Source organism: Rattus norvegicus, chromosome Y, assembly GCF_036323735.1.
Source record: "Rattus norvegicus strain BN/NHsdMcwi chromosome Y, GRCr8, whole genome shotgun sequence".
In the NCBI taxonomy this organism is placed as follows: Eukaryota; Metazoa; Chordata; class Mammalia; order Rodentia; family Muridae; genus Rattus; species Rattus norvegicus.
Genome location: NC_086040.1, coordinates 34,049,320 through 34,121,408, shown reverse-complemented (window position 1 = coordinate 34,121,408; position 72,089 = coordinate 34,049,320). Strand labels below are relative to the sequence as shown.

The 72,089-nt window shown below is 38.9% G+C and overlaps 2 long non-coding RNA genes and 1 pseudogene across 3 annotated transcripts in view; all 3 read left to right on the top strand.

Moving 5' to 3' along the window:
• The first annotated feature begins 16,610 nt into the window (after positions 1 to 16,610).
• On the top strand, positions 16,611 to 22,884 carry LOC134484424 (uncharacterized). The gene is made up of 4 exons (XR_010061881.1): positions 16,611 to 17,466; positions 18,322 to 18,498; positions 21,085 to 21,294; positions 22,085 to 22,884. It is a non-coding gene; the product is annotated as an uncharacterized LOC134484424 (long non-coding RNA).
• Positions 22,885 to 23,164: 280 nt separating this feature from the next.
• LOC134484500 (glutaredoxin-1-like) lies at positions 23,165 to 24,669 on the top strand (annotated as a pseudogene).
• A 35,743-nt stretch (positions 24,670 to 60,412) lies between these two features.
• The window catches only part of LOC134484432 (uncharacterized), an 18,653-nt gene continuing 6,976 nt past the window's right edge, over positions 60,413 to 72,089 (top strand). The window contains exons 1-2 of one of the 2 annotated variants that reach the window (XR_010061891.1): positions 60,413 to 60,551; positions 69,221 to 69,356. This is a non-coding gene — a long non-coding RNA (uncharacterized LOC134484432). Of the gene's footprint in view, positions 60,552 to 62,474; positions 62,717 to 69,220; positions 69,357 to 72,089 lie in introns of those variants that run through there. The other variant, XR_010061892.1, reaches the window with a different exon arrangement.

The following is a 72,089-nucleotide window of genomic DNA, read 5'->3' as shown; positions in this document are numbered from 1 at the left end:
CTGAGTGAGGTAACCTAATCACAGAAAACCACATATGATATGCACTCATTGATAAGTGGCTATTAACCCAAATGCTTGAATTACCCTAGATGCACAGAAGACATGAAACTCAAGACGGATGATCAAAATGTGAATACTTTACTCCTTCTTTAAAAGGGGAACAAGAATGGCCTTGGCAGGTAATAGGGAGGCAAAATTTAGAACAAAGGGAGAAGGAACACACATTCGGAGCCTGCACCACATGTGGCCAATACATATACAGACACCCAATTATGAGAAGATGGTTAAAGCAAAGAAATGCAGGGTGACACAGCCTGTTTGTAGTTCTCTCCTGAGAGACACAGCCAGAATACAGCAAATACATAGGCGAATGACAGCAATGCAATCCACTGAACTGTGATCGGGACCCCCGTTTAAGGAATTGGAGAAAGATCTGGAAGAGATTGAAGGGCCTCAAGACCCCATATGAACAACAATGCCAACCAACCAGAGCTTCCAGGGATGAAGCCACTACCCAAAGACTATACATGGGATGATCTTGGGCTCCAAACTCATAGGTAGCAATGAATAGCCTAGTAAGAGCACCAGTGGAAGGGAAAACCCTTGGTCCTGCTAAGACTGAACCCCCAGTTAACGTGATTGTTGGGGGGGAGGGTAATAATGGGGTGAGGGTTGTTAGCGGAAGCCCATATAGAAGGGGAGAGCGAGGCGTTAGGGGGATGTTGGCTCAGAAACTGGGAAGGGGAATAATAATCAAAATGTAAATAAGAAATACTCATGTTAATAAAGGTCAAAAAAAGATTTAATGACAGTAATGAAATAGACTTGCTAGTAAGAGCAAACAGGATAAGAGCAATAAGTTATTTCTTCCATGTCATTATATAGGCTTCCAATAGGAGGAATTGCACACATTGTAGCTGAATTAAATACCTGGATTCAAAGAGTGTGTTTTTATTTTAAAAATTCAGACTAGAAGTAGATCTTCTCACTTTCAATGAAAGTGGAAGTCCCTCAAAGGTATACCCATTATTTTATAGATTTTAGATAATTCCAGTTGTAGTCAAGCAGGCAACCAAAAATAGTCTACTTCTTGTCAACTTGAAACAACATCATATTACCTTATGTTGTGAATAATATGTAAAGAAAATAATAAAAAGAGCTTAATGGTGCCTTGATAAAATAGAATGATCCTACATACAAATAGAAATGCAACATATATTTAACCCAAACATAGATGTAGTGATGTGATGTAATCATCAAGTCTACAATCTCAAACACATTATATATTTAGAATCGTTGGAAATGTGTTCTACGACACATTCTTTTAGGATCTCAAATTTGAAATGAATATGAAAACCTTTGGTATTGTCTTAATTGATATTATATTGCTTGACAAATTGATGAAAGAAAACACAAAAACCTATAGAAACACTTTGTTAACAAAATACGAAGGAATTATTGATTTCAATTATTAATCATTTTTCTACAACTGGTTATGGTTATAAAGACTACCATGTGTAAAATACCTTCTTCACTACCCTGTCCTATTTTCTTCACCCATAAGAAGCACCTCATTAGATACCAATCTCCATACCTGATGGATTTGCATCCTTTGACATTTTGCCTGGGTTTAGTTATTTTCTTTTTATATTGAGTATGTGGGCAAAGATTTCTCCACCTTTTCCCACATGAAGCTGTCTCTGGTTTCTACCTCTTGTCCTGAAAAGTTTTTTGAGAGAGCACACAACTCTCTTCTAGAAAATGAGAGTCAAAATGACCTAGTTAACTGCATGTTCTTTACTCTTGTTAAACTGCATTCTTGTTTCCCCCTGCATCAGTCAACCAGGATGTGTTTTTTTTTTTTCTTGTATACTTTGTCTTTAAATGAAATCTGGTAATTTCCATTTAGAATTAGTCTATTCAAAATGTTTCCCTCCAAGCCTTGGTCATATTGAGTCGTCTTTCGATTTTTACCCTATAATATTGTGAAGCCACAACATCATCTATTTGTAATTCTAACCAGTTTGAACAACTTATACATTTAATCATGGACTTTGACCCTGATATGTGCAGATTTCTTCCAAGAGAGCAACCTGACTCATTCCACTAGGAAGCAAGCAAAGAAACTCAAATCAGAGTTTGAGGCCCCTCTGATACTCTGGTCTAAATTTCCTATAGAAATTGCGAACTATTTAGTCATTTCCAGAAGCAATACTGGATATAGCACCTTCTGTTTGAACTCATAGTGATGGTCAATTTTTGCTGCTGGTAAAAGACATCAAGGTTCTAGTGAGATGTCACCAAATGACCCTTTACCTAAGTGTATGAATGTATTGTAGTCTTCATTAATTTGCTCTTATATTAATTTATTTGTTCAAGTGTTGTCTATCTCTGTCTCTCCTGATCATTCTGCTATTTGTCATTGTGAATTGAGAATTATGGATTAATTCTAATAAGCAGCTCACTCCTTTGGCATATTATCTTTACTATTTCCTGAAAACCTATAAAGACAAGGAATTGTGTATGGATTCTATATGTTAGAGTGTTGTTTTTTTTTTGTTTTTTTTTTTTTTTGACATTGAATGGCTGAGTGCAGGGACATAAAACCACTGGAAAACAGGAGACATATTGCTGGGTGTCATAAGCACTTCTGGCCATTCAAATTAGTTTCCTTACAGAGATGTGTCCTTAGGTGTATAATGACAGGTTCCTCTCTGGCTTGCACCTGTTTCCTTAAAATTATATCTGCAATAACTTTAAAAATAACCTTCCCCCAGGACATAACAGGGAACAAACCACTCCCAAGGTTACACAGATATTGACCCATGACTGTTGCCACCAATGTAGCAGAAGAAGGACTTGTCAGGCATCAATGGGAGGAGAGGTCCTTTGTCCTGTCAAGGCTCAATATCTCATAGTAGGGGAATGTCAGGGAATGGAGGTGGGAGGGAAAGGGTGGATAGGTGTATAAGGAGCTCCCTCATAAAAGCAGGGGAAGAGGGATAAGATAGCTGGTTCCAGAAGGTGAAACACTTAAAGAGAGTAACAATTAAAATGTAAATAAAAATAAATAAATTATGCACTTAACCCATCTGGACCTGGGCTCTTTTTGGTTGGGAGACCTTTAATGACTCCTATTTCCTTAGGAGTTATGGGGTGGTTTAACTGGTTTATCTGTTCCTGATTTAACTTTGGTATACCTGGTATCTGTCTAGAAAATTGTAAATTTCCTGAAGACTTTCAAGTTTTCTGGAATATAGGCTTTTATATTAAGATCTGATGATTTTTTTTGAATTTCCTCTGAATCTACAGTTATGTCTCCCTTTTCATTTCTGATTTTGTTAATTTGGACACACTCTCTGTGTCCTCTCGATAGTCTTTCTAAGGGTTTATCTATCTTGTTGATATTCTCAAAGAACCAACTTTTGGTTCTGTTGATTCATTGTATAGCCCTTTTTGTTTCAACTTCGTTGATTTCAGCTTTGAGTTTGATTATTTCCTCCCTTCTACTCCTCCTGGGTGTATTTGCTTCTTTTTGTTCTAGAGCTTTTAGGTGTGCTGTCAAGCTGCTGACATCTGCTCTTTCCTGTTTCTTTCCGCAGGCACTCAGAGCTATGAGTTTTCCTCTTAGCACAACTTTCATTGTGTCCCATAATTTTGGGTATGTTGTACCTTCATTTTCCTTAAATTCTAAAAAGTCTTTAATTTCTATCTTTATTTCTTCCTTCACCAGGTTATCGTTGAGTAGAGCATTGTTCAACTTCCACGTATATGTGGGCGTTCTTCCCTTATTGTTATTGAAGACCAGCTTTAGCCCATGGTGGTCTGATAGCACTCAAGGGATAATTTCTAACTTTCTGTACCTGTTGAGGCCCGATTTTTGACCAATTATATGGTCAATGTTGGAGAAAGCACCATAAGGAGCTGAGAAGGTATATCCTTTTGCTTTAGGATAGAATCTTCTATAAATATCTGTTAAGTCCATTTGGTTCATGACTTCTCTTAGTCTGTCTACGTCTCTGTTTAATTTCTCTTTCCATGATCTGTTCACTGATAAAAGTGGGGTGTTGAAATCTCCTACTATTATTGTGTGAGATGCAATGTGTGTTTTGAGCTTTATTAAAGTTTCTTTTACATATGTAGGTGCACTTGTATTTGGGGCATATATATATATAGGATTGAGAGATCATCTTGGTGGATTTTTCCTTTGATGAATATGAAGTTTCCTTCCAGGGACTAAGCCAGTACCTAAAGACTGTACATGGAATGATCCTGGACTCTGACCTCATAGGTAGCATCGAATATCCTAGTAAGATCACCAGTGTAAGGGGAAGCCCTGGGTCCTGCTAAGACTGAACCCCCAGTGAACGTGATTGTTGGGGGGAGGGTGGCAATGGGGGAAGATGGGGAGGGGAGAGGGAGGGATAGGGAGATGTTGGCCCATAAACCGGGGAAGGGAATAACACTCGAAATGTAAATAAGAAATACTCAAGTTAATAAAATAAATAAATAAATAAATTATATCAGTCTTGCAGTAACCAAGCCTCAAGTGAAAAAACATTAAAATTTCTGCACATCTATTAACATTAGAAAGAACTAACCTATCCTCCTTCTCTTTAGGATTGGTGACATAATGCTGGGCATCAGCCATGTAGTGAATTCTTTCCTCTTTTTCTCCTGAAGTGTCTACTTGCATACCTACAGTTGAACCATCTATGCTCCTTGTGGCCTGAACACACGAATATGGCTTAAATCACTGCAGTTCCTGCAATTATTTGCCTCCAATTAGCCTCTGATCTTTCTCACTTGGGAACAAAAGATCTGAGTAAGGAGGCCCTATCCTGAGTTATGATATGTATTTCCTTCAGAACAAGTGACCAATACTACGAGAGCACACAGAAACCCCATTTCTCAGAGAAAACTCACTCACATCTATCTTAGAAAATGTTTTTTATGTTCATCAGCACAATGACAATGATTGCCAACGGTTACTGGCCGACCTGTTCATATCAGAAGAAATGGACTGAAAAATGTTGGAATGTAAAAACGTGGTACTGAATCCATATATGGATCTCTGACTGATAAAAATAATATTTTGATAGTCTGTTTCCATTCCACACATCTCCCTTAGGATTCTGACCTTTACCAAGATACTGTGGTGCTGGTCATCTATTGCCAGACTTTCTGGCTGAGCTCCACTCAGCAGCTCAGAGGCCAGAAAACGTGTAAAAAGTAAGTGAGTTCAAACGGGGTACATCAGATCAACATTCTTATCTAATATAGTTTCTATGGACTCATCATATATCTACACCAATAGTCCCAGAGGCCATGGACATAGGCAGATGTTAAAAAGTGCTTTTGTCAGTCAGTTGGCACCAGATATTTGATGTAAAATAATTAGAGGGATGTGCAGGTATGGATGAGCCTCAGTGGTTAGTGGTAGCTTAAAATGAGCAGTAAAAGAGACTTGATTGAGAGCCAGGAGGACAAGAGACTTACCAAGGCCATTAGTAGCAATCCTAACAGTAAAACTGAATGATAAACAAGTTTTGTGAAACAAACAAGAAAAGAGCCAGGAGACTACCAAGCAACCATTGGAGAAAGGCAAACATGCCTCCTGCAAATAAAGTGTACATTGAAAAAATAAGTCCTGTAACTGGAAGTAAAAGGTAAATTGAGTACTACAGTTAGAAGAGTAATGGGGCCCAGGCCACTATTCTCTAGGAGCCTACTGTAAAACTAACAATTGTGGAAAAGCGATTGAGTTCTTACTGGTCACTGGATTGACATATTCAGTCCTCAATAATCTACTATGAAATTACCTGATCAGAAGATAACATTCAAAGTAGCAAAAGGAAAACTCCCTTAATGTCTCTGAAGCAGCAAACATTCCATTAACATTGGCAAGGGGATAATAAATCACCTGTCATTGATCATGTCATATTGTCGCCACTTCTTCCTGTTTCCTTCTGGCATGAGACCTCTTGCATAAACTGAAAGCAACCATGATCTTTTCTAAGAATGAGACACAGTTAGACTTCCATACACTAACAAAGAAAACATTGTTTCTGTTTACCAGAAGAATATCTCCTTTGTGAAAGTCCTCGTCCATATACAAAAGATAGTTGGACTATCTTTCAGATTTGTAGGAAGAATCCTAGGTGTATTGAAAGAAACTATCCTTCCATGACAGGTCTTAAAACAAAATCCCATAATTGTTCAACTGACCCGTTCATTTGTGCTTGTGCAGATTAAGTAATCTGCAGTCTGGAAGCAAAGGGAGAGTTACAGACTATAATACCCAGCTGAAAGAGGTGGGCATCCCGATATCCTGCCAGTCTCAATGGAGGATGTTGTCATTACCTGAGAAGAAACTGGGACCATTAATTATATAAACCATCCGAGATCTGAGGGACTTGCATTAGAGTGTAGAGGCTACTTACCCTATAGTTCCTAACTCATATACAGTCAGAAATCTGAATCCTCCAGGGAAAATATGTAGACTGTCTTGTACTTGAAAGATGTTTTCTTCAGGTTCCCTTTGGCAGAGGATAAAAACTCAATTTTGAATGACAGTTACAGAGGGACATAAAAGTGGGCAAATAATTTAGACCCTATTCATCAAAGGATTTCAAAATTCTTCAGTCGGGCCTGTGGATGTCCTCAGAAGTTTCCCAGGTCGACACTCTTACAAGATATAGATAACGTCCTCCTCTCTCCTGAAACTCAAAGTAATTGAACAAGGGAAACTGAGGCACTATCCAAGAGTTATAATCACTGAGCTAGCAAGGGTGAGCTAGAAAGTTCACCTTTTTATATTAAGAGGACACCAATCTTGGCAAAAATTTGGGGGAGGCAAAAGAAACCTGTATCAGAGAATGGTTGCTGTTATCCCACTGGTCCCAACTCCAAAGGTTACAAGACAGGTTTGAGAGATTCTTGGTGTGGGTGCGTGTTGCTCTGCCTGGATACCAGGGTTTTGGAGAAATAGCAAAGCCTCAATACACCATAACACATGAGGATACTAGGACGAATCTGCGTGGAGACAGAAGGTATGGAGTTTGAAACTTGATAGTATGTTTTGGTTACACCCCAACATTTCAAGTTTCCTCAGAATGTTTTTATATGTTTATCCATGAAACAGAAGAAAGACACTGCATGATGGACTTACAAAAACACTTTATGGGTGTGAAAACACCTCGTAGTGCACCTGGCCATACAACTGGACCCTCAGAATGGATCCCTTGTCTAAAGGCTATGTTAGCTGACCCTATTCTTTGAAAGAAGCAGAGAAGTTAAATCTGGGTCAACATTTTATACTCCTATCATCCCAGAGAGTTGAAGCCTTTTACAATGAACACCACAAACTGGCTTCTATTTTTTTTAATCTTTATTAACTTGAGTATTTCTTATTTACGTTTCAATTGTTATTCCCCTTCCCGGTTTCCGGGCTAACATCCTCCTAAACCTTCCCCCTCCCTTTTTATATTTGTGTACCCCTCCCCATTCTACCACCATTACTGCCCTCCCCCCAACAATCACGGTCACTGGGGGTTCAGTCTTGGCAGGACCAAGGGCTTCCCCTTCCACTAGAGCCCTTACTAGGCTATTCATTGCTACCTATGATGTTGAGCCCAGGGTCAGTCCATGTATAGTCTTTGGGTAGTGGCTTAGTCCCTGAAAGCTCTAGTTGCTTGGCATTGTTGTCCAAAGTGGTCTCAAGTCCCTTCAAACTCTTCCAGTTCTTTCTCCGATTCCATCAATGGGGGTCCTGTTCTCAGGACAGTGGTTTGCTCCTGGCATTCGCCTATGTATTTCCTGTATTCTGGCTGTGTCTCTCAGGAGAGATCTACATCCAGTTCCTGTTGACCAGCACTTCTTTGCTGCTTCATTGATCTTATCTAGTTTGCTGGCTGTTTGAGTATGGGCCACATGTGGGGCAGGCTCTAAATGGGTGTTCCTTTTGCCTCTATTATAAACTTTGCCTGTCTATTCCCTCCCAAGTGTATTCTTGAGAACCTGGCTTCTATATGTCCCTTTTGCACACTAACAGATACTATTACTGGACCATCCTAGAGTGTAGTTCAAAAAACCCACTTGACATAAATCCTGTTACCTGTTGTGTGCTGTAGGCCTCAGACGCTCTTCCCTGACTGTCTTGAGGTAACAACAATGGTACAATTTATGTGGACAGACCTAATGGACTACTGCCAATCACCATCCCATAAAAGACACTAATGCAATCAATAGTCAACACAGTTGGGAGTATTTTCATTAAACATGGAGTGAGATACCAAGGAGCTTCAACAGTTACTATAATTGAAATTATTTTCATGCAAGACTTAGAGCCAAGTATGTAGGTCCAGAGAACACAACTGATTCATCAGTCTGACTCAGGAGGTCAAATGGGGAAAAGGGAAGCCTGTCATCTTGTACATAGACAGACATTATTCTTTGGATACTCCACATATCTTTGGTATAATACTGAGACAAAATTGTCCTTGTTCCTGAGGAAAGTACATTAAGAACAAAGAGGACATCTTGGCTCTCCAAGAGGATATTTGGATTCTCCTATGATTTGCTAGGCTTCACTGCTATGGATATCAAAGAGATTTCTGCCTTGAGACTAAAGGTAACAAGATCACTGACCGAGATGCCCTACAAGTGTCCTTAAGTCCAGTGATCCTACTGACTATCTGGTGACATACCTAACCAACTACTACCTGAGAATTCATGGTATAAATATGATGTGAGTATGCAAAAGCATCAGATGGATACCTTGAAGCCACAGGTTGATGCTGAACAACAGAAGGAAAGATCATTCTTTCAGAAACAATTTGCAGTTTTCTGGTAACTCAGCTTTACCAGGTTACTTGACTTGGGTCCACAGAACTCTATTAATTGCCAGCACCAATGTATGTTATACCTACCTACATTGGGCCACATGGCAGGAGATGTCTAAGCAAGATGTCAGGTTTATACTTATATAAATACAAGACCGAGTTCATTTGACAGAAGAATTCCATATGACTGGCCAACACTATGATGAATTATGGGAACCTGATTTTACTGACATATAGACTGCTAGGATAGGATAAAAGTACGTGCTTGTTTTTATTGATACCTTTTCTGGGTGAGTAGAAGCTTCTCCAACAGACAGAAACTGGTGAAAGAGAAACTAAAAAGCTCTGCTAGGAACTTTTCCCCTAATTTTCCCTCTCACTAGTAATGCTGTCATGGAATAGCCCAGCTTTTATAACCAACACCTCTGAATAAATAGTCAAAGTTTTATTAATAGTGTGCAATCTTTATGGTGCATATATAACTCAGAATTCTGGGCAGGAGGACACAATGAACAAGACATTAAAAAAAATGGAAACTCCCAGTAGTATCCAGGGAAGTATCAAAAGACTGTTATTTTTTTTTTTTATTTGGCCTGCTTCATTCCTTGAGGGAAGGATTCATCCATATAGTAGTATGTTTAGAATACACCCCACATTGATTCCAATGTGCAGAGATTAGCAGTTGGAAAAACTGTTCAACCATTTCATTCTTCAAATCCTAGTCCTCCACTTTTCCATAAAATCTATTCTTTGTCCTATCAGAGAATGGCATTGAACCTCTAAATCCACTAACAATATCCCATTGTTTGGGCCAAGCGGTAATGAAGCTGCATGAGTCAGGAGATTTGTGATGATTTTTTCCAGTCCTACAGCTATGGGGTTAGGTGGGATTCTAAAATGGATTCTGTGTAACTAGGTCAGGAATGTAGAATCGACATAGACAATGCCAAATGAGTTCCCTCCTGTTCTTATGAACGTATTGAAGTTTAGATTTCACGGTTTCTCAAGAAATTCCTCTCCCTGCCCATCCTCCTGAATCTTATGATTAGCCTGAAGAAAGAAAAATGGTAAAACATCCAAAACTCTGAAGTCTGTCCCTGGGTACACAGGAAGGTAAATATTAGAGAACTGATATCTAATAGGACTACAGAACATCATTTTATAGTCCATGTTGTCCTTTGCTTTACTGATGTCTATTTATCATTTGATGTAGGCAGACAATATTCTTACTGTTGCATTTGCTCTATAGCTGAGCCCCCTTTGTTGCCACAATCATTGCAAAAAATGGAATTGGAAATCAGAATTTTTGAGTACACATTCAGGAATATATATAAAGTCCCCTGTCAAGAAATGTAAAATAAGAAAAGGAAATAGAATATTGATTCAGTTAAAGGTCTGTTTGGTATAAAATGGCCATTGGGAAACAGAGAAAACCTACCACATTAACTGTATATCACACGGTTAGATCTGGGAATAGAATTATTCTCCAGAAGAATTCTCTCCACTACATACTCCTAGATCTTTTCTACACATGCCAAGCCCCTAACTAACTTTCTCCATTCAGATCAGGTAACCAGTAAGGGAGCAAAAGAGAAGTCTCTAGCTTTAGAGAGTTGTAGTACATAAAGGTTTCCACTGTGTCACAGGAGACACACCTGGAAAGGCCACCTTTGAATCTGGTCATAGGAAGGAATATTTAGCAGGTAGCCCATGGCAATTCCAGTGACATCATCATTAGGTCCTCCCTGGAAAATCTTTTGTAACCTGGAGAGCCCTAGCTTCTCTTATGTCACAAGTATTCTCGTGAAAGTAACTACCTCTTAAATATTCCTTCAGTACCTCTAGGGTTTACTAACTGTCCCCTAATTCAGAGTAAACAGCCATTTGTGAGTGATAACAGGAGGATAAAGACATCACAGAAGGGGAGAAGGAAGCTGGCCTTCTATCTTGGTATAAAAAAGGAAGAAATGTGTTGACATGGGAAAGCTCAGTGAGTCCTTGATAGGAGTTGAGGTGGTTTGCTGAAGAGATAGCCTTGATCTGAATCTTCCACATATGGGAATCAGGAGCAGGAGCATCTCAGAAGCATCTGGACTTCCCTGCTTGTTATGGTTCCAGGAAGTCAGACAGTTCATATCATTAATTTATTTATTCCATAATCCAGGTGTTGGGAAGGGCAGAATTGTTTTCCTGTGAGGTCATGGCTTTTACTCTTTTTGCCCAGAAGAAAAACGTCCTAAGGAAGAAGGGAAAGACAAATATTGTGTCCTCAGCTCAGAGTAAACTCCATGCTTTGGATTGCTATGGTACAGTTTGTCTCTGACACTGATATCTGCAAGAGAGAAGTGCTACCAAGTTGAGACTTCATCATCACAGTCTTTTCACTAGTATTACTCTGACTACCATTCCCTGAGATTGACCCTTTATATTTCTGAGTCAATAGGTGAATTTAGCTATCAGTTTTCTTTTCTTTAATTTCTTTCATTTTTTTTATTTTTAAGCAAATTGTATTTCATTTACAAATCGATATTTCTATATTTACATTCCAAATGTCATTTCACTTTCAAGTTTGTGTCCATAAGTACCATAACTGGTACCCTTACCCTTCTTCTATAATGCCTCTTACTGTACCTTGATATTCTCTTGAACTGGGAGTCAAACCTAGGTTGGACCCGGAACTTCTCCTTCCATTTGTGCCCATCGAGGCCATCCTCTACTACATATGCAGTTGAAGCCATAGGTCTATGCATGTACAGTCCTTTAATACTGATTTAGTAACCGAAAGTTCTGGTTCATTCCCATTGCTATAGTTATGGGGATGAAAGCCCCTTCAGATCTTGCATTCCTTTCTCAAAATCTAACACCAAGAGCTCCGTTTTCAGTTCACTGGTTTGCCACTAGCACGCACTTCTGTATTTGACATGCTCTAGCTGTGTGTCTCAGGAAGTATCTGTATCCGGATATTGGTAGCATTCACTTCTTAGGTTCATCATTCTTATCTACTTTGGGTGGCTGATAAATATATATATGAATTTCCATGTGTATGGAATGCTCTGAATGGGTCTCCTTCAGTTTCTACTCTAAATTCATAGATATTTTTGTTCCCCTTTTAAAAAGGAGCAAAGCATGCACATCTTTGGTGTCCTTCTTAGTTGTCCAGTTTTCTGTGGTCTGCATCTTGGGTAATTTGATCTTTTGTGCCAATATCCACTTTCGGTGATTTCATACCAGGTATGCTTTTCTGTGACTGTTTTTCCTCAGTCAGTATTATATTTTCTAGTGCAATCCATTTGTCTACGAATTTCTTGAAATCATCGCTTTTGATAGCAGAATAGTACAACATTTATCAGAAGTACCACATTTCTGTATCCATTCCTCTGATGAATGCCATTAGGTTTCCTTCAAGCTTCTGGTATCACTGATAAGTCTGCTATTGAAGGAGTTAAAATAAAAACTTCATAAAAACTACAAAAGAACAGCCGATAAGAAGACAGGACAGAACTGGCCTGAGACATGCCCGGCCAAGCCTAAACACAAGGTCAAGCGATTGTTCCAGGAACTAGCAGCCATCATCTCAGCTGAGTCATGGGTCATCCGAATGGGCAAACTCCCTGTTCCGCTATAGTTAATAGTTACGAAATTCCCTGTTCTGCAAATAAAGATAGGACGCTCTCCTACATTGTGAACACTGCAGCCCACACGTACTGCTTGCTGATGAGACCTTGCACCCATTTCCCTTGCTGATATATAAATCAAGCAATCCAGTATAAACACGCTGCATCCCATTGCCTTCCCGTATAAAAAGCCTTAAATTTCGAGTCTTGGTGTCGACTCCTCTGTCTCCTGTGTGAGATACGAGCCGTCCCAGAACTCTGATAATAAACTGCCTCGTGTACGTTACATCAAGAGCCGGTCTCTCACATTTCTTGGGGCAGTATCATCTTGCGACTGGAGTGGGGTCTCCCATAAGGGGGTCTTACACTATGAACATAGTTGAGCATGTGTCTTTATTGAATGTTGGAGCATCTTTTGGTTATATGCCCAGGCTAGGTAAATCTGGGCCCTCAGGTAGTGCAATTTCCAATTTTCTGAGGAATCTCCAGACTGACTTCCAGAGTGATTTGTAATCCCACCAAGAAAGAAGAAGCTTTCCTCTTTCTTGACATCCTAATCAACATCTGCTGTCTCCTGAGATTCTTATTTCAGCCATTCTTACATGTGTGAGGTGGAATCTTAGGGTTGTTCTCATTTACATTTCATTGATGGCTAAATATGATGAATATTTCTTTAGATGCTTCTCAAATATTTGATTTTCCTCAGTTGAGAATTCTTTGTTCATTTCTGGAACCCAATTTTAACAGGGTGATTTGTCTCTCCGAAGTTTAATTTCTTGAATTCTTTGTATCTATTGAATTATAGCACTCTATCAGGTGTAGGATTGGTATAGAGCCTTTCCCTATCTGATGGTTGCTGTTTTGTCCTAATGACAGTGTCCTTTGGCAGGCAATTTTCTAAGAACTGTGAGTTAGTGAACTAGAACAGGGACTGGCTCCTTCCTGAATTCCCTATGTGTCCTGTAGAGTAATCGGGGGAACTAAAAAACCATGTTCTATCCATGCAAGGCATGCCTATCTACAGTCATGTTCCTAGAGAGACCTATCAGTGATTCTGATGATCTTCCCAGCAACTGTATGGTGATGTACTTTATAGTTTTCATCCAGGCTTCTGTAACTACAGGCTGTGGTGTTGTGAAGCCAAAATACACCATGTGCAGCTGTGAGTAGGCCTGAGGAGACTGACTCCTTGGATTTCTGAAGCATTGCTAAGGGATCCAGAGGAAATCAGCACCCCGTGGTCAACAGAGTTCTGGGAATGCTGACATTCTTGCTTCATCTCTATATGAAGCTAGGTCAAAAGATCACCTGTCAGGTATGTTCTTGAATAACATTCAGTGTGCTAGCATTGGAGTGCAATGAAGTATGATTCAGGAGAGGTGTGTGAAAGAAATGAACTCTTCCACTAGAGATCAGAGAGATGAGCTATTCACATTCAATTGACAGTGTATGTTTCTGGTCTTTGGCTTTGACCACGCAGATCTACTGTCTCATACTTCATTGTTCATATGTCCAAATGGGGGGAAAGCACCACTCACAATTGTTCCCCATCCTTCATCCTATGGGCTTAGATTTTAGTGCAACCCTCCACATCTTATATTATAAATTGACTGTCCTAAATTTCTTCAACATTCACATCTCTATTATTACATTCTGTGTATTTGTGTGTATGGGTATATATGTGTGTGTGTGTGTGTGTGTGTGTGTGTGTGTGTCACTGAAAAAAGTCTATGTAAGAAAACTGTAAATTGCGGATGGGGCAGAAACCAAATGCTCTCCCACATCATGACTTTCTAGAAAGAGTAGTATAATCAAAAATAAGAGAATAAACTTGAAAGTAAAACTTGGAGGAAATACCTTAGAATGTCTGCATTATCATTGTGAACTGTGATATTTTACTCTTTGTTGTGTGGCCAGACATGAGGGCTCTGAGGCCAATATGCCTCCTGAGGATCTGAGAATAAACTCAAGGTGCCTGTCAACTCGGTCACATGAAGAATGTGAAAGGAGTGAGAAGACAGTAGCAGGCCATTGTGACATTGCCATTCCACTGGATACATGGAATTGTTGGAAATGACAGAGTGTGAGTCTCATGTCTGAACTTTGACACCCAGATAGGCAAAGTGTAACCTGTTAGTTCAGTCCTGAGTACCATCCAAAATCCAAGGGTATGATCAAATGAAGCACCATTGAAGATAGATGCTATTCATTGTGAGCTGCATCTCAGGGTATGTGGAAGACCATTCAGCCTCTTGGGACAAGAGAGATCAGAGTAATGAGAGGCAGACAGAGGGGACAAATCAGTGTTTGTTTTTCTGGGCCACCATAACTGCATTTTCCTGGCTAAGGATTTGCTCATGGAAGTCTTGTGTCTCACATTGGTATAGGCCAATCTGTATGAAGTCTCAATATCATAACTGATCCCAGGCTTCGTTCTTAGTTACTAGAATTTACAGGCAGTCCTTCATAATTTGTCTTCTAGAGTCACAAATTCTTTTATGGCTTCATATTGACAAGGCATATTCTTTCATTCTCTCCCTCTGTATGTGTCTTTCTCTGTCTCTCTGTCTCATCTCTCTCTCTCTGTCTGCATCTCTGTCCTATTTTTCCTCCTTCCTACAACAGTCTTTACTAATGATAACATACTTCATGCCAGTTTATGCACTTGCTTCTCTCATAAACCACATTGTCATCTGAACTTGGTGTCCTCTGGAGAAGTACAAGTACAAACACAGTTGATATCCAACTTACTGGACTATAACTTAAACAGATGGGAAGATGCAAAATATTCAACAACTTCCCAGAGTCCTAGGGCCCAAGGAGCATGTATGGAAGGAAAATTTACAGAGATCCAAGAAATGCATGCCAGGCTGCCCATGGGCTGGCTTCTCTTTGCTGGGACTGCCAGCATGAGGAGAAAGGTAACATGGGGCTTTAATAAACTTGTATATTTTAAGAATACCTAGTCTCTTCCCTTACTTTACCCTTCCCTGTCAGGATGTTCCTAATGGATGTTGTACATAAATGTAGTAGTGACACCCTTTCAAGCATATAGAAGTTGTCACATGTGGCACCCAACAAAAGAATTTGAATTTTCTTCCCTGGTTGAACATCCTTATCAGTGATCTACAACATCTTTTTCCCCAAGACTGATGTTTTGTTTGTGTGTGTGTGTATGTGTGTGTGTGTGTGTGTGTGTGTGTGTGTGTGTCTGTCTGTCTGTCTGTCTGTCTGCCTGTGTGCATGCCTGCCTGACTTTGTCTCTTTCTGTCTGTTTCTTACACATGATACCTCTCCATAGTTCAGTTTGACTTCTTACTTGTTCATTCCAAGGTTGAACCATCATGTGTTCTGTGAGTGTTTGCTTTTGCTCTCTCAAATTGCACCTGCATTAACCAATGCATCTGTAGCCATACCTGTGAACAGCGGGTCACATCACAAATAGCCACATTGCTAAAATATTTTATTTTTAAGGCTCTGAGCAAAGTTTTTATCTGAATTTATGTAATTTTCCCTTACATTTCATTCCCCCACCCAAACTGTACTACTCTGGATCTTCCCCATGTCTTTGCTTACTTGTGTTTATCTATTTATCTGGTCTACTATGAAGGCATCATCCCAACCCTCCATAATTACTTATTAGGAGCAATGGATGAGGAAATTGGAGAAACTGATCATTTAGTTACAGAAGATGTACCCTTAGAGGGATTAACTGTGTGGAATCATGGCTTCATTGACAGTCATCCTGACCTAAGTTTTCAACTTCCTTTCTTCCTTATCATTTTGAGTGTGCTACCTAAGGTGGGAAAGAACCATTTCGGGGCTTTGTGTGAAAATTGAGTATTTAATATCCACACATGAAGGTAGGAAAGAATTCAATAAATCAGTGACATCTCTGTCTTTAGAAGGGAGACTGATTAAAAGTCTTCCCTTGTGTCTTAGATGAAGCTCCTGGAAAGGGCAGCTTGGCTTTTTGATTTGAAGAAGATATAGTTAATGGGTTGTTATGTGCTCTTGAAGGGAACCCTCCTCTGGATACATTATTGTATGCTGGAATTACCATGGTATTCTCTGTGATGTCACTAATGTTATGGAAACAGAAGCTGCCCTCTTGCATTTAGTTAGTATTTATTGGTTTACCCAGAGACATGTTTTTCAGGATGATCAAGCTATTTACAAAGAAAACAGAGAGCATTGAGCACAAGAGAGAGAAGAAGACGAAATTAGGACATTTTTCTTGTTATAAAAGTGAAAAAATTAAACGATCAGGTGTAAACCAGAGAGAGTAAACTCTGGACTGGTGCTCAGGAGCTTCCTGGAGAAGTTGGGCTTGGGTCACGCCTTCTAGGATTAGGACTAATGATCTGAAACCTCTGGATTCTTAAAGAAGCGACCCAGAGTCAAGAATATCTGATGAATGTTTGGCAGACAGCCAGCAATTGACAACCATGCAGTGGGTCTGTTATGAGTTCCTAAGTTTCACTCTCAGTGAGAAAGAAAGCCAATAGGAGCCACAGGGATAAAAACTTTGACTCTCAGGGAAGAGTATTGGACTTAATCTTCAGAGGCCTCCTGTACATGTCATTGACATGTTATGACAAGAACAGAGAGTGTGATACTCCCCTGGATATGTTTAAAGATATCAGAATCATTTGTTTTGAACATACATGATTAGGGCTTGGTGATCCAAAGCACTATGGAGTCCAGGGTTTACCTGTATATATCTAACAATCATGGCTGGGAGCAGGAGAGTAGCTAATAGATCTTGAAGAGAGCTTTCCTCACCTTTCAGTGCTTCAAAGTATCTGTAGATTTCCCCTTTCCTCATGCTTCTTTTTGGGGACACAGCATGTTTTATCCTATGACTGGGCTGCTGTTCTTGTGGTTCCCTTGTGTTTTACTACAGGGTCTGCTAGAAAGGCAACATCCCAACCTCCTATCATCAATGAGCAAGCAGAGCAGATTAAGAAGTTGGAGAAACCTGACTATTGAGCTCCAGAAGAAGACCTGTGAGTTGGGTAAACTCTCAGAGATACTGACTCATTGAACCAACAGGATTTGAGTAAATGATAGCCATTACGCCCACTTCTTTTTTGACAGTCTTGACCTCTCTGTGTTAACCCCAGTTTTCTCACATACAAAGAAACTGGAACTCCAACCTCCTCATGCACAAACTAAATTTCTTATGTGACTCTCAGTGGAAGAAATGAAGTCAGGATAGGAGTGTGACGGGAAGCTATTTCATTTATCAGAACAACAGAAGCTATAGTTTGAATAACATTCCTGGGTTTCAGCAAGTAATTAGTGATCTCTCTTCCAGGATTTGAATAGCTAGAGAATGCATTTTCTGTCCTCAGAGGAACAGGGAAAGCTGGGCAGCTACAGTAGCACAGTAACTGAGACTTATATAAGTGAACTTTTATTTATTTATTTATTTATTTATTTATTTATTTATTTATTTGTTTATTCATTTATTTAAGAGATTTAAATTATTTAATTTTTGTAAATATACTGTAGCGGTCAGACTCACCAGAAGAGGGCATCAGATGCCACCTTAGACGGTTGCATGCCATGATGTGTTTAATGGGAATTGAACTCAGGACCTTTGAAAAACAGTCACTGTTCTTAAATGCTGAATAACCTAACCAGCATAAACTACATTTTATTATTATTATTATTATTATTATTATTATTATTATTATTATTATTCTGCAACTATAAACAGATCAAGACTTACCCTCCTCCAATGCTCTTCCCACTACCCTGTCTCAAGAAGAACCTACAAAAAAGAAAGACACAATTATAGCTGCCCCTTGACCCCAGCACTAAATGAAGAAAAATTTTATTTTTTCTGAACTATGTAGATTTTCTGTTGACTGGGCTCATAGCTTGATACTTGAAATCTGGTAGACTACGCAAAGTGGATCTGCTTTTGGAGGAATTTGCTTACCTTGGAGGAGTTGGAAACAGTGAACAAGGATTGATCCACCACCTAATCCCTTGCTGAGAACAAAGTCTACTCTTCACAGCCTGGTAACTTGGTAAGCAGGCTAAGCAGGCATGTCTAACAAGCCAATACATGTGGGTAAATGTTTGTCCATTGGGTACATAGGGGGAGAATTTCATTGACTAAGATGAATATATCCCTTGTCCACTAAGTTCTTATCACATTCAAGGAAACTTTGATTCATTTTGTCTACCTTGGTCCCACAAACATTCTCATTCTCAATGCATTTCTTCACTGATAGGACCCTTGAGGGAACTGAGGGTGCTAGAGAAAACAATGGACAACAAAATGCTACATTGTAGAAATCAAGACCTTCTAATAAGAAACACTTCTGTGTAGCTGTAAATTTAGCAGGAGGGAAAATTGCAACCAACATCTGATAATTAAGCTGATATCAGATACACAGGCCTTTTGACTAACTATACAATGATGGAAAGAAAGCATCAAAAATTATCATGAGATACAAAAAAAGACTTAAAAATGAGTCAGAACTCTGTCACCTAATACTAAGTGGTCCCAGTGAGGGTCACAAATGACATGAAGTGTATTTGCTTGAGCCACAGATACTCTGTTGGATTCCTCAGATGTACAGATGTGTTTGAAAATCTGTCACAGAAGACTGTATTGATATCATACACTAGTTTAGAGAGACCATATCCAAAAGTATAGTATTCCTTCTGCAGTACAGTGTTGAATCTTCTTCACATCACACATTTGTACGTGAGGCTGAAATTAATGTTCTACATAGATGAAAGCATTCCCTCAATCCTTGTCTCAGCAATTTGTTTTTTTTTTTAATTTGGAAAATGGCTGAGTATTCTGCAGTTTCACACCTGAACTGCAGTGACTGTACCTGAGACTGTATATGTAGAAGACATCTGAGTTGTAGTTGACATTTTTAGCCAGGTTTGTCTCCCCATGATCACTTGGGCCTGAATAAGCATGCATAGACATATTGTAGCTAAGGGAATCATGTAGTAGCCAAAACATTACAGGATCAGACTTCTGTAAATATTTTTCTTTTACACAGGTCAAGGACTGTGTATCAATGGCTGTGTATCATGGGTTATAGATATTACACCATCACTAGATGATAATATATCAAGAAGAATTCCTTATGGCTATACAGATTGATCTAAGTATCCCCACACAATTCTCAGCCAGGAGGGACAAGAAATCACTTAACGTTGAAACTTACAATAATCTGATGTTATTGTATGTGGACTGTTAATACATAATTAAAAACCACCTAAAAAGCACATGCATATATTCAAGATGCTATCCAAAATTTATCCAGAGGCTTTTCACAACCTATATTTAGCACAGAGGGATTGATTCCCCAATTCACATATTCTGATCAGAAGCATTGAGTATTAGGAAAACTATATTAGAACTCACTTGTGTATCACATGACAGTATAACTAGGTAGTCACAGCAAACATGACATTCAGGAAGCATATCCTGAACTTGCCAACAGTAAAGGGAGTGCATTTAGCTGATGAAGTCTGGACATGAATCTCAAATGTCCAAAATACCAGCTGGATTAGCATTTACAGAACAATAAATCTTGATGATTTTCGGGCAAAATTCGAATCTAAATACTCCAAAAAATATTTATCATTCAGCTCTGAGTCCCTAAGGAGAGATTAATGGTGGATATTATGAATTTAATCTGTACCCCAGAGATATCAGTAACTGGTATAATTTGAAGTGATTAGATATGTTAAAGAGGCATACAAAAGAAAGAAGTTCATGCTATCTTTGAACAAGTGTACTTCTCAAACATGTAGCACGAGTTAATGTGGAGTGACCTACACACACACACACACACACACACACACACACAAACACACACACACAAACACACACACACACACACACACAAACTACAAATAATTGACTCGCTTTGTTCTGTGTGTGGCACGCTGGATTTATCCAAGATATCAGCTGCGTGCTCCACAAGTAAGTTACACCCAAAGTCAATGAAAAATTTAGAATTCCTCTTCCTTTCTTGAGAAAGCATTCTGTATATGAGTAATGGTTACATTTCAATGTTTAAGAAGGATGACTTAAAAAAAAAACAACTGAATCTGACTTTAAACAAGCATTTTAGAGATGTCTAGTGAATCAATTTGATTTTATGGACACAGTTGCTCAGTTCTCATGATTGAAGGACATAACTCTGTAGGGACAATCAGAGGTTCAACAATGCTTCAAGTTGAAAAACCTAAGAAACTATTTTGGCAACAGCTAAATTCAAAATGGAGAAACTTGTGCTTGGGTAAAGTCCAGTACCTAATATTTAAATGAAACAAAGTTATTTTAGATAGCCTTTTAATGGACATCATTCTGAGGAGATAATTGAGCCTTAGTAATTAATGCTTGTGTGCTTACATGGTTAGTTTGTATACAAGTTTACAGAAACCTTGTCACTGAAAGGAGTCTATGTAAGAAATCTATGAACTGTGGATGGGGAAGCATCCAAATGTTCTCCCACAACATGACCTTCTAGATAGAGTAGCATAATCTACAATAAAATAATACACTTGAAAGTGAAACTTGGAGGAAAAGCCCTGACATGGCTACATTATCACTGTTAACTGTGACATTTTTCTCTCAGCTTCTGTGGCCAGACATGAAGGCTCTGAAGCACAGTTGCATCCTGTTGATCTGTGAATTAGCTGATAGAGGCTATCAACTTGGTCACATGAAGCATATGAGAGGTTTGACAAGACAGTATCAGGCCATTTGTGACACTGCCCATCCAATGGAAACATGGAAGTTTTGAGAATCACAGAGTGGAGTCTCATGTCTGAACTTTGACACCCAGGTAGGCAAAGTGTAACCTGTCAGTTAGCTTCTTGAGTACCATCCACAATCCAAGGGTAGGCTCAGATGAAGCACCGTTGAAGATAGATTTTGTCCCTTGTGAGCTGCATCTCAGGGTATGTGGAAGACCATTCAGCCTCCTGTGACATGTGAGATCAGAGTAATGAGAGGCAGACAGAGGGGACAAATCTGTGCTTTTTTTCTGGACCACCATAACTGCATTATCCAGTCTAAGTATTTGCTAATGGAAGTTTAGTGTATCCCATTGGCATATGCCAATCTGTATGAAATCTGAATAGAACAACAGACTCCAGGATTCTTTCTTAGTTACAGGGATTTACAGATAGTCATTTATACCTTGTCTTCTAGATTCACAAATTATTTTCTGACTTCATATACACAAGGTATAGTATTCTTTCACTCTCGCTCTCTGTATGTGTCTTTCTATATTTCTCTGTCTCATCTCTTTTCTCTGTCCGTCTTCCTCTCTCACCTATTTTTCAGCTTTCCTACAACAATATTTACTAATGATAACATATTTCATGTCAGTTTATGCACTTGCTTCTCTCATAAACCCAAATGTGATCTGAACTTGCTGTCTGCTAGAGAACCACAATTAAAAATAGAATTGATGTCCTGATCTACTAGACTAGAATATAACAACTGAGAAGATGTAGAATATTCATAAACTACCAACAAGCCTAGGGTCCAAGGACCATGTATGGAAGGAAAATTTTCAGAGATCAAAGAAATGCATGCCAGGATGACCATGGACTGGCTTCTCTTTACAGGGGCTGCCAGCATCAGGAGAAAGGTAACATGGGGCTTTAATAAACATGCATCATTTAATAATTCCTAGTCTCTTCCCTTATTTTACACTTCCCTGTCTGTATTTTCCTAGTGGATGTTGTACTTAAATGTAGTAGTGCCTGCCTTTCAGGAGTATAGAAGTTGTCACATGTGGCACCCAAACGAAGAATTTGATTTTTCTTCCCTGGCAGAAGCTCCTTACCAATGATCTACAACATTGTATTCCCTATGTCTGCTGCTTTGTTTTGTATGTGTGTGTGTGTGAGTGTGTGTGTGTGTGTGTGTGTTTGTGTGTGTGTGTGTTTGTATCTGTCTGTCTGTCTGTCTTTGTCTGTCTCTTTCTTCCACATGATACCTCTCTATACTTCAGTTTGGCTTCTTAATTGCTCATTCCAAGATTGACCCATCATGCTTTCTCTGAGTGTTTGTTTTGATGACTCAAATTACACCTGTGTTAATCAATGCACCTTTAGCCAGATCTGTGTACACTGATCACATCACAACCAGCCTCATGGCTAAAATAAGTAATTTTTGAGTCTCTGAGGGAAGTTTTTTATCAGAATTTATGTGTTTTCTGTATTCTTCACTCCCCTATCCGAACTGTTTTAGTCTTTGGATCTTCCCCAAGTCTTTGCTTAATTGTGTTTATCTATGTGCCTGGCCTACTGGGAAGACATCATCCCAACCCTCCAATATTACTAAGCAGGAGGAATAGATGAAGAATTTGGAGAAATTGGACATTTAGCTACAGAATATGTCCCCAGGATGGATTAAATGTGTCGAATCAATGCATCACAGACAAGTATTCTGAATTAGGATCTCAGTTTATTTTCTTCTTTGTCATTGTGAGTGTGCTACCTAAGGTGGGGAGGACCATTTGTGGGTTGTGTTTGAAAATTGAGTCTTCACTATTCATGCATGAATATGAGAGGATGAATTTTTGGAATGTTTATCTCCTTAGGAGTGTAAACATTTGAGCTAAGTAAATGATGTAACCTAGGTAGGAAAGGGAAGTGATTTTCCATTCAGACATTGGAATTCCCTTCATGCCGAACATGAACATGGGAGGGTTTCAAAGAAATGATGAAGCAAATCAAGAGCTTCTGAGCATCCAGTAGAAGTCTCAGAGGATTAATTTGTTCTTGTTATGGGGGATTTTCAAGTTGATTATTGGAAATCAGTAAAGAGAAATTCAAATTCTAGAAACCAAATTTTGTAAAAGTCTCATATTAGCTTTAGAAGACAGTCACCTGTAAAGGCTCCAAAAAGGCATAGCCAGATTCACCTTTTAAAATGTATTACAATAGTTGACTTACTGCCTTTCCACTCTGTTCCCAAGGCCAGCCACAGAGTACGACTGTGGTGCTAAACCTTCAGCAAGAGAATTCTGCTTAGCTTAATTAGTGTGTTTTGTTTCTGTTTTGAGTTTTGTTTGCTTCAAGTATTAGTAATGTTGGTTTGGTTGGAAGTTTTGTTATTCATTCTTTATAAATTTTTGTTCTTTTGGTGAATTTGCAGTTCTGTTAATGTCATGCACATTACATTATGATTGTATCATTTAAGCCCTTTTTGAAAAAAATTAATATATATTTTTCAGAATAAAATGTGTTTTTCAACTCATAAGAAACAAGTTTTTTCTTGTGTAGTGTTGCATCCTGTAGTCCCAGACACCATATGCAGATATAGATCACTGAAATTTGCAGGGTCTTGAGATTCACAATTGTTCCCAGCAAGCCAGAGGTACATGTGTGAAATGGCCTTTCGATGTGTCTAGTGTGGCCTACTCTGTATACCAATTTCATCATGGAAAAGGTATCCATACTGTATCCTTTTGGTCATATATTTAGCTATTCCTAAAGTATAGTACTTTAAGATTGATCACATAGAAAAAATTAAATGAGAAAATCAACAGTATTTGTCTAATGACTACCAGAAAATGAAAACCCTCACCAATGGATTAGAAATGAAAATCAGGAAAATCAGATGTAATCTGTCTCTGGTTTCATGAAATATCATCTCAGTGGAAACCACATAGAAGAGATAATGAATTCCATGATTTTAAAAACATTTTTTATACTTAGTTTTTATGTTGTTGGCCTTGATTCTGTATTTGGTGACTATTGGCGATAGTTGTTTGGTTCAGATTATTATCTTTGCCATTATTATTGCTATTATTTCTTTATAAATAAATGTTTCATTTGATGTAAGTGCTATATAACACATACATGCAATTCACAGCACGGTTCAAGAGTATGGGAACTGCAAGACCCAATCAGGGAAGATGTTCCTGTTCATCGAGCCCACATTTAGTGATGCAAAAATACCAAAGAAATCCTCAATCAACTCCCTTTGAAACTTGGTCTTCTGGAATTTGTAGACATCACAGCCACTAACAACACCAATGCGATTCAAGATTACGTACAGCAGCTCACTGGAGTGAGAATAGTTCCTTGGGTCTTCATAGGTAAAGAAAAACTGCATAGACAGATGCAGTGATCTAATCTCCTTCGTACAGAATGGGGAGCTGATGACTTAACTGAAGCAGATTGGAGCTCTGCAGTTATGAAAGGGGTGGCAGGAAAAACCCATGCTGACAGCAAACATTCCATCACGCTGATGCCAGTTAACCTGAGAGATGATGTGCATCATGGAGGATGTCACTATTTTCTTATGATTGGGATTCTCAATATATTGGTTTTATTCTATTACTCAGTGCTAAAGTCTGATGCTGTTTGCCTGCAACCATTGGGTAGGGAAGCTTAACAGATCACACAGGATTGACTATCCATTCTTCATGTGCTGATATGTCTCTACCTCTAAGCCCATATTTAACAATCCAGTGGATCTAAATCTCCTGTGAATCACTTACTGTTTTTCTAACATGCTAATCTGCTGAGGTGATTTTGCAGACGTCCACTTCCTAATGATTATTAAAACAATGAATGTTGTGAAGTTGTTTATGATCAACACACTGGCCTTTCCCTCCTCATACATGTACTTCTGCATTTACAGCTCTCAAACTTTCCCTACCACAACCCACAGAAGTCCACACTTGTATGAGGATGCTGTCTGAAAACAGATGAAGAGCTTTAGCAGAGATTTTCCTCACTGTAGCAATATTAACAGAGACAGCAGACCATATGAAGAATTCAGCTCTGTTCACGAACTGGTTAATTGCCAAGATAATCCCAAACAGTTGTGAGTACATTCTAGTCAGAGTCCCAGAAAACTCAAATATGAAATGCAAAATTACAGAGCTCTCCTTCAAAGACTGTCTATGAAAGAAGTTGCATGCAGAACACTGTCCAAAAATATTTGTTCCATTCACACTTTTACATTTAGATTTGACGTCTTACAATGACGTGTATTAACCATGGAACTGCACGTCTCTTCTCTGGTCTCCAGTGAGAAGGATTCATTGCTAAAAAAGATGTATCTGCAGATGACTAAAAAAATAACAATAAAGAATAGATCTTGATTAAAGTTCTGGGATAAAGATGCAACATCCTACCACAAGAATATATATATATATATATATATATATATATATATATATATATACATATATATATATATATATATGTATATATATGTATGTATGTATGTATGTGTATATATGTATGTATGTGTATATATATATATATATATATATATATATATATGTGTGTGTGTGTGTGTGTGTGTGTGTGTGTGTGTGTGCGTATGTGTTAAATGTCAGACTTGTATGTCTGTTATTTTAGGAAAGCTTGAACATTATTTTTAATGTCGTTTTGAATCTGTTCACAAAAATTTTATTGAGAATATGTGTGTATCGGTGTAAATTAGTCTGTAATACTCAGTCTTCCTCTCTTTCTATGGGTCGTCTGTAATTCTTTCTCCCTCTCTCTGTACCTTTCTGTTTACCTCATTTTCCCCCTGCCTCACTCTCTCTTTTTTTCTCTGTCAACTGTTGGATAATGCCAGATTCAAAATAGAAATTTAATGTATTCAATCCTTTTGTCTACTTTATGGAATCGTCTAAGAAATTCAATTCTCTTTAAATGTATAATCAAATTTTTAACTGAATACATGTGGTCCTATGATATTTTAGGAGGGAGATATTAAGGCCCGACTCTTTGTCATTGTTAAGTATGGTGCTGTTTAAATTATGCATATTGAGGTGATTTAATACTGGTGTATGCAATACATCTAGTAAATCATTAGTGGTTTAAAAATTAATCTAGATTTCGGACTATAATATAAAAAGTTTTTTATCCACCTCTCCTCTCTTCTCTTTAAGTTTGTTAATTCTACCCTTTCTTTAACTAACTTGGCCAGAGGTAATGACAATCTTGTTAATACATTCCACCAATGAACACTTCCTTTCATTCACTATATTGTTGTCCTCATTTTATTGATTTCAGCCATGATGAGTTGGATATACATGCTATACCCCTTCCACAAGGCTCAAAGTCCACCCTGAAACAAGATGTAAAGAGACTGTAGGCACCCAAAATGTGGGGGTGATCACAGGGAAATCGAGTCTTCAGGAAACACAGAGTGCTGACCTCATGAAACATAGCAGCTGTGGTTCCCTGCATAGCTTCAAGACAGTCAACAGTGCAGAATGCAGTGTAAATGCCTGAAAGCTGTTACTCCTAACTGACACACTGTGGACAGTTAGTGTGTTCTGTTGGAGGGTTGAACAATTTTTGTAAGGGATCATCATGGGGATATTAAACAGTATTTTAATGTAGAAGGAATACAAAGGTAGGATTCAAAGAAATATAGTGATGTGGGTAAACTAAATGGGAAAATTATTATCAAAATACTTTGGTGGATATTCTCAAAACAATAAAACAATTAAATATATTACTCAATATTATGTACATAGAGAATGTTTCATTATAGAGGGATGTTTCACAAAGTGACCTTAATGAATTATGTTAGTTACAACAGATCTGCCAATTCTGTGAGTTTAGTGAGAGCACATTATATGATTTGACCTTAGTAAATTTAAAGTGGCTATTTTCAAAAAAAGTAAGCGTTGTTTCCATGTACACGTTCAAAAATGGGCTTCTATAAATCATAATGTAAAGAAACTCTACATACAGAAAAAATAAGTAATTGTGTACATATCTAAACAAAATATTCACAATTGAATTGAATCCTTATACATTACAGAAATGCAAATCAAACTTATTCTGAATTTTTTTCATCCCTTTCAGAAATCTTAGTTTAATAACACATGAGCCAACTTATCTTTACTGTGTTATTGAGAGAGGAGAATATTGCTATTCTCCTTTTGGAAATGCAAACTTCTACAGCAACTTTAGAAATCAGTACGATGTTTCTTCATGAATGTAGAAACGGATACACCTAAAGATATAACATGAGGATATATATCCAAATGATGATTTATTCTATTATAGAGACCCTTGATAATTTGGAGCTATTCATGTTGTTCTTTAACAAATGAATGAATAAGGAAAATATGGTGCATTGACAGACTAGAAAAGGAAAGCATGTAATTTTCAGGACCGTGAATGGGTCTTGTGAAAGTCATCATAGATGACTTAACCTAGATGAAAAAGGGAAAATGGGATACTTATTCACTTAATCTGTATGTTAATTCAGCAAACTGTGTATCTGTATGATCAGTTTAGTGTCCGTTGTCCTCATTTTGGGAAGTACAAGTGCAATTATGAATTACTGAGGGACACTGTCAGGAACAGGAATGTCAAATGTGAAGAGACAGGGAAGAGGGCGACAATGGAGGAAATATAGAGCTGTACAGCTAAAAGTGAGAGAAATTTGAGTCATAGAATGGAAACCTAATGGAGTAGAAACACATTTTTTAATTTTTTTCAAAGTTAATAACAATAGGTACAGGGACAGAAGATAAAATATTGATTGGGTTTATCTATGTAAATTTTAAATAATAAGTACATCTCAAAAATTATAGATTTCAGCTTTCAGTAAACCTGTAGTACAGATAATGACTATATAGTCCTTAAGGAGTGAGATGTGAATGTCTTTGTTGGAAACATAAATGTATTATATTATTCGTTTGTTACAATAATCTATTCATTTGTTTACATTTCAAACGTCATTTCCCCAATTTGTCTTTCTTCCTTGTATCACCCAATCCATTAAGAACCTCTTTCACTCTAAGATGGTGCTCCCCCATCTATATGCCCACTTCCACTTTAGTCCTCTACCATCCCCCTTCTCTGGGATATGACGTCTCCACAGGACCAACTGACTCCCTTCCTAGAGATGGAAGAAGAGGCAGTTGTCTTCTCCATATGCTCTATGATCTATGTAGCAGAAGCCATGGCCTGGCCCAAGAATACACTAGTTTGTGGTAAATTTCCTGAGCCTCTGGAGGGTAAACGTAATTGATAGTGTTGTTCTTCTTATTAGGTTCCAATCCCCTTCAGATCCTCAGGCAATGCCCTAACCATTCTTTTCTGGCTCTCAGTTTCTATTAAGTGGTTATCTGTATGTGAATCTGTCACCACCAGGTGATGAGAGAGTTCCTCAGAGGACAGACATATTAGGGTCTTATCTGCAAGCACAACTTGACATCAGGAAAAGTCTGAGGATTTGGAGTCTGTGGATGAAATTGTTCTTATGGTCGGGTGGTCTCTGGATTGCCTTTCCTTCAGTCTCTGCTCCTTTTTTTGTCTTTGCATTTTTTTAGACTTTGGACATTTATAGGTTAAAGATTTTGAACTGTGTGGGCATCACCTGCTCTTCACGGGTGGGCATGTCTAGCTACAGGAGGCAGACTCTTGTGGTTCTATCTCTTTGGTGCTTAGTATTTCAACTACCACCATCCCACTAAATTTATGGGACCCTCTTGCATACCTGGCATCTGTGACTTTCCTTGGGATACCCAAGTTCAACACCCACCACTAATGCTTATTTTTATTTATCCCAATTTTCCTCTAGATTTCTCTCTTTTCTCTTTATATTGTTTCTACTTTCCTTATTTTGTCCATCCTTCTCTACTTCTAGCAAGGTCCCTCCATTCCTCTGTCTTCCATTATCTTTTTGTTCTCTCTTATAAGTGGGTTGCAAGAATCCACAGTTTGGCCTTCTAACATGTTACCCTCCATGTGATAAATGATTTGTGTATTGGGTATACTGATCTTTGGGGCTATCATCCACTCTCACTAAGTACATCCCATGTTATGTCCTTTTGATCTCTGTAATTCACTAATTTCCAGGTCCATCCCTTTGCCTACAGAGTTCTTGGTTTCCTCATTTTAAAAACCTGAGTAGTATTTCTTTGTTTAAATATAGCACAATTTCTGTTTATATTCCTAAGTTGAGTTGATGTATGTCACGATTATTGCCAGCATTTGACTTATGTAAGTAAGGCTGCCATGAACATGTTCAACCACATGTCACTGTTATATGTGGATCATCTTTGAGTATTTGCATTGAAGTGAGTGGTAAAGCTGGGTCTTCAGGCAATGGTATTTGCAACATTCTCTGAACCTCCACTATGATATCCAAAGTGGCTATAAAGATACCAATCCCACCAGCAGTGGAGGAGTGTTCCACTTTCTCTACATCCTAGCATACTCTGCTACTGCATTAGATTTTTGTCTTAGTCACACTGGTGTAATGTAGACTCAAAGTTCATTTCAGTTTGCATTTTTCTGATAACTAAGGATGTTGATCATTTCTTGATGTGTCTCTCAGCTACTGAGATTCCTCAGTTGAAAATACTTGGTATAGCCTTCTAATCCAGTTTAAAAGTTGGGTTACTTGGTTGTGTGGGAATTTACCTTTCTGAATTATTTCTATATTTTTTATTATGGCACTCTACCAGATATAGGGTTGTTTAAAGTCTTTTCCAAATGTGTAGATTTCTGTTTTGTCTTATTGGCAGTTTACTTTGCTTTAAAGAAAATTTTGACATTGACGAGTTTTCATATATTGACTGGTGATCATAGAGCCTGAACCTTTGGTATTTGGTTCTAAAAATTTTCTCCTGTGCAAATGTGTTTTAGGCACTTTCGGACACTTTCCCTTCTGTTGGTTTCAGTGTATATGGTTTTATATAGATTTCCTTGATGCACTTGGACTTGAACTTTTAAGAAAGAGTTAGAAATGGATCAGTTGGCACTCAGCTATATCCAGACCAACCGTTAGGGTAGCATCATTTTTTAAAATGCTTTCTGTTATGTACAACATACTTAGTCATCAGGTAAATGCAAATCAAAACAACCCTGGGATTCCACCTCACTTCAGTCAGAATTGCTAAGATCAAATACTCATATTATAGTAGATGCTGGAGAGGATGTGGAGAAAGAGGAACACTCCTCCATTGTTGTTGGGATTGCAAACTGGTACAAACTCTCTGAAAATCTGTCATGAATTTCCGCAAAAACTGGACATTGCACTGCCTGAGGACCCAGATGTACCTCCCCTGGGTATATACCCAAAAGATGCTTCAACGTACAACAAACACACATGTTACACTATGTTCATATTAGCCATATTCATAATATTCATAATATTCAGAAGCTGGAAAGAACCCAGATGCCCTTCACCAGAGGAATGGATACAGAAAACGACATATATTTACACAAAGTAATACAACTTAGCTATCATAAACAATGAGTACATGAAATTCATAGTCAAATGGATGGACCTAGAAAATATCATCCTGAATGTTGTTTCCCAATCACAGAAAAACACAAAAAGTATGCACTCATTGATAGGACGAAATTCGCCCAAATGCTCAAATTACCTAACATACAATGCACAGACCACATGAAACTCAAGAAGGAGGGCCAAAATACAGATAATTCACTCCTTCCTTAAAATATCCATAAGAGGTGTAGGGTGGCATTGCTTTTAGGAGACAGAAGGAATGGCCATTCAGAGTCTACTGCTCATGTGGCACACACACACACACACATACACACACACACACACACACACACACACACACAGAGACAAACACACAGACACACACACACACAAACACACACACACACAAACAGAGACAAACACACACACACACACAAACACACACACACACACACACACAAATATATATATATATATATATATATATATATATATATATATATATATATATATATATATGTATGTATTCCAAAACTTGATAAGATTGATGATGCTAAGAAGTGCATGCTGGCAGGAACTGTATATAGATCCCTCCTGAGAGAGACAGCCAGAGCAAGTGAAACAGAGAGACGAATGCCTGATCACTGAACTAAGCATAGGACCTCCTTTGGAGGAATTAAAGGAAGGACTGAAGAAGCTGAAGGAACTTGCAACCTCAAAAGAAAAACTGCCAGTCAACCAGATCCTCCAGGTACTAAACCACAACCTAAAGACTATACATGATCTGACCCTGGGTTCCAACTGCATATGTAGCAGTGAATAGCCTTGTTGGGGCTCAGTGTAAATGCCTCCATGCTTTGGATACCTATAGTGCAGTTTGTGTCTGACACTGATATCTGGGAGAGAAGAGCTTCTAGTTGAGACTTCTTCATCTCAGTCTTTCCACTAGTATTACTCTGAATACCATTCCTGACTGTGACTCTTTAGATTTCTGAGTCAATAGGTTTGATTACCTGGCAGGTTTCTTTTCTTTCTTTCATTTTTTTTTAATTTTTCATAAAATTTTATTGCTTTTTTAATTGGATATTTCTACATTTGCATTTCAGATGTTAATTCCTTTCCCAGTTTCTTTTCCATAATTGCCCTATCCGATTCTGCTCTCTTTCTTCTATAACCCACATTACTGCCCCCTGACATTGCCTTGAACTTGGAGTCAAACCCAGTGAGTTCCAAGGACTTCTCCTTCCATTGGTGACCAACAAGGCCGTCCTTTGCCACATACACAGTTGGAGCCATAGTTCTGTCCATGTACAGTCTTTGAATATTGGCTTAGGACCAGAAATCTCTGGTTCAGTTGCAATGTTTTTCTTAAGGGGTTGAAAGCACCTTCAGCTCTTCTAATCCTTTCTCAAACACAACCAACAAGATGTCCGTTTTCAGTTCACTGGCAGCATAGACTCCTTAGCTTCATCACTCGTATCTACATTTTTGCTGAGTGTGTGTTTGTGTGTGTGTGTGTGTGTGTGTGTGTGTGTGTTTGTGTGTGTGAGTGTGTGTGTGTGTGTGTGTTTGTGTGTGGGTGTGTGTGTGTAGAGCTAAACAATGAATTCTCAACTGAGGAATATCAACATCCTTACCCATCAGGTAAATGGAAATAAAAAATAAATCCTGAGATTTCATAGCACACCAATCAGAATGGCTAGGATATATTTGATCCCTTGTACAGCTATGGTGTTTGGTGTATTTTTAACATGGATTCTTGGCAACTAGGTTAAGAATTTAGAATCCACAAATGATGAAGCCAAATAGACTCCATTGTATTCTTATGAACGTACTGAAGTAGAAGATTCTGTGGACCTCAAGCCACTCCTCTCCCAGCCAATGTCATGAACCTTATGTTTTGATTGAGTAAAGAATCATGTTAAAACATCCAAAACCCTCAAGTTTGGCCCTGGAAATATAGGAAGGTAGATATTAGAGAACTGCTATCTAATGCGATTGCAGAGCCGCCTTATATAGTCTATGTTGTCCTTTGTTTTACTAATGTGTGGTAATTTTTTGGATAAAATAAGGATGTGGGAGTTTATCATTTAAGTAAATATAAAAATTTTACTCTGTTATATTCACTTTACAACTGGGTCCCCTTTGTTTCAAAATCATAGCAAAAAATGTAATAGGATAATAGAACATTTGAGTACACATTCAGCAATTTATATAAAGTCCACTATCACGGAATGTACAGAAAGAAAATGTAATAAAATAATCACTCAATTAAAGGTCTTTAGGGAAAGTACTGGCCTTTGGAAAAGAGAGATATCTGAGGAAATTGAACTATAGACCAGAGGAATGGAACTGGGAATAAAAATATTATCCAGTAGAATCTCCTACACTCCATATTCCTAGATTTTTGGGACCCATGCCAAACCTCTGACTTACTTTATCCATTCAGAGCATATAGCCACTAATGAAGCAAAGAGAAGTCACTAGCTTTAGAGATATGGAGTATGTAAACAGTTCCACTGTGTCATACCTGAAAAGGGCACCCTCAAATCTGCACAATGTAAGGAAAGCTCTTTTACCAATAGGCCATGGCAGGTCTTAGAGACATCATCATTAGTTCATTCATGAAAAATCTTTATTATCCTGGAGAGCCATAGCTTATCTATAATGTTACAAGTGTTGCTGTGACTGCAACTGATCTTTAGATGTTCCTTCATTACCTCTAGGGTTTACTAATTGTCCTCTAATTTACAGTAAACAGTCATTTGGGAGTGAGAGAAAAGAAGATGAAGAGATATGAGAAGGGGATTAAGCTGGCTTTCTGTCTTGGTATAAAAAAAGGAAGACATATGTGGTCCTTGGAAAGATCAATGAGGACAAGATAGGAGTTGTGCGGGATCGCTAAAGAGATAGCCTTGATTTGAGCCTTCCACATATGGAAATCATGAGCTACAAGCCTCTCAGAAGCATCTGAACTTCCCTGTTCTTATGGTTCCTAAAATTCAGAGAGTTTATATCATTCATTTCTTTATTACAAAAGCCAAGTATTGTGAAGAGCACAGTTGTTTTCCTGAGCTCATGACATTTACTCTTTTTGTCAAGAAGAAAGGTACTAATGAAGAAGGGAAGTGCAAATATTGTGTTGCTAGCTCAGAGTAAACACCATGCTTTGGACACCTATAGTGCAGTTTGTGTCTGACACTAATATTATGGAGACAGAAGTGCTTCTAGTTGAGACTTCATCATCTCAGTCTTTCCACTAGTATTACTCTACCACTTCAGATTTACGAGTCATTATGTGTGGTTTCTTGGCAGCTTTTCCTTTCTTTTTTTTTATTTTTTAGCAAATTTTATTGCTTTTTTAACTGGATGTTTCTATATTTAAATTTCAAATATTATTTCCTTTCACAGTGTTCTGCCCATAAGATCCCTAAACATTCCCATTTCCTTCTTCTCTAACCAGACTTTCTCCCACATGACATTCCCTTGAACTGAAAGATGTACAGGTAGGACAAGGGCTTATCTTTCCAATGTTGCCCACAAATGCAATCCTTTGCCGCATATGCATTTGGAGCCATAGCTCAGTCCATGTACTTTCTTTATATATTGGTATAGTATGAGAAAGCTCTGGTTCATTGGCATTGTTGTTCTTTTGGGGTTGAAAGCACCTTCAGCTCTTCTAATCCTTTTTCAAAGTTTACTAAGAACAGGTCCATTTTCAGTTCACTAGTCTGCTACTAGCATTCACTTCTGTATTTGACATGCTGTATCTGTGTCTCTCAGGAAATATCTTTTTCCGTTTCATGGCAGAATGCACTTCTTACCTTCATAAATCTTATATTGTTTGGTTGTCGTTTGCTTTCCTGATGTCTGGTAATTTTTTGAAAAAATAAGGATTTGGGAGTTTATCATTTGAAGTAGCTACACAGTATTTAGAGTTTTATACTCACTATATAGCTGGACCCACTTGTGACCAAAATCATTGAAGAAATTGGAATTGGGAAACAAAATTTTTGAGTACACATTGAGGAAAATTTACAAAGTTCCTTATCAAGTAATTTACAATAAGAAATTGAAATACAATATTCATTCTATTCAAGGTCTGTAGGGAAAATACTGACCTTTGAGAAATGGAGAAACCCTAGAAAATTGAACTGTATGTCACAAGAATGAACCTATGATATATAGAATAAAAATATTATCTAGAAGAATCTCCTACACTCCATGTTCCTAAATCTTTTTTACCCATGCAATGCCCCTTAATAACTTTCTGCAATCCGAGCATGTAGCCACTAGTGAAGCAGAAAGAAGTCTCTACCTTTAGAGAGATGGAGTACATAAGGGTTTCCACTGTGTCACAGGAAACATACCTGGAAAGTGCCAGCTCAAATCTGGTCAATATAAGGAAAGATCTTCAGCAGGTGGGAAATGGGAGTTCTCACTGACATTATCAATAGGCCCTCCCTGAAAACACTCTTGTAACCTGGAGAGCATTAGCTTCTTTTAGGAAGTCACAAGTGTTGTCGTGACTGCAACTGCCTCTCAGATATTACTTCAGTAACTCTAGGTTTTACTAATTGGCCTCTAATTCAGAGCAAATTGTGGAGAGATAACAAAGAGGATGAAGAGATCAGAAATATGGAGAAAGAAGCTGGCCCTCTGTCTTGGTATAAAAAACAAGGAATAAATATATGGTCCTATGGAAAGCTCAGTGAGACATTTATAGGGTTTTAGTGGATTCGCTGAAGAGATACCCTTGATCTGAGCCTCCAACATAAAGGAATCAGGAGTTGGGGGACCCTCAGAAGCATCTGGACTTCCCTGTTCTTATGGTTCCTGGAAAGTTTACATCATTCATTTCTTACTTCCAAAAGCCAAGTGTTGTGAAGGGCACAGTTGTTTTCCTGAGAATTCATGACCTTTACTCTTTTTGTCAAGAAGAAAAGGTCCTAAGGAAGAAGTGAAAAACAAATATTGGGTCCCTAGCTCCGAAGAAACTCCCCCATGCTTTGGATACCTATAGTGCAGTTTGTGTCTGACACTGATATTTGGAAGAAAGAAGTGCTTCTAGTTGAGACTTCATCATCTCAGACTTTCCACTAGTATGACTCTGACTATCACTTCTGATTTCTGAGTCAATGTGTGTGATTATTGGCAGCTTTCTTTTCTTTTATATCATTCATTTTTTTAAATTTTTTAGCGAAATTTATTGATTTTTTAATTGGAGGTCTCTATATTTACATTTAAAATATTATTTCCTTTCCCAGTTCCCTGCCCATAAGATCCCTAACCATTCTATTTCTTTCTTCTCTAACCAGCCTTTTTGCTGCATGACATTCCCTTAAACTGGGAGACAAACTAGGGAGAACAAGGGCTTCTCTTTCCTATGTTGCTCAAAAACTCATCTTCTTCCACATATGCATTTCGAGCCATAGGTTCAATGTACGTTCTTTGTATTTTGATCGAGTATGATAAAGTGGTGGTTCATTGGCATTGTTGTACCTATGGGGTTGAAAGCACCTTCAGCTCTTCTAATCCTATTTCAAAATTTACCAAGAACAGGTCCGTTTTCAGTTCACTAATTTGCTACTAGGATTCACTTCTGTACTTGACATGCTGTATCTGTGTCTCTCATGAAATATCCATATCCAGTTCCTGGTAGAATTCACTTCTTACCTTCATCAATCTTATCTAGTTTTGTTGGCTGATATATACATATATACTTTTGGTGGATCCTACACCTATGTAGTTAAGAGGAATGTTAACATGGATTCTGCCCCACTATTTCAAGAGTGTAGAATTCACAAATGACAATTTCTAAAAGACCCCCTCCTGTTTTTATAAATCTATTGAACTAGGCCTTTAACTGGCCCTCAAGCAATTCTTCTTCCTGCACATTATCTGGTATCTTACTTTTGTCCTTTGCAACACTGGAAGCTAGATAGTGTAATATTGATATCAAATTGGACAAGAAACCTAACTCAATAGTACATGTTGTTCTTTGCCTTCCTAATGTCCTGTAATTTTTCTATAAAATAAAGATTTCAGAGTTTACCATTTGAAGTAGGGACACAGTATTTACACTTTTATCCTCACTTTTTAGCTGGGCCCCTTTTGTGACCAAAACCATTGCAGAAAATGGAATTGGAAAACAGAATTTTTGAGTATACATTGAGGAATATTTACAAAGTCACCTATCAACGAATTATCAATAAGAAATTGAAATACAATACTCATTCAACTAAACGTCTGTAGGGAAAATACTGGCCTTTGGGTAACAGAGAAAACCTAGAATATTGAACTGAGTCACAGGAATGAACCTGGGAATATAAGTATTATCTAGAAGAATCTCTTACACTCCATGTTCCTAAATCTTTTCTACCCACGCCAAGACCTTGACTAATTTTCCCCATTCAGAGCATCGAATCACCAGTGAAGCAGAGAGAAGTCTCTAGCTTTAGAGAGATGGAGTACGTAAATGTTTCAAGTGTGCATTAGGAGACACTCCTGGAAAGGACACCCTCAAATCGGGTCAATGTAAGGAAACATGTTCAGCAGGTAGGCCATGGCATTTCTCAGTGACATTATCATTAGGCCCTCCATGAAAAATCTGTTGTAACTGGAGAGCCCTAGTTTCATCTGTGATGTAACAAGTATTGCCCTGACAGGAACAGCCTCTGGGATATTCCTTCAGTACCTCTCCAGTTTACTAATTGGCCACTTATTCAGAGTAAACACCCATTTGGGAGTGGGAACAAACAGGATGAAGAGATCAGAGATGAGGAGAAGGAATCTAGCCTTCTGTCTTAGTATTAAAAAAAAAAGAAGAAATAAGTGGTACTTGGGAAAGCTCAGAGAGCCCTTTGTAGGGTTTGAGTGGTATCGCTGAAGAGATAGACTTGATCTGAGCCTTCCACATATGGGAATCAAGAGCTGGAAACTTCACAGAAGCACTGGACTTCCCTGTTCTTATGGTTCCTGGATGTCAGAGGGTTTATATCATACATTTCTTTATTCCAAAACCAAGTGTTATGAATGGCACTGTTGATTTCCTGAGAGCTCATGAGTATACTATTTTTGTCATAAAGAAAAGGTCATAAGGAAGAAGGGAAAAACAAGTATTGTGTCCCTAACTCAAGTTAAGCTCCTCAATGCTTTGGAAACCTATAGTGCACTTTGTGTCTGACACTGATATCTGTGAGAGAGAAGTGCTTCTATTTGAGACCTCATCATCTCAGTCTTTATACAGTATTAACCTGACTACCACTTCAGATTTCTGAGTCAATATGTGAGATTACTTGGCAGCTTTCTTCTCTTTTATATCATTCACGGTTTTTTTATATTTTTTAAAATTTTTTTTTCTTTTTGAACTACATGTTTCTATATATACATTTAAAATATTATTTCCTTTCCCAGTTTCCTGCCCATAAGATCCCTACATGTTCCATTCCTTCTTCTCTAACCAGCTTTTCTGCCGCATGACATTCCCTTGAACTGGGAGACAAACTGTGGAGGACAAGGCCTCTCTTTCCAATGTTGCCCAAAAAGGCAATGCTCTGCCACATATGCATTTGGAGCCATAGGTCTGTCCACGTACTTTTTTTGTATGTTGGTATAGTATGAGAAAGCTCTGGTTCATTGGCATTGTTGTTCGTACGGGTTTGAAAGCAGTCTCAGCTCCTTTATCCTTTTCCAAATTTTATGAACAAGAGGTCGGTTTTCAGTTCACTGGTTTACTACTAGCATTCACTTATGTATTTGACGTGCTGTATCTGTGTCTCTCAGGAAATATTTAAATCAGGTTCCTGGCAGAATGCACTTCTTACCTTCATCAATCTTATCTATTTTTTTTTTTACTGATATATACATTTGTACTTTTGGTGGCTCCTACACCTATGTGGTGAAGTGGAATGTTAACATGGATTCTACCCATCTATGTCAAGAACTGACAAATGACCATTTCAAAAATACTCCTTCCTGTTTTTATAAACTTATTGAAGTAGATGTTTAACTGGTCCTCAAGCCATTCTTCTCACTTCCCATCATCCGGTATATATGTTTGCCCTTAAGATAGACTCATATTAAAACATCCAAAAACCTCAAGTCTGGCCACTGGGATACTGGAAGCTCAATAGTGTAGTACTGATATCAAATGCGACAAGAAACGGAAGTCAATAGTCCATGTTGTCCTTTGCATTCATGATGTCTGGTAATTTTTTGATAAAATAAGGATTTGGGAGTTTATCATTTGAAGTAGGTACACAGGATTTACACTGTTATACTCACTCTGTACTTGGGCCCCCTTTGTGACAAAAATCATTATAGAGAATGGAATTGGAAAACAACATTTTTGAGGACACATTGAGGAATATTCACCAAGTCCCTTGTCATGCCCAACCTTGACCAGCAAGGAAGACATGACCAAAGAAGATCTTCTTAAAGAAGATTTACTCAGGAACCTAGATACAATATTCTGGCCCTGGGGAACGCACGGAGCACACTTAAATTATCAGTGTTGGCCAATCCCAGCAAGCTACGTGGGTCATGCCCATAGGCTGTCACTATGCGGAAGCTAGCAGGCCAGGCAGGCATAGCCAAATAAGGACTTGGTTACTACAAGGAGCGCTCACCATTTGGAGGGTGGAAGGTGGAAAACAGTGCCATATTTGAGGCGTGCCACGTCGCAGCTGCCTATAGTTCCCTCTTTTTGTTAAATTATTTAAGCAGGCAAAGTCACCACTGAGCGTGGAGTCCCCCCTCCACCCCCTGTCTTAAGAACATCTGTTCATTAAACCAATCTTCAGGCACCTTGTCTCCCACAAGGTTCAATGACTTAGGTAGAAGGGAGGTTGCCCATCACTGGGAGGGTCACTCACACATACTCAGGCGTGAGGTACAAAAAGGTCTTCTGAATGACCTTAAGCCAGGCTTGAGGGGACTGTCCTGCTTCAATGGCTGCAAATACTGTACCGCCGTAACCACGTGACACCTATAAACAAACCTCAATCTACAGAGACACCACAGGTGCACTAGGGAGACCAGCAGCAAGAGTCCAGCTAGGGTTCCCATACCCATCCACTCCCTCAGATGATTCATAGCAGCAGCAATCCAAGATGAAAATGCCATGGCAGTCAGGCATCTGCAGGTGTGGAGTTCACGGTCATGATGGCTACACGTAGCTGATCCATTAAGAAATCGAATTCTCCTGTCCAATTACCTAGAAGATAACTTGACAACTAATTAGACAAATTAGAGGAGTGGATTGAAAAGTCAAGACATATCAGCATTAGTCTTGGGAACACTGATAGTATCCCGCACAGGGGTTCCATTTGGATCAGCATTTGGGTCACACTGAGAAGTGTCACCAACAGCAGGATCTTCATTAGTGTTCCACCTTCTGGTAAATCATTCAGGGACCCAAAACGGATCTTGGCGGTCCTGAGGAAACACACAAACAGACCCTCTTGCCCATGCCAAAACGGGATCTGGCACATGCGATAAGCCAGTGATCACGTCTTTCCATTTCACATAACACTTCAACGTGCCTGCCCGACACTGATGTCGGTCAGCTGCAGAAAGGGCATCATAATCAAAAATTAAAAAAAAAAAAATTAAGAGTAAAAAGGGCTAAGGATATCTGTTCCCTCAGGGATCTACCATGGCCTATTCCCATTTTTTGTTTAATTATGCATTTCTTCAAGGTACGATGTGCTTGCTCAACAATACCATGATGTTGGGGATTATAAGGCAGGTCATGGCTCAATTGCACATCCATCTGTTTATAAAAGGATTTGAAAGATTTGGCAATTTATTCTGGGCCATTATCAGTTTTTAAGTGTTGAGGGTTTCCCCAAGCAGCCCAGGCTAAAAGGTAATGTCCAATAACATTGTGTGCATTTTCTCCACTCATAGGAGTAGCATGAATGACACCTGAACAAGTATCCACAGAAACATGAATGTAGTTTATAGCCCCAAATCCAGATATGTGTGTTACATCGATTTGCCAAATCTTTAGGGGCAAGAGGCCTCTAGGATTAACCCCTACACTAGGGGGATGGGGAAAGGTAATACACTGCTGATATCCTAAAACTATCTGTCAAGCATCTGCTCAAGACAGATGAAACTTCTGGTCTACGGTCTCAGTAGGCACATGAAATTGTTGATGAAACTGTCAGGCTTGATCCAATGATGAGCTTAAGAAGATGAACTCCATGAGGGTACATCTATCCATGAGATCATTTCAATCACTGAGAGGAAAAAGCAAACCTTTATGAGCTCTAATATGTAGGACAAAAAACTTGTGACCTCTTTTCCAGATCAATTCCTGAAGTTCCCTCAGTAGCTGGCATACCGTGCTGCTAATTTTAATAGGGCCAGCCACTTCTAATATCTTAACTGCATTAACAGATATGATGAATCAGAGAGCAAATTAAAGCCAAAAGAACAATTTTGAGTTCAATTATTTGTGGAATCCCGTGTTGATATTGACACAAAATTGGGACTTGATGGTTAATCACATAAGCTCCACAGCCATTTTTGGATCCATCTGTAAAAATGTTTGGCGCCCCCTGTATAGAAACACTGGAGGTAACCTTAGAAAGATCATGGGATGTTCTTTAAAGAAGGATAGCAAAGAGTGTTTTGGATAATGACTATCTATCTCTCCATGGAATCCACAGCATAATATACCCTAATCATCGACAGTGCCACACATGATCTTCATCTGCTGACCTGTACAGGGCACTATGATCGAGGTTGGGAAAACACCGAAAAATTGTATGCACTGTTGGATCCCATTCAGGGGTAATTGTGCAACTGCTGTAGGATAATACTTTACTGATTTACCTAGAGATTCCTTGGGATAAACACAAAGCATAGGGCATTCTTGCCACAACAATCCTGTGGGCTGCATGTAGGTGTCTATAATGGATAGCACAATGTCTGCACCCTCCTTCCATCGATGTAAATTTGCCTTGTAATCCTTTTTCAACCTTCTTTAAAGCTCCCTTGCTTCATCAGATAATTGTCTAGGAGAAGCCAAGGCCGAATCCCAACTATAGTATTATACATTGATTTTACTTCATAATTTGGTATTTTAAATAACATCAGACCAAATTAATATCTCCTAGTAATTTGGGAAAATCATTAAGAGTCTTAACTTATCTTTCCTCAATTCAACCTTCTGGGGGATAATGGTATAAGGACTTATTTTTGCTCTTAAGTAATTTACAAGATTGTCCATTTGTAACTTTTCCGGGGCAATAAACAGTCCCCTGCCTTCTAGCAATTTAACTAAATTTCCACTAGCTAAATCTAAAATCTCTTCATTCTTTGAAGTTAAAAGGATATCATCCAGGACCCCTGTCCCTGAGACACCGCCGGAACCTGAAAGAAACAGACCGGATAAACAGTTCTCTGCACCCAAATCCCGTGGGAGGGAGAGCTAAACCTTCAGAGAGGCAGACAAGCCTGGGAAACCAGAAGTGACTGCTCCCTGCACACACATCTCGGACGCCAGAGGAAAAAGCCAAAGACCATCTGGAACCCTGGTGCACTGAAGCTCCCGGAAGGGGCAGCACAGGTCTTCCTGGTTGCTGCCGCTGCAGAGAGCCCGTGGGGAGCACCCCACGAGCGAACCTGAGCCTCGGGACCACAGGTAAGACCAAATTTTCTGCTGCAAGAAAGCTGCCTGGTGAGCTTGGGACACAGGAAAGCAGAATTTCTCTAGGACCGGGCACGTTCTGTGTTTACCAGAAGTCCCACACCCGCGGATCCCGGCCCACAGCAGCTCTCTGCTCCCAGACCTGGTGAGAGAGAGACCCAACCGCCTGGTCAGGTGGGCACTCCTGAGGCTGCAGAGCGGAAGAGACCACCAACTCTGCTCACCCCTGCCCACATCCCTGGCCCAAGAGGAAACTGTATAAGGCCTCTGGGCTCCCGTGGGGAAGGGCCCAGGAGCGGCAGGACCCCTGTGCCTGAGACACCTCCGGAACCTGAAAGAAACAGACCGGATAAACAGTTCTCTGCACCCAAATCCCGTGGGAGGGAGAGCTAAACCTTCAGAGAGGCAGACAAGCCTGGGAAACCAGAAGTGACTGCTCCCTGCACACACATCTCAGACGCCAGAGGAAAAAGCCAAAGACCATCTGGAACCCTGGTGCACTGAAGTTCCCGGAAGGGGCGGCACAGGTCTTCCTGGTTGCTGCCGCTGCAGAGAGCCCGTGGGCAGCACCCCACAAGCGAACCTGAGCCTCGGGACCACAGGTAAGACCAAATTTTCTGCTGCAAGAAAGCTGCCTGGTGAACTCAAGACACAGGCCCACAGGAACAGCTGAAGACCTGTAGAGAGGAAAAACTACACGCCAGAAAGCAGAACACACTGTCCCCATAACTGACTGAAAGAGAGGAAAACAGGTCTACAGCACTCCTGTCACACAGGCTTATAGGACAGTCTAGCCACTGTCAGAAATAGCAGAACAAAGTAACACTAGAGATAATCTGATGGCGAGAGGCAAGCACAGGAACCCAAGCAACAGAAACCAAGACTACATGCCATCATCGGAGCCCAATTCTCCCACCAAAACAAACATGGAATATCCAAACACACCAGAAAAGCAAGATCTATTTTCAAAATCATATTTGATCATGATGCTGGAGGACTTCAAGAAAGACATGAACACACTTAGGGAAGCACAGGAAAACATTAATAAACAAGTAAAAGCCTACAGAGAGGAATCGCAAAAATCCCTGAAAGAATTCCAGGAAAACACAATCAAACAGTTGAAGGAATTAAAAATGGAAATAGAAGCAATCAAGAAAGAACACATGGAAACAACCCTGGATATAGAAAACCAAAAGAAGAGACAAGGAGCTGTAGATACAAGCTTCACCAACAGAATACAAGAGAGATAGAAGAGAGAATCTCAGGAGCAGAAGATTCCATAGAAATCATTGACTCAACTGTCAAAGATAATGTAAAGCAGAAAAAGGTACTGGTCCAAAACATACAGGAAATCCAGGACTCAATGAGAAGATCAAACCTAAGGATAATAGGTATAGAAGTGAGTGAGGACTCCCAGCTCAAAGGACCAGTAAATATCTTCAACAAAATCATAGAAGAAAACTTCCCTAACCTAAAAAAAGAGATACCCATAGACATACAAGAAGCCTACAGAACTCCAAATAGATTGGACCAGAAAAGAAACACCTCCCGTCACATAATTGTCAAAACACCAAACGCACAAAATAAAGAAAGAATATTAAAAGCAGTAAGGGAAAAAGGTCAAGTAACATATAAAGGGAGACCTATCAGAATCACACCAGACTTCTCGCCAGAAACTATGAAGGCCAGAAGATCCTGGACTGATGTCATACAGACCCTAAGAGAACACAAATGCCAGCCCAGGTTACTGTACCCGGCAAAACTCTCAATTAACATTGATGGAGAAACCAAGATATTCCATGACAAAACCAAATTTACACAATATCTTTCTACAAATCCAGCACTACAAAGGATAATAAATGGTAAAGGCCAACATAAGGAGGCAAGCTATACCCTAGAAGAAGCAAGAAACTAATCGTCTTGGCAACAAAACAAAGAGAATGAAAGCACACAAACATAACCTCACATCCAAATATGAATATAAAGGGAAACAATAATCACTATTCCTTAATATCTCTCAATATCAATGGCCTCAACTCCCCAATAAAAAGACATAGATTAACAAACTGGATACGCAATGAGGACCCTGCATTCTGCTGCCTACAGGAAACACACCTCAGAGACAAAGACAGAAACTACCTCAGAGTGAAAGGCTGGAAAACAACTTTCCAAGCAAATGGTCAGAAGAAGCAAGCTGGAGTAGCCATTCTAATATCAAATAAAATCAATTTCCAACTAAAAGTCATCAAAAAAGATAAGGAAGGACACTTCATATTCATCAAAGGAAAAATCCACCAAGATAAACTCTCAATCCTAAATATCTATGCCCCAAATACAAGGGCACCTACATACGTAAAAGAAACCTTACTAAAGCTCAAAACACACATTGCACCTCACACAATAATAGTGGGAGACTTCAACACCCCACTCTCATCAATGGACAGATCATGGAAACAGAAATTAAACAGTGATGTCGACAGACTAAGAAAAGTCATGAGCCAAATGGACTTAACGGATATTTATAGAACATTCTATCCTAAAGCAAAAGGATATACCTTCTTCTCAGCTCCTCATGGTACTTTCTCCAAAATTGACCATATAATTGGTCAAAAAACGGGCCTCAACAGGTACAGAAAGATAGAGATAATCCCATGCCTGCTATCGGACCACCACGGCCTAAAACTGGTCTTCAATAACAATAAGGGAAGAATGCCCACATATACGTGGAAATTGAACAATGCTCTACTCATTGATAACCTGGTCAAGGAAGAAATAAAGAAAGAAATTAAAAACTTTTTAGAATTTAATGAAAATGAAGATACAACATACCCAAACTTATGGGACACAATGAAAGCTGTGCTAAGGGGAAAACTCATAGCGCTGAATGCCTGCAGAAAGAAACAGGAAAGAGCATATGTCAGCAGCTTGACAGCACACCTAAAAGCTCTAGAACAAAAAGAAGCAAATACACCCAGGAGGAGTAGAAGGCAGGAAATAATCAAACTCAGAGCTGAAATCAACCAAGTAGAAACAAAAAGGACCATAGAAAGAATCAACAGAACCAAAAGTTGGTTCTTTGAGAAAATCAACAAGATAGATAAACCCTTAGCCAGACTAACGAGAGGACACAGAGAGTGCGTCCAAATTAACAAAATTAGAAATGAAAAGGGAGACAAAACTACAGATTCAGAGGAAATTCAAAAAATCATCAGATCTTACTATAAAAACCTATATTCAACAAAATTTGAAAATCTTCAGGAAATGGACAATTTCCTAGACAGATACCAGGTATCGAAGTTAAATCAGGAAAAGATAAACCAGTTAAACAACCCCATAACTCCTAAGGAAATAGAAGCAGTCATTAAAGGTCTCCCAACCAAAAAGAGCCCAGGTCCAGACGGGTTTAGTGCAGAATTCTATCAAACCTTCATAGAAGACCTCATACCAATATTATCCAAACTATTCCACAAAATTGAAACAGATGGAGCCCTACCGAATTCCTTCTACGAAGCCACAATTACTCTTATACCTAAACCACACAAAGACACAACAAAGAAAGAGAACTTCAGACCAATTTCCCTTATGAATATCGACGCAAAAATACTCAATAAAATTCTGGCAAACCGAATTCAAGAGCACATCAAAACAATCATCCACCATGATCAAGTAGGCTTCATCCCAGGCATGCAGGGATGGTTTAATATACGGAAAACCATCAACGTGATCCATCATATAAACAAACTGAAAGAACGAAACCACATGATCATTTCATTAGATGCTGAGAAAGCATTTGACAAAATTCAACACCCCTTCATGATAAAAGTCCTGGAAAGAATAGGAATTCAAGGCCCATACCTAAACATAGTAAAAGCCATATACAGCAAACCAGTTGCTAACATTAAACTAAATGGAGAGAAACTTGAAGCAATCCCACTAAAATCAGGGACTAGACAAGGCTGCCCACTCTCTCCCTACTTATTCAATATAGTTCTTGAAGTTCTAGCCAGAGCAATCAGACAACAAAAGGAGATCAAGGGGATACAGATCGGAAAAGAAGAAGTCAAAATATCACTATTTGCAGATGACATGATAGTATATTTAAGTGATCCCAGAAGTTCCACCAGAGAACTACTAAAGCTGATAAACAACTTCAGCAAAGTGGCTGGGTATAAAATTAACTCAAATAAATCAGTTGCCTTCCTCTATACAAAAGAGAAACAAGCCGAGAAAGAAATTAAGGAAACGACACCCTTCATAATAGACCCAAATAATATAAAGTACCTCGGTGTGACTTTAACCAAGCAAGTAAAAGATCTGTACAATAAGAACTTCAAGACACTGAGGAAAGAAATTGAAGAAGACCTCAGAAGATGGAAAGATCTCCAATGCTCATGGATTGGCAGGATTAATATAGTAAAAATGGCCATTTTACCAAAAGTAATCTACAGATTCAATGCAATCCCCATCAAAATACCAATCCAATTCTTCAAAGAGTTAGACAGAACAATTTGCAAATTCATCTGGAATAACAAAAAACCCAGGATAGCTAAAGCTATCCTCAACAATAAAAGGACTTCAGGGGGAATCACTATCCCTGAACTCAAGCAGTATTACAGAGCAATAGTGATAAAAACTGCATGGTATTGGTACAGAGACAGACAGATAGACCAATGGAATAGAATTGAAGACCCAGAAATGAACCCACACACCTATGGTCACTTGATTTTTGACAAAGGAGCCAAAACCATCCAATGGAAAAAAGATAGCATTTTCAGCAAATGGTGCTGGTTCAACTGGAGGGCAACATGTAGAAGAATGCAGATCGATCCATGCATATCACCCTGTACAAAGCTTAAGTCCAAGTGGATCAAGGACCTCCACATCAAACCAGACACACTCAAACTAATAGAAGAAAAACTAGGGAAGCATCTGGAACACATGGGCACTGGAAAAAATTTCCTGAACAAAACACCAATGGCTTATGCTCTAAGATCAAGAATCGACAAATGGGATTTCATAAAACTGCAAAGCTTCTGTAAGGCAAAGGACACGGTGGTTAGGACAAAACGGCAACCAACAGATTGCGAAAAGATCTTTACCAATCCTACAACAGATAGAGGCCTTATATCCAAAATATACAAAGAACTCAAGAAGTTAGACCACAGGGAAACAAATAACCCTATTAAAAATGGGGTTCAGAGCTAAACAAAGAATTCACAGCTGAGGAATGCCGAATGGCTGAGAAACACCTAAAGAAATGTTCAACATCTTTAGTCATAAGGGAAATGCAAATCAAAACAACCCTGAGATTTCACCTCACACCAGTGAGAATGGCTAAGATCAAAAACTCAGGTGACAGCAGATGCTGGCGAGGATGTGGAGAAAGAGGAACACTCCTCCATTGTTGGTGGGATTGCAGACTGGTAAAACCATTCTGGAAATCAGTCTGGAGGTTCCTCAGAAAATTGGACATTGAACTGCCTGAGGATCCAGCTATACCTCTCTTGGGCATATACCCAAAAGATGTCTCAACATATAAAAGAGACACGTGCTCCACTATGTTCATCGCAGCCTTATTTATAATAGCCAGAAAATGGAAAGAACCGAGATGCCCTTCAACAGAGGAATGGATACAGAAAATGTGGTACATCAACACAATGGAATATTACTCAGCTTTCAAAAACAACGAGTCTATGAAATTCGTAGGCAAATGGTTGGAACTGGAAAATATCATCCTGAGTGAGCTAACCCAATCACAGAAAGACATACATGGTATGCACTCATTGATTAGTGGCTATTAGCCCAAATGCTTGAATTACCCTAGATCCCTAGAACAAACGAAACTCAAGACGGATGATCAAAATGTGAATGCTTCACTCCTTCTTTAAATGAGGAAAAAGAATACCCTTGGCTGAGAAGGGAGAGGCAAAGATTAAAACAGAGACTGAAGGAACACCCATTCAGAGCCTGCCCCACAGGTGGCCCATACATATACAGCCACCCAATTAGACAAGATGGATGAAGCAAAGAAGTGCAGACCGACAGGAGCCGGATGTAGATCGCTCCTGAGAGACACAGCCAGAATACAGCAAATACAGAGGCGAATGCCAGCAGCAAACCACTGAAATGAGAATAGGTCCCCCGTTGAAGGAATCAGAGAAAGAACTGGAAGAGCTTGAAGGGGCTCGAGACCCCAAAAGTACAACAATGTCAAGCAACCAGAGCTTCCAGGGACTAAGCCACTACCTAAAGACTATATATAGACTGACCCTGGACTCTGACCCCATAGGTAGCAATGAATATCCTAGTAAGAGCACCAGTGGAAGGGGAAGCCCTGGGTCCTGCTAAGACTGAACCCCCAGTGAACTAGACTATGGGGGGAGGGCGGCAATGGGGGGAGGGTTGGGAGGGGAACACCCATAAGGAAGGGGATGGGGGAGGGGGATTTTGCCCGGAAACCGGGAAAGGGAATAACACTTGAAATGTATATAAGAAATACTCAAGTTAATAAAAAAAAAAATAAAGGTCACATAATTCTTACCTTGAAAAAAAAAAAGGATATCATACATAAAATGGATGAATCTCAGTGCAGGAAACTTCTGTCTTATTGAGGCGATGGCGTTGCCCACAAAAAAGTTGACACATAGAAGGGCTATTGGCCATGCCCTGTGGTAAAACTACACATCCATATCGTTGCTCAGGTTTCATGATTGCATGATGGAACAGTAAAAGCAAATATTTCATTCTCCCTAGGACAAAGAGGTATGGAGGAAAAGAAATCTTTCATATAAATCACTACAACAGGCCAACAGGATGGTGCACAGGATAAAAGAGGAAGCCCGCATTGCACTGGGCCCATGATTTGCATCTGTTGATTAATAACTTGTAAATGATGCAACAGTCTCCATTTCCCTGACTTCTTTTTAATCACAAACATTGGGGTATTCCAAGGTGATACTGATGGTTCTATATGCTTCGTAGTCAGCTTTACCTGTGGCAAGCTTCTCAGAAGAAAGCAGCCACTGAGGAACCCACACTGGCTCTCCTGTTTTCCAGGTAATGGGAACCCTTTCCCAGTGGCCCCAAGGAAAAACCCAGGTCCTGATTCCTTTCTCTCTTTTGGGCAGTTATATGGCTAGTCCTACCCTGCAGGTATTTCCCTATTCCTTTCTGGGAAAATAGCCCATATGTTTCATAATCTTTAGTGAAGTTTCAGAATACTCAGTGGTCAATTTGAAACCCATATTTTTTAGCAAATCTCTCCCCCAATGGGAAATGGGCAAATGCAACACATAGGGTTGCATAACTCCTGAATGCCCTTCCTGATCTCTCCAACTCAGTTTTCTTGCACTAATATCAGGATCTGTTGCATAAACGAGACCTTGTAAAGTTTGAGATGAGGCCTGGTCATCTAGAGGGCCAATCTTTCTTAGCTGTTATACTTCTATTGGCCCCTGTATCCAATAGTCCTAGGATCCTTTTACCATCTAACCTTAGCTCCATTACTGTGCGTTGGTTTAAACCCAAGGCTAAAAATGTCAGGTTGGAGCCTGTGGAACTGAAACCATTCTCTCCTCTCCCTCTAGACTGGGCTACAAATCTTTCATGAAGGCTAGGAAAAAGTAATATTTGGGCTATTCTGTCCCCAGGGGAAATGTCAGTAATCCCTTTTGTTGATTCTACCTTGATCTTGACTACCCCGGTATAATCTGGGTCAATAACTCCTGGATGGACGTGTAGTCCTTTTAAATTTGAAGATGTCTCCCTATAAGTAACCCTACAGTGCCATGTTCAAGGGGTCCTTTAAAAGCAGTTTCTATCAACTGGAACCCCATCCAAGGAGTTAGTACGGGTCTGGTGGTGGAGCAGATGTCCAGTCCTATGGAGCCCTTAGTGGCTCTCCTTGGCCCCTCAGATTTCGAAGGGACGGCCATCTCTTGTGACTCTATTCTACATCCTGATTCTCGACTGGCCCATATATTTGTGGGACCTGGGGTAATGGGCACCACTGTCCATTTTTTGGACATGCTCCACCAACACCCAAGCTAAGAGGCTGCACATTGATTTCTTTTACCGAGTGGCACTCAAGAGCCCAATAGTTCCCATTTTTGCAATTGGGACACAGCCCTTGTTGCCTTGGGCATTGGCCACTTACTGTACTGAATAGACTTCTCCTTTCTGTAATTGCCTTTTTAGGTGCCCCTGTTGATCACACTTAACATATGCTCCTGAGCTTCCTCCTTTTCTCTGATTCATCTGCATAACAGCAGCCGCAAGTCCAGCATTAATCAAAGGTCCCCCTATTTCTCTACAGACGTTCATCCAAGCTCCAAGTCCCTTATTCTTGTAAGGAATGATAGCAGCTCGACATTCCTTTGTGCAAAGCTCATAGGCCAAGTGTTTAATTAAGGGCATAATCATATTGGGGTCGCCAAAGACTCTCCCTGCTGCTACCACTAATTAGGCTACAAAGTCAGAGAATGGCTCCATATGTCCTTGAAGGATCTTGATGAGGTTTCCATTCACTTCTCCCTTATTATTTAAGGATTTCCATGCCTTTGTTTCAACTTTATTAATCTGCTGGTAAACCTGAACTGGATACACTGTCTGAGCATTGGCAAAGCATTTCTAACCCAGCAGCATATATCTATCCCAGGCAGCTTGGCCACCCCCCACTTCTAAGTTAGCGGCAGCCTGTTCTTTGACAAACTCAATAAGAAAAGCTCTCCAGTCCAAATACTGTCCCAGACAAAGACAGGCCCAAGCAAGGTTAGTCTAATGACTAGAAGTCATGCAAAATCTGTGTAAGACCTCAACCTGAGCTATGGTAAATGAGGCCATAATGCCAAATGTCCCGACTGATTCCATCAGGGTCTTGATCACCTTAAAGTCTAAAGGCTCATGATACCTTTGTTGATTAGCATCGGCATAAACAGGATAGGATAGATGCAGTTCTGTGTGGACTGGCTTCCAGACTTCTGGGCAGAATGTACTACCCAAAACTCTACTTCCTCCTTCTACAACATTTTAGGGAGGAGAAGCGGAGGAGAACTGCCCAGGAAGTTACTCCGCCATTTTAGGCTTTTTTCTTTTCTTCTTCTCTCTATTCCTTAGAGACTGTTTCCACATTTGATCTGTCAACTCTTGTAACTCTTCTTCTGAATCTGTTTTGTCTGTTTCTTCCTCTGTATCAGTCTTTAACGAGTCTGTCTCCTTTGTGCTTCCCTGCTTTTCTGACCTCTTCATTTGAAGCATTTCTAGGGCACCTTGCCCCTTCTCTATAGTTGTCTGACAACCTTTTTGATCTTCAAGGCAACTACTTGCTAAGCACCACAGTGGATGGATCCCAGGTCTGAGAGTCCCCTGTTCCCAGGCAAAGTCAAGGTCTTTCCCTACTTTTTCCCAACTTGCCACAGTAAGATTACCAGAGACTATGAACCAGGGGCAATGACTTCACATTCATTCATAAATCTCCCTATGGCGCTCCTTTTTATTTTTAGTTTCTTATGCTCAAATAGCTCTTGAAGAGCCAGAAAAATTGCATGAGACTCTGAGGTCCCCATGACAAAAACTTTCTATGCTGGCTTAATTCTCCAAGCATCTTCCTAATTTCGGTTCGCTGCTACCGAGAACTTTCTTGTTAACTACCCTGAGAATTTATAGCCACTTATTTCCCACAGTCCTTATGGTCCCACATTCCTTGGGAACTTTCCAGCGCTGCCCTGACTGCAAGAAGTTCTGATTTCAGGAGGTCCCTGTACGGACCACCACTTGCTGCGGCCAACCTCGACTAACAAGGAAGACACGAATAGTGAACATCTTCTTCAAGCAGTTTTACTCAGGTGTAGAGGACCGCTATAATAATTGCCACCACTAGATGGCGCTGGCTTCCACTGAGCCCCATGTGGAAGGCCAGGATAGCTTTCGCCATTACAAGATGGCACTGGCCTCCATTGCGCCAGCCGACTTCCTTTCAGGAAGTTAACTGTGTGCGCATGTGCAAGAGTGCCTTCGTGCCAGGTCTTTGACCACTGCGGGGCGTGCCTAGTGAGATTGTAGGTAAGCAACCAATCAGGTGTGGATGCGCCATGCTGGGGTGTATATAAGCCGTGCCATGCTGGTGCACGGCGCCTCTCCGTAAGATTCAAAAAAAGTTTAGCTGTAGCAAGGATCCGTATGTCCCTGCGTGTTTTCTTGCTGGCAAGGGCACGTGGGATATTTGCCGCTGATACCCGGGACAAAAACCTCACCATCACCGGCGCCGAGGAGAGCCTCCGTTCACGGAAAGGGTCCAGAAGCTACAAGCCGCGGAAAGGACCTGAAAGACAATGTTTAGCCATGATCTATTCCACCTCACTCCCTTGCTAGATGCGGCAGAAGCCTCTATTATTAATTTGGCAGCTCTCGGGCTTTCTGTATTGGCCTTTGAGTTTCTAGTTACTGCCAGATGGCATCAGAGGTCACATGGGAGCCGCCCAGCTGTAACAGCAAAGCGGAGAGCGTTGGGTGAGGGGCAAGGCAGCATGACAGAAACCGGATGGGAAGAAAAATTAAAGAGCTCAAGGAAAGACAACCAGACAGTCCCCTCTGCAGAAGTGAGAGAGTGGGGAAAATGCCCCAGGACAGATAATACAGAGAAGGGAGAAAAAGGTCTTGAAAAGAAGAAGTCTTTATCCGGTAAAGGATTTAAAGACTTCAGAGCTTGATGGCTCATAGACAGACGAGCTTAACTCCTCTGAGGAAGAGGATTTAGAAGATGAGACACCTTGCTATGAAGAAGAACTTCACAGAGTCATACTGATCAGATTTGATAGAGGTAGACCACATGAAAATTTATTCAGAGAATCAAACAAAAGGACATCTCAATGCCCATACACAGCTCGATGGAGTTAATGTAATTGGGTTGTGAGTAAAAATATTCAGGACTGTTTTTCACTTCCATACCATTGGCGAATGTCAGTTGTGCTGCACAGATAATATATCTCAGTATCAGACAGAAATTGGGTTTAACAGGTTGATGGACTAGTCCAGGAATTGAGACAATCCATCGACCGTAACAACTACACTTGAATGGATAGACAGTGTAAAAGTGGTGGGAAAGAGAAAATCCTACCTCTCTGCTGACACCATCTGTTTTTTTTTTTCCCTCTTTGTCTATTGTCTGCCATTGGTGCACCAAGCTATCCCCATGTCTGTCAGTTTGCGTCTGTGCTTCTTGCTTCTCGTTGTTTAAATGTTTTATGTTTCATGTTCAAAAGAAAAAATGGTAAAAACTTTATCTGCTGGTCGTTCAAACCTTGACTTGGTTTTAACTCTCTTAAAAAAGAGAACAAAAAATAAAAAGCAGTTTCAATTAGGTTTTAGAGCCTAGGTCTGTAGCTAGAAGCCTAAGTCCTGTGAAGCATGATCCCCAGGGGGTGGCTAAATGTTTATACTAGCTTATCTTAAAGGCATCAACAGCTCCTCAGCCTCTTTGGTACAAAACTGATGGCTGTTAATCTTTGAAAAATCTTTGACTGTGATCATTAGACTCAACACGTGACAAGGTGCTTCTCTAAAATAATAGGTAAAAAAGTTAATATGGTGTTTGGTCTAAATATTAAAGATATGTATAGCCACGTCAATTTGCTTCTGATTGTTTTTCAATGTATAAACATGGTCTACTTGCAATGGTTATGGACTATTGGCTTTTAAGTTATTGGATATGGTTAAAAAAGGTACAATATTGGTAACAAAAAGTTGACATTAAGTTGGTAATTTGTATGGAGTCATTCTTGACAATATGCGGCATGAGCCAACCTCGGGAAACATATCTAAAATGAGATATTTTTATTGGATTCTTATTCGAGAAACCAGTCTTCTAAAAAAATTTAGGACAATGTCTCCTTGTTGAGGTATTAGAGACTACACCATCGTGTGTTCACATATAGGAATAGGCAGTCAAACTTTGTACTAGATTGTTGGAGGTCGAGTTTTGCCTTCCAAAGTTGTGGTTTGCCCTGAAGCTCTCTGTATTTTGATGCTAACTCCCCTTTCCCAAGAACAGCTGCCTAGTCAGTACTCAGAACTCAGGTGACTTTCCAAAATTGTGGCTGTGCTCTGGTGATACAAATAGAACTTAAGGATTTGATTAAGCATTGTCAGTGTTACATGGACTAACTCAAACTTATTTATAATTGAGGAAAAATCAAACAGGTAGAGATTGTTACAGGATTTACAAAGGATTGATGAGGTTTTAGAACTTGTGAGAGCATTACAGCCAGATACCTTATTCCAACTGCCATTTCAAGACAGATTTAGAGGATTGTTTTTATGCAATTTTTTACGTCCTGGCGATTGTGAGTCTTCATTTCGTGAGCTTGCTTATAATTTTAGAGAGCCCATAAAGTGATATCATTAGGAAAAGCTAACAGCCTTATATTATGTAATTTTTTGCTTCTTCAATGTAATAAGTTAGAACTTTAAATCTTTCAGTGTATATGGAAATTTTTACTACAAACTTCTGCTTTCAAAATGAGCTTTAATATTTGGGGAGTAGCTGTTGCACTACTCCAAAAAAGAATATTTGAAACTAATTTTAAACTTCTAGGGCTATGTTAATTGGCTAAGTACCTCACCTTGCCAGAGGACTTAGGTCTTTGTCATTGGATATAAAGCTTAAGTTGTGTTAATACAGAATTGTAGGCTAGAGTCCTGGAAGTATTTCAAAAGGAAACTTGGAAAAACATATCTTATTCCAAACAACAGTTAATAGGTTATTACAAAATACTGATATTTAGCCTATTACATATACAAATTTTTCCAGCAAAATTGATAATTTTACTATTTACATGCTTTTGTACTTACTGTAAATTTGTACATGCAACCCATAGAAAATGCACTTAGTATATTTATAGGTGGTTCATCTAATGAAAAGGCTACATGCATGATTGGGTCACTTGTTTATTCTTTTGAGAGTTTCTATTGCTTCAACACAGATTATTAAATTCTGTGGTTTAGCCACTGTTTTTAAAATCAAGCTTTCAATTCACATACTGATAGCCAATGTGTGGCTTGTGGTTTACAATTGATTTCAATTACTTAAAGCTTTACTATAGACAAGTTTTCTACATAAAATCAGTGAGTGAAGATTTCAGTGTGAATGTCTGACAACTCACTGTCCTTGAGGTGCTCTGGCTCAGACAACTAAACAAAACCATAGACTCAGCTCTTTGAAAATGGTAATAGAGTTGATATGAAAAGAAAAAGCCTTCATTTGCTTACTTTAAATTCCCAGCCTTGCCCTGCCAGCTCAGGGATTTCTAGTATGACTAAATCTAGACAATATTTACAGGATTTGTCATTTCTAAATAATGCTTATTTTTAGATAAATAAAGTTTGTGAGGTGCTAGAGAAATGGCTTAGTGGTTAAGAGCACTAAGTACTGTTCCTTAATAGACCATTTAAATACTCAAACTGTATTGCCTGGACACTTTAGCAAGGGAGGGCAATGATACCAGACAGATTATAGGCCTTACAAAAGAACAATTAGTCAAAAAAATCTCATTCTTTATATATCCAAAACAATAATGCTAGAGACAATAATTTGTTATACAAGTCAATTTATAAATACAAGTGCTCAGTGTCCTCAATTTAATTCTCAAGGACTTACCTTAATAAATAATACCTTTACTATATCTTAATAATTAAATAGGGGGAGTTATCCCTGTGTGCTAAATAATGATCCTTTTATTTCAATTTTAAAATGTGGATGCCAAAGTTTATGGCACCCTACAACTAGGCATACTTCTTCCTAGGTGAAATAGAAAGACCCACGTATTGACATGATCCTATCCAGATATTTTATATGGGGAAGAGGGAATCTTTGTGTTTTTTTCTACAGGATGCTACAGAGTTTGCCAGCTGCCTGAGTGGATGGTGAGACTTGCTGATCCTGGGAGCATGAAGATTCAGCTCTCCTGGTTTTGGTCCCTGAAGTCATTCCTGTGCCCTTAAGAAGAAGATGGAAGATTCCCCCCTCATCTTTTGTCATCACAGAGATTTTGCCGTTGCTACAGTCAGTGTTACCGCTGCGTGTGTCCCGTCCCACTATGGCCTGTTCTCTGACCCTCTGTGAACTGCTGCTTTCTGGAGAAGACTGGACTCCAGCCATTGCTGCCCCCCTCCTTCCCCTGTTGGCAGACTGTGGCTTCACAGGATTCCCACCTGCGTAAAGCTGCTTTGGACTGGGGAACTCTGCCCTGGTTGTACAGAACTCAGAAATGGTTCCAATTCCTGCTGGTTGTTCCAAAAATCCTGAACTGACCTGGAAAAGACCTTGACACTTTCGCTGCTATTGTAGCAGCCATTTACTACTACAAACATTGTGTCTGCAGTGTCTGGAGTTATCCTCCCCCAATCTATTGTTAGACAAGCACAGTGGGTGAACTTTCTGGAGTTGTTGCTAACAATTGGGAATTCTAAATTTTATTATAGGAGTGGCTTGACTATGGCCCTTGTTGGTAACATCTGAGGAGGACCAAATGAGGTTCCCACTACTTATCGGGAGTGGCTCTGTTTGGTGCAGCCCTATGCTGTGGATTAGTGTTCATGCTATGGTTGGTTTACAAAGTCAGATCTCAACAGAAAAGTGACAAAGCCGTTATCACTCAGGCACTTGTGGCCATTGAACAAGGGGCCTCCCTTAAAATTTGGTTATCTATCTTCAAAAATTAGTCGGTATCTGAGTTCTCTGCTCTTGCACCCCATGGATCTGTGGATCCATTACACTGGCATGAGAGAGACTCAATGATTATTTGATCAACCCTTCCACATTGCTGAGGTTTCCTCATAACACGTGATAGGGTGATCATGATCTTTATAAATAAAATAATAAGGGGGAGATGTAGAGGGCTGCTTTAACATTCGCCACCACTAGATGGCGCTGGTTTCCACTGCGCCTCACATGGAAGGCCAGGATAGCTTTCGCCATTACAAGATGGCGCTGGCCTCCACCACGCCAGCCGACTTCCTTTCAGGAAGTTAACTGTGTGCGCATGTGCAAAAGTGCCTTCGTGCCAGGTCTTTGCCGACTACGGGCTGTGCCTAGTGAGATCATGGGTAAACAACCAATCAGGTGTGGATGCGCCATGCTAGGGTGTATATAAGCCGTGCCATGCCGGCGCTCGGTGACTCTCCTTAAGATTCAATAAACGTTTAGCTGTAGCAAGGATCCGTATGTCCCTGCGAGTTTTCTTGCTGGCGAGGCTGAGGAGGACAGTCAGGAAACTTGATACAATCTTCTGACCCCAGGGAACCCTCTAACCACACTTAAATAGCTAGCGCTGGCCAATCCTATCGAGCCACGTGCGTCATGAAGATAGGCTGTCACTATGCGGAAGTTAGGAGGCCAGGCAGTTGTAGCCAAATAAAGACTAGTTTACTAAAAGGAGAGCTCACAGTTGGGAAGGTGGAAGGCAGAAACCAGCGCTATCTTTGAGGCCTGGCGCGTTGCAGCTGCCTACAGTCGCGTTTCAAGGAATTTACAATAAGAAATGGAAATACAATATTCATTCAATTAAAGGTCTGTAGGAAAAATACTAGAAATTGTGAAACAGAGAAAACCTAGAAAATTGAACTGTATGTCACAGGAAAAAACCTATGACATACATAATAAAAATATTCTCTAGAAGAATCTCCTACACGCCATGTTCCTATAACTTTACTACCCATGCCAAACCCCTGAACAACTTTCACCATTCAGATCATGAAACAAATAGTGAAGCAGAGAGAAGTCTCTTGCTTTAGAGAGATGGAGTACATAAAGGTTTCCACTGTGTCACAGGAGACATACTTAGAAAGTGCTTACTATTTGGCATCTAATTCAGAGAAATTGGGGAGTGATAACAAAGAGGATGAAGAGATTGGAAATGGAGATAAGGATGCTGGCCTTCTATCTTGGAATAAAAAAAACAAGAAATATGTGGACCTTTGAAAAGCTCAGTGATTCTTTGGTAGGAGTTGAGTGTTATCGCTGAAGAGTAACCATGATATGATCCTTGTACATAAGGGAATAAGGAACTGTGAGTCTCTCAGAAGCATCTGGACTTACCTTTTCTTATCAAAAGGTTTATATCATTCATTTCTTAACTCCAAAAGCCAAGTGTTGGGAAGGGCACAGTTTTTTTCCTGAGAGGTCATGACTTTTACTCTTTTTCTCAAGAAGAAAAGGTCCTAAAGAAGAAAGGAAAAACAAGTATTGTGTCCCTAATTCAAGGTAAACTCCTCCATGCTTTGGATAAATATAGTGCAGTTTGTCTGACACTGATATTTGCTAGAGAGAAGTGTTTCTAGTTGAGACTTCAATAACTCAGTCTTTCCACTAGTATTACTCTACCACTTCAGATTTCCAAATCAATATTTGTGATCACTTTGCAGGTTTCTTTTCTATTATATCATTCATTTTTTTTATATTTAAGCAAAATTTATTGCTTTTTAACTAGATGTTTCTATATATACATTTAAAATATTATTTCCTTTCCCAGTTCCCTACAAGTTCCATTTCTTCTTCCCTAATAAGCCTTTGTGCTGCATGACATTCCCTTGAACTGGGAGACATACTAGGGAGGACAAGGGCTTCTCTTTACTATGTTGACCAAAAAGGCCAACCTCTGAAACATATGGATTTGTAGTCATAGGTCAGTCCATGTACTTTCTCTGTATATTGGTCTAGTAAAAAAAGCTCTGGTTCACTAACATCATTGTTCTTATGGGGTTTAAAGCAACTTCAACTCTTCTAATCCTTTCTCAAAATTTAACAAGAAGTCTGTTTTCAGGTTACTGGTGTGCTACCAGCATTCACTTCTTGTGTCTCTCAGTAAATATCTATATCCAGTTCCTTGCAGAATGCACTTCCTACTTTCATTAATCTTATCTAGTTTTTTTTTCTTTTTTTTTTGTCTGATGTATACATATATACTTTTGGTGGCTCTTACACCAATGAAGTTAATTGGAATGTTAACATGGATTCTGACCAACTATGTCAAGAATATAGAATTCAAAAATGACAATTTCAAAGAGACACCCGCTGTTTTTATGAACGTATTGAAGTAGACTTTATTTTTTCTCTTTTATTCGGAGTTGGGGACCGAACCCAGGGACTTGTTCTTGCTAGGCAAGCATTCTCCATTGAGCTAAATCCCCAAACCTGAAGTAGACGTTTAACTGGTCCTTAAGTCAATCTTTTCCCTGCACATCATCCAGTATCTTACTTTTACCTGAAGAAAGAATCATGGTAAATCATCCTAAACCCTGAAGTCTGGCCATGGGAACACTGGAAGCTAGATAGTGTAGTACTGATATCAAATGGGACAAGAAACAGAATTCAATAGTCCATGTTGTCCTTTACTCTCCTGATGTCTGGTAATTTTTTGATAAAATAAGAATTTGGGAGATTACCATTTGAAGTAGGTACACAGAATTTACACTAATATACTTACTCTGTAGCTGGGAAACATTTGTGACCATATCATTCCAGAAAATGGTATTCGAAACAGAATTTTTGAGTACACTGAGAAATATTTATAAAGTCCCGTATCAAGGAATTTTCAATAAGTAATTGAAATACAATACTCAGTCAATTATATGACGGTAGGGAAAATACTGGCCATTGGGAAACTGAGAAAACCTAGAAAATTAAACTGTATGTCACAGGAATGTACCTGGAAATAAAAATATTATCTAGAAGAATCTCCTACACTCCATGTTCCTAAATCTTTTTCACCCATGCCAAGCCCCACAGCATGTAACCACTAGTGAATCAGAGAGAAGTCTCTAGGTTTAGAGAGAAGGAGCATATAAAGGAGTCACAGGAGACATACCTGGAAAGTGCAAACTTGAATCTTTTCAATGTAAGGAAAGAGTTCAGCACATAGGCCATGACAGTTTTCAGTGACATCATCATTAGGCCCACCCTGAAAACTCTCATGTTACTTGGAGAACACTAGCTTCTTCTGTGATGTCACAAGTGTTGTGACTGCAACTGCCTCTGAGACATTCTTTCAGTACCTTTAGGATTTACTAATTGGCCTCTACTTCAGAGCAAATTTGGGAATGATAACAAAGAGAATGAAGAGAACAGGAATAGTTAGAAGAAGCTGGACTTCTGGCTTGGTATAAAAAAGAAGGAAGAAAGATGTGGTGCTTTGGAAAGCTCAGTGAGTCTTTTGTAGGTGTTAAGTGGTTTTGCTGAAGACATAGCCTTGATCTGAGTCTTCCACATAAGGGAATGAGGAGCTGGGAGACTCTCTAAATCATCTGTACTTCTCCGTTCTCATATGGACTTCTCTGTTCTTATGGTTCCTTGAAGTCAGAGAGTTTATATCATTAATTTCTTTAAACCAAAAGCCAAGTGTTGTGAAGTTCATAGTTATTTTCCTGAGATATCATGACCTTTAGTCTTTTTGTCAAGAAGGAAAGGTCCTAAGGAAGAAGGGAAAAATAAGTATTGTATCCCTAGCTCTGAGTAAACTCCTCCATGCTTTGGATACCTATAGTGCAGTTTGTGTCTGACACTGATATCTGGAATAGAGAAGTACTTGTAGTTGAGACATCATCATCTCAGTCTTTCCACTAGTATTACTCTGAATAACACTTCAGATTTCTGCGTCAGCTTGAAATTTACTAGGCAGCTTTCTTTCTTTTATATCACTCTTTTTTATTTTTTAGCAAAATTTATTGATTTTTATCAGGATGTTTCTATTTTTACTTTTAAAATATTATTTCCTTTCCCAGTTTCCTACCCACAATGCATTCACTTGAACTGGGAGACAAAGTAGGGAATACAAGGGCTTCTCTTTCCAATGTTGCCTAAAAAGACAATCTTCTGCCACATATGCATTTGGAGCCATAGGTTATTCCATGTACTTTCCTTCTATATCGGTCTTTTATGAGAAAGCTCTGGTTCACTGGCATTGTTGTTCTTCTTGGGTTGAAAGCACCTTCAGCTCTTCTAATACTGTCTCAAACTTTACCAACAAGAGGTCTGTTTTCAGTTCATTGGTTTGCTACTTGCATTCACTTCTGTATTTCACATGCTGTATCTGTTTCTTTCAGGAAGTATCTAAATCCAGGTCCTTGCAGAATGCACTTCTTTCATCAATCTTACCTAGTTTCTTGGCTGATGGATACAAATATAGTTTTGGTGGCTCATACACCTATATTGTCAAGGGGAATGTTCACATGGATTCTGCCCAACTATGTCAAGAATGTAAAATTAAGAAATGGCAATTCAAATAGAGTCCCTCCTGTTTTTATGAACCTATTGAAGTAGACATTTATCTGGTCCTCAAGACATATTTCCTCCTGCACTTCATCCAGTATCTTAGGATTGGCCTGAACAAAGAATCATGGCAAAACATCCTAAACCATAAATTCTGGCCATGGGAACACTTGAAGCTAGATAGTGTAGTACTGACATCAAATGGGACTTGATAACCGAATTCAATAGTCCATGTTGTCCTTTGCTTTCCTGATGTCTAGTAATTTTTTGTTAAAATAAGGATTTGGCAGTTTATCATTTTAAGCAGGTATACAGTATTTACACTGTTATACTCACTCTATAGCTGGGCCCATGTTGTGACCAAAATCATTGCAGAAATTGGAATTGGAAAACAGAATTATTGAGTACACATTGAGGAATATTTACAAAATCCCCTATCAAGGAATTTACAATAAGAAATTGAAATACAATATTCATTCAACTACAGGTCTGTAGAGAAAATACTGGCCTTTGGGAAACAGAGAAATCTCAGAAAATTGAACTGTATGTCACAGTAATGAACCTGGGAATAAAACTATTATCTAGAATTATCTCCTGCACACCATGTTCCTAAATCTTTTCTACCCATGCCAATTCCCTGTCAAACTTTCTCCATTCAGAAAATGTAACCACCAGTGAAGCAGAGAGAAGTCTCTACTTTTAGAGTGATGGGTTAGAGTATAGGTTTCCACTGTGTCACAGGAGACATACCTGGAAACTGAAAACTTGTATATGGTCAATATAATTAAAGGTGTTCAGCAGGTAGGCCACGACAGTTCTCAGTGACATCATCATTAGGACCACCCTGAAAACTCTCTTGTAACCTGGTGAGTCATAGCTTCTTCTGTGATATCACAACTATTGTAGTGACAGCAACTGCCTCTCAGATATTCCTGCAGTACCTCTAGGGTTTACTAATATCCTCTAATTCATAGCAAATTGGGGTGTGATAACAAACAGATTGAAGAGATTATAAATGGGGAGAAGGAAGCTGGCTTTCTGTCTTGGTATAAAAAATAATGAAGAAATATGTGGTCCTTTGGAAAGCTCATTGAGTCCTTGGTATGTGGTGAGTGGTATCGCTGAAGAGATAGCCTTGATCTGAGTCTTCTATATAAGGGAATCAGGAGCTGGGGGAATCTCAGAAGCATCTGTACTTCCCTGTTCTTATAGTTCCTGAGGGATTATATCCTTCATCTCTTTATTCCAAAAGCCAAGTGTTGTGAAAGGCACAGTTGTTTTCCTGAGAGCTCATGACCTTTACTCTTTTTGTCAAGAAGAAAAGGTTCTAAGGAAGAAGGATAAAACAAGTATTGTGTCCCTAACTCAAGGTAATCTCCACCGTGCTTTGGAAACCTAGAGTGCATTTTGTGTCTGACACTGATATTTGGGAGAGAGACATGCTTCTCGTTGAGACTTCATCATCTCAGTCTTTCCACTACTATTACTATGACTACGACTTCAGCTTTCCGAGTCAATAATTGTGATGACTTTGCAGCTTTATTTTCCTCTATATCTGCATTTTTTATATTTTAGCAAAATTAATTCCTTTTTAACTAGATGTTTCTCTATATATATGTGTATATATATATATATATATATATATATATATATATATATATATATATATTGAAAATACATTTTCCTTTCCCAATTTCCTGACCATAAGTTCCTGAACCCATTCCATTTCCTTTCTTCTCTATCCATCCTTTTTGCCTCATGACATTCCTTCCAACTGGGAGATAAAATATGGAAGAAACGTGTCTCTTTTTCCAATGTTGCCCAAAAAGGCCATCCTCAGCAACATATGCATTTGGAGCCATAGATCAGTCCATGTCCTTTTTTTGTATGTTGGTCTAGTAAGCAAAAGCTTTGATTCACTGTCATAGTTGTTCTTATGGGGTTGAAAGCACACTAAGCTCTTCTAATCCTTTTTCAAAATTTAACAACAAGAGGTACATTTTCAGGTCACTAGTTTGCTACCAGCATTCACTTTTGTATTTGACATGATATATCTGTGTCTCCCCCTAAATATTTATTTCCAGTTCCTGGCAGAATGCATTTTGTACCTTCATCAATTTTATCTAGCTTTGTTGGCTGATGTATACATATATATATATATATGGTGAATCCTACACCTAAGTGGTTAAGTGGAAAGTTAACATGGATTCTGCCCAACTATGTCAAGAATGTAGAATTCACAAATGACAATTTCAAATAGACTCTCTTCTGTTATTATGAACCTATTGAAGTAGACATTTAACTGGTCCTGAAGACATATTTCTCCCTGCCCCTCGTCCATTATCTTACGTTTGGCCTTAAGAAAAAAACATGGTAAATCATCCTACCCTCAAGTCTGGTCATGCAAACACTGGAAACTGGATAGAGTATACAGGAATGACCTGTGAATAAAAATATTGTCTAGAAGAACTTCCTACACTCTGGACTTTCCTGTTCTTATGGTTCCTGGAAGACAGTGTGTTAATATCATTCATTCCTTTATTCCAAAAGTCAAGTGATGTGAAGGGCATATTTGTTTTCCTGAAAAATCATGACCTTTACCCTTTGTCAAGAAGAAAAGATCCTAAGGAAGAATGGAAAAAGAAGCATTGTGTGCTTAGGTCCGAGTAAACTGCATGCTTTGGATACCTATAGTGCAGTATGTGCTGACACTGATATTTGGAAGAAAGAAGTGCTTCTAGTTGAGACTTCATCATCTCAGACTTTCTACTAGTATTACTCTGACTACCACTTCAGATTTCTGAGTCAATATGTGTGATTACTTGTCACTTTCTTTTCTTTTATATCATTTTTTTTATTTTTTAGCAAAATATATTGATTTTTTAAAATTGGATCTCTATATTTACATTTAAAATATTATTTCTTTTCCCAGCTTCCTGCCCATAAGATCCCTAACCGTTCCATTTCTTTCTTCTCTAAACAGCCATTCTGCTGCTTGACCTTCCCTTAAACTGGGAGACAGACTAGGGCTGACTAAGGGCATCATCTCCATTTTTGTCCAAAAAGCTCATCCTCTCCCACATATGCATTTGGAGCCATAGGACAGTCCATGTAAATTCTTTGTTTATTGGTCTGGTATGTGAAGACTCTTGTTCATTATCATTGTTGTTCTTATGGGGTTGAAAGCACCTTCAGCTCTTCTAATCCTTTTTCAATATTTACCTACAAGAGTTCCGTTTTCAGTTCAATGGTTTGCTATTAGCATTCACTTCTTTATTTGACATGCTGTATTTGTGTCTCTCAGTAAATATCTATATCCAGTTCCTGGAAGAATGCACTTCTTACCTTTATCAATCTTATCTAGTTTTGGTTGCTGATGTTTAAATATAATTTGGTGGCTTCTACACTTATGTTGTTAAGTGGAAAGTTAACATGGATTCTCCCCAACAATGTCAAGAATGTAGAAGTCACAAATGACAATGCAAATAGACTCCCTCCTCTTTTTATGAACTTATTGAAATATACATTTAACTGGTCCTCAAGCCATTTTTCTCCCCTGCCCATCATCTGGTAGATTACGTTTGCTCTTAAGAAAGAATCATGGTAAAACATCCTAAACACTCAAGTCTGGCCATGTGAACACTGGAAGATAGATCGGGTAGTACTGACATCAAATGGGAATAGAGAAGCAAATTCAATAGTCCATGTTGTCCTTTGCTTTCCTGATGTCTGGTAATTTTTTAATAAAATAAGGATTTGGGAATTCATCATTCATCATTTGAAATAGGTCACAGAATTTACACTGTTATACTCACTCTATACCTGGGCCACCTTTGTGACCTAAATCATTTCAGAAAATTTAATTGGAAAACAGATTTTTTGATTACACATTGAGGAACATTTACAAAGTCCCCTATCAAGGAATTTACAGTAAGAAATTGAAATACAATATTCATTCAATTAAAGGTCTGTAGAGAAAATACTGGCCTTTGGGAAAGAGTGAAAACCCAGAAAATTGAACTGTATGTCTCAGGAATCAACCTGTGAATAAAAATATTATCTAGAAGAATCTCCTACACTCCATGTTCCTAAATCTTTTTTACACATGCCAAACCCCTGTCTAACTTTCTGCATTCAGAGCATGTAACCACTAGTGAAGCAGAGAGAAGACTCTACTTTAGAGTGATGTAGTAAGTACAGGTTTCCACTGTGTTACAGGAGACATACCTGGTAAGGGCACACTCGAATCTGGTCAATGAAGGAAAACTGTTCAGCAGGTAGACCATGGCAGTTCTCAGTGACATTATCATTAGGATCTCCCTGAAAACTCTCTTATAACCTGGTGAACCATAGCTCCTTCTGTTGTCATGAAAGCAAATGCCTCTCAGATTTTCCTTCACTCCCTGTAGAGTTTACTAATTGGCCTCTAATTCTGTAGAATTTGGGAGTGAGAACAAAGAGGTTGAAGAGATATGAAATGGGGAGAAGGAAGCTGGCCTTCTGTCTTGGTATAAAAACAAGGAAGAAATATGTGGTCCTTGGGAAAGCTTAGTGTGTCCTTGTTAGGTGTTTAGTGGTATCTCTGAAGATATAGGCTTTATCTGTGCCTTCCACATAAGGGAATCAGTAGCTGGGAGCCTCTCAAAAGCATCAGGACTTCCCTGTTCTTATGCTTCCTGGAAGTCTGAGAATTTATATCATTCATTTCTTTATTCCAAAATTCAAGTGTTGTGAAGGGCACAGTTGTATCCTTGACAGGTCATGGACTTTATACTTTTTGTCAGAAAGAGAATGTTACTAAGAAAGATGGAATGGACAAGTATTGTGTCCTCATCTCAGAGTAAACTCTTCTATGTTTTGGATTCCTATATTGCAGTTTCTGTATGACACTTCTATCTGGGAGATCACAGTGCTCTAGTTCAGACCTCATCATCTCAGTCTTTCCTCTAGTATTACTCTGACTATCATTTTAGATATCCAAGTCAATAGGTATGATTATTTGGCAGTTTTCTTTTATATCGTTCATTGTTTAGCAAATTTTATTTCTTTTCTAAACTGGATGTTTCTATATTTAAATTTAAAATGTTATTTCCTTTCTCAGTTACCTGCCCATAACATCCCTAACTAGCCCCCCTCCCCTTCTTCTATAACCCTCTTTACTACCCCTTGACATTACCTTGAACTTGGAGTCAAACCTAGGGAGGACCAAGGACTTCTCCTTCCATTGGTGCTCACCAAGTCCATCCTCATCCACATATGCAGTTGTATACATAGCTCTGTCCATGTACATTCTTTGAATATTGGTCTAGTTTCAGAAAGCTGTGGTTCATTGGCATTGTTGTTCTTATGGTGTTAAAGCCCCTTCAGCTCTTGTATCTTTCCTCAAAATCTACCAACAAGAAGTCCATTTTCAGTTCACTGGTTTGTCACTAGCATTCACTTCTGTATTTGGCATTATCTAGCTGTGTGTCTCAGGAAATATCTATATATGATTCTTCGCAGAATGCACTTCCTATCTTCATCAATTTTGTCTAGTTTTGGTGGCTGATGTATACATAATTACTTTTGCTGGCTCCTATAGCTTTCAGTTTAGCTGGAATTTTAACATGGATTCTGCGCATCTAGGTCGAGACTCTAGAATCCACAAATGGCAACGCCAAATAGACTCCATACTGTTCTTTTGAATCTACTGAAATTGAGGCTTCACTGGTCCTCAAGTCATTCCTCTCCCTACCCAGCCTCCTATATCTTATGTTTGGCCTTAATAACAAATCATGGAAAAATATCCAAAACCCTCAAGTATGGCAATGAAACACAGGAAGGTAGATATTGCAGATCTAATATCAAATGAGACTAGAGAACCAAATCCTATAGTCCATGTGGTACTTTCCTTTATTGATGTCTGGTAATATTTGGATACTATAATTATATGGGAGTGTGTCATTTGAAGTACGTACACAGTATTACACTGGTATACTTACTCTATAGTTGGGCCCACTTTGTTGCCAAAATCATTGCAGAAAATGGATTGGAAAACAGAATTTTTGAGTACACTTTCAGGAATATTATAAAGTCCCCTATCATTGAATGTACAATAAGAAAACATAATATAATATTCATTCAACTAAAGGAGTATAAGAAAAATCCTAGTATTTGGAAAACAGAGATATCTGAGAAAATTGAACTGTAGGCCATAGGAATGGACCTGGGAAAAATTATTATCCAGAAGAATCTCCTCCACTCCAGATTCCTAAATCTTGTCCACCTATGCCAAGCCCCTTACTATGACTCTCCATTCAGAGCATGTAACCAATAATAAAGCCAGGAGAATTCCATATATATATATATATATATATATATATATATATATATATATATATATATATATGCACTGTATCTATATACACTATATCTATATATAGTATATCTATATATCTGGTTCCTGGCAGCATGCACTTCTTAGCTTCAACAATCTTTCTGGTTTTGGTGGCAGATATGTTTATCTATCTGTATCTGTATCTGTATCTGTATCTGTATCTGTATCTGTATCTGTATCTGTACCTGTATCTGTATCTGTATCTGTATCTATCCATCTATATCTATCTGTATCTATATCTATCTATCTATCTATATCTATATCTATCTATCTATGTCTATGTCTATGTCTATGTCTATGTCTATATCTATCTATCTATCTATCTATCTCTATCTCTATCTCTATCTCTCTCTCTCTCTCTCTCTCTCTATATATATATATATATATATATATATATATATATATATATATGGCTCCTTCAGCAATGATGTTAGATATGGATTTGAACAAATAGGTCAAGAATGTAGAATTCACAAATGCCAAATAGACTTCCTCCTGTTCTTATGAATCTATTGAGGTTGAGGTTTCCCTAGACCTAAAGCCATTCCTCTCCTTGCCCTTCCTCCGGAATTTTGTTTTCCTTGAAGAAAGAATCCAAACATCCAAACCTGCAAGTCTAGCACTGGGAAAACAAAAAGTTAGATATTCCAGAACTGAAACTTAATCAGACTTGAGAACCGCATTCTGTACTCCATGTTGTCCTTTGCTATACTGATATCTGGTAATTTTTGGATAAAATAAGGATTTTTGAGTTTATCATTTGAAGTAGGTACACAATATATACACTGTTATATTCACTCTATATGTGGGTCCCCTTTGCTTCCGAAATCATTGCAAAAAATTTAATTCATTAACAGAATTTTTGAGTATACACTCAGGAATATACATAAAGTCCCCTATCAAGGAATGTACAATAAGAAAGTGAAATACAGTGTTGGGGATTTAGGTCAGTGTTAGAGCGCTTGCCTAGCAAGCTCAAGGCCCTGCTTTCAGTCCCCAGCTCCAATAAGAAGAAAAAGAGTAAATGTAATAGAATATTCACTTAATTAAATTTCTGTATGGAAAATACTGGCCATTGGGACACAGAGAAAACCTAAGAAATTGAACTTTATGTCACAGGAATGGACCTGGAAATATATTTATTATGCAGACGAATCTCCTCCACTCCATGTTCCTAGATCTTTTCTACCAATTGCAAGCCCCTGACTAACTTTCTCCATTCATTGCAGGCAACCACTAATGAAGCACAAAGAACTCTCTAATTTTAGAGTGATGTAGTAAGGAAAGGTTTCCACAGCGTTACAGGAGACTATCCTTGAAAGAGCACCGCCAAATCTGGTCAATGTAAAGATAGCTTTTTAGCAGGTAAGTCATTGCAGTTCTCAGTGACATTATCATTTGTCCCTCCCTGAAAAAATATCTTGTATCCTGGAAAGCCATGGTTTCTTCTGTGATGTCACAAGTGCTGTTGTGTATGCATCTGCATCTCTGATATTCCTTCAGTACCTCTAGGGTTTACTAATTGGCCTATAGTTCAGAGTAAACAGCCTTTGGGAAGGTGACCAAACAGGACGAAGAGGTCAGAGATGGGGATAAGGAAGCTGGCCTTCTGTCTTGGTATATAAAAAAGGAAGAAATACTTGGGCCATGGGAAATATACATGAGTCCTGGGTAGGGGCTGTGTGGGTTAGCTGAAGAGACAGCCTGGATCTTAGTCTTCCACATATGCAAATCTGGAGCTGGGATTCTCTCAGAATTATCTGGTCTTCCCTGCTTGTTATGGTTCTGGGAATCTGAAAGTTTATATCACTAATTTCTTTATCCCAAAAGCCAAATGTTGGGAAGGGCTCTGTTTTCCTGAGAGCTCATTAATTTTATTCTTTTTGCCCAGTAGAAAAACATCCTAAGGAAGAAGGGAAAGGTCATTATTGTATCTTCAGCTCAGTGTAAACTCCTCCATGCTGTGGATTCCTACAGTGTACATGTTGTGTCTGACACTGATATATGGGAGAGAAAATGCTTCTAGTTGAGAATTCATCATCTCTGTCTTTCAACTAGTATTACTCTGTCTACCATTCATTGACAGTGACTCTTTATATTTCTTAGTTATTAGCGGTGATTAGCAGGCAGTTTTCTTTTCTATAATTTCATTTATTGTGAACATGTTTTTTGCTTCTTTAATTGGATACTTCTATATTATCTTTTCCAGTTTCCTGTCCATAAGATCTCTAAGCAGTCCCCATCCAATTCCTATAAAACCAACCTTACCGCCCCTTGACATTCCCATAAACTGGGAGCTAAACCTAGTGAGGAAACCAAAGGGCTTCTCCTTCCATTGGTGCTCAAAAAGGCCATCCTCTGCTACATATTCAGTTGGAGCCTTAGGTCTGTCCATATACATTGTTTGAATATTGGTTTAGTACCTGAAATCTCTTGTTACTTGGCATTGTTGTTCTTGTGGTGTTTAATACCCCTTCAGCTCTTGTAATCATTTCTCAAAGTCTACCAGCAAGAGGTCCGTTCTCAGTTCACTGGCTTGCCACTAGCTTTCATTTCTGTATTGGACCTGCTCTAGCTGTGTCTCTCAGGAAAGTTCTATATCCTGTTCCTGGAGGCATGCACTTCTTAGCGTCAACAGTCTTATCTAGTTTGGTGGCATATATATATATATATATATATATATATATATATATATATATATATATATATATATATATATATATATATATATATATATATTGGCTCATACAGCCTTGAGATTAGGTGGAATTTTAACATGGATTCTTTGGAACTACCTCAATTATTTAGAATCTACAAATGAAAATACCAAATAGACTTCCTCCTGTTCTTATGAAACTAGTGATGTTGAGGTTTCCCTGGACCTCAAGTCATTGCTCTCCCTGCACAACCTCCTGAATTTTATATTTTATCTGAAGAAAGAACCATCGTAAAACATCCAAAAACCTGAAGCCTGACACTGGGAACACAGGAAGGTATATATTAGAGAACTGACATCTAAAGGTATTACAGAACCTCATTCTCTTGTCCATGTTGTACTTTGCTTTACTGATGTCTCATAATTTTTGGATAAAATAAAGATTTGTTTACCATCTGAAGTAGGTACGGAGTATTTTCACTGATATATTCACTCTATAGCTGGGCCTCTTTGTTGCCGAAAACACTGCTCTGCCACAAACATTCACTTCTGTATTTGGCATGCTATAGCTGTGTATGTCAGGAAAGACCTATATTGGTTCCTAGCAGCCTGCCCTTATTAGGTTCATCAATATTATCTAATTTTGGTGGCTGATATATCCATCTGTCCTTCAATCTATCTATCTATCTATCTATCTATCTATCTATCTATCTATCTATCTACTTATCTATGTATCTATCTATCTCTGTATATGTATCTGTATCTATATCTATATCTACATCTATCTATAACTATATATTTCTATATCTATATCATCTATATCTATCTATATCTATTTATATCTGTATCTATATTTATATATTTTTGTATCTATCCTATCTTTATCTCTCTCTCTCTCTCTCTATATATATATATATATATATAGAGAGAGAGAATATATATATATATATATATATATATATTTTTTTTTTTTTTGGCGCCTACTGCTATGAGGGTAGGTGGAATTTTAACATGGATTCTTTGCAAGTAGGGCAAAAATGAGGAGTCCACAAATGATAATGCCAAATAGACTCCCCATTGTTCTTATTAACCTTTTGAAGTTGAGGTTTCACAGGACATCAAGCTATTCCTCTCACTGCCCATCCTCCTGAACCTTATGTTTGTCCTGAAGAAAGAATCATGATAAACATGCAAATCCCTCAATTCTGTGCCTGGAAACACAGGAAGGTAGATATTAGAGAATTGTTATCTAATGGGACTACAGAACCACATTCTATAGTCCATGTTTTACTTTGGTTTACAGATCTCTGGTAATTTTTGGATTAAAAAAAAAAGGATTTGGTAGTTTATAATTTGCAGTAATTACAGAGTATTTACACTGTTATATTCACTCTTTGCCTTGGCCTTCATTCTTGTCAAAATCATTACAAGAATATTGAATT